The sequence below is a fragment of the Melanotaenia boesemani genome, chromosome 13 (genome assembly GCF_017639745.1).
Source record: "Melanotaenia boesemani isolate fMelBoe1 chromosome 13, fMelBoe1.pri, whole genome shotgun sequence".
Lineage (NCBI taxonomy): Eukaryota > Metazoa > Chordata > Actinopteri > Atheriniformes > Melanotaeniidae > Melanotaenia > Melanotaenia boesemani.
Genome location: NC_055694.1, coordinates 2,734,118 through 2,804,565, shown reverse-complemented (window position 1 = coordinate 2,804,565; position 70,448 = coordinate 2,734,118). Strand labels below are relative to the sequence as shown.

The 70,448-nt window shown below is 41.2% G+C and overlaps 5 protein-coding genes and 1 long non-coding RNA gene across 13 annotated transcripts in view; all 6 read left to right on the top strand.

Moving 5' to 3' along the window:
- The first annotated feature begins 11,562 nt into the window (after positions 1-11,562).
- On the top strand, positions 11,563-22,755 carry LOC121652377 (CMRF35-like molecule 5). 4 transcript variants are annotated; one of them, XM_042005147.1, is made up of 6 exons: positions 11,563-11,867; positions 12,158-12,335; positions 13,863-13,931; positions 22,181-22,273; positions 22,353-22,473; positions 22,556-22,755. In XM_042005147.1, the coding sequence occupies exons 1-6, from the start codon at positions 11,841-11,843 to the stop codon at positions 22,695-22,697; spliced, it is 630 nt and encodes a 209-aa protein (XP_041861081.1). In that variant the 5' UTR covers positions 11,563-11,840; the 3' UTR covers positions 22,698-22,755. The 4 variants fall into 4 exon arrangements, with proteins under 4 accessions (XP_041861081.1, XP_041861078.1, XP_041861082.1 ...); XM_042005144.1 differs by having other exon boundaries at positions 12,158-12,499; positions 22,353-22,411; XM_042005148.1 differs by lacking the exon at positions 22,353-22,473 and having other exon boundaries at positions 12,158-12,499.
- A 565-nt stretch (positions 22,756-23,320) lies between these two features.
- Positions 23,321-26,444, top strand: LOC121652378. Of its 3 annotated transcripts, none has more exons than XR_006012590.1 (5): positions 23,321-23,524; positions 24,105-24,132; positions 24,474-24,534; positions 24,649-24,657; positions 26,215-26,444. It is a non-coding gene; the product is annotated as an uncharacterized LOC121652378 (long non-coding RNA). The 3 variants fall into 3 exon arrangements; XR_006012591.1 differs by lacking the exon at positions 23,321-23,524 and adding an exon at positions 23,535-23,798; XR_006012589.1 differs by lacking the exon at positions 23,321-23,524 and adding an exon at positions 23,535-23,951.
- A 12,117-nt stretch (positions 26,445-38,561) lies between these two features.
- Positions 38,562-46,924, top strand: efhd2 (EF-hand domain family, member D2). The gene is made up of 5 exons (XM_042003047.1): positions 38,562-38,693; positions 38,794-39,094; positions 44,065-44,212; positions 44,289-44,423; positions 45,032-46,924. Exons 2-5 carry the CDS (start codon positions 38,811-38,813, stop codon positions 45,161-45,163), a joined length of 699 nt encoding a protein of 232 aa, XP_041858981.1. The 5' UTR covers positions 38,562-38,693; positions 38,794-38,810; the 3' UTR covers positions 45,164-46,924.
- Positions 46,925-46,982: 58 nt separating this feature from the next.
- si:ch211-218o21.4 (actin-associated protein FAM107A) lies at positions 46,983-54,289 on the top strand. Its single transcript, XM_042003049.1, has 5 exons — positions 46,983-47,107; positions 49,184-49,229; positions 49,349-49,451; positions 52,562-52,703; positions 53,106-54,289. Exons 2-5 carry the CDS (start codon positions 49,193-49,195, stop codon positions 53,232-53,234), a joined length of 411 nt encoding a protein of 136 aa, XP_041858983.1. The 5' UTR covers positions 46,983-47,107; positions 49,184-49,192; the 3' UTR covers positions 53,235-54,289.
- A 3,081-nt stretch (positions 54,290-57,370) lies between these two features.
- On the top strand, positions 57,371-61,000 carry LOC121651132 (troponin C, slow skeletal and cardiac muscles-like). The gene is made up of 6 exons (XM_042003048.1): positions 57,371-57,539; positions 58,656-58,686; positions 59,610-59,756; positions 59,862-59,976; positions 60,130-60,266; positions 60,793-61,000. The coding sequence occupies exons 1-6, from the start codon at positions 57,516-57,518 to the stop codon at positions 60,822-60,824; spliced, it is 486 nt and encodes a 161-aa protein (XP_041858982.1). The 5' UTR covers positions 57,371-57,515; the 3' UTR covers positions 60,825-61,000.
- A 1,693-nt stretch (positions 61,001-62,693) lies between these two features.
- The window catches only part of dedd (death effector domain containing), an 11,819-nt gene continuing 4,064 nt past the window's right edge, over positions 62,694-70,448 (top strand). The window contains exons 1-5 of one of the 3 annotated variants that reach the window (XM_042003046.1): positions 62,694-63,023; positions 63,795-63,910; positions 64,178-64,819; positions 67,257-67,361; positions 69,300-69,437. In XM_042003046.1, coding sequence (XP_041858980.1) covers positions 64,252-64,819; positions 67,257-67,361; positions 69,300-69,437 — 811 coding nt within the window. In that variant the 5' untranslated portion in view covers positions 62,694-63,023; positions 63,795-63,910; positions 64,178-64,251. Of the gene's footprint in view, positions 63,024-63,791; positions 63,911-64,177; positions 64,820-67,256; positions 67,362-69,299; positions 69,438-70,448 lie in introns of all 3 variants that reach the window. The other 2 variants (XM_042003044.1, XM_042003045.1) reach the window with 2 other exon arrangements.

Below are 70,448 nucleotides of genomic sequence, written 5' to 3'. Positions count from 1 at the left end.
AGCAGTTTAGTTGTTTGAGCACTAGCTTCTCCAAGACCTTGGCTAAACACGGAAGTATGGAGATGGGTCGGTAGCAGTTTGGATCCGTTCCGCAGCCACCTTTGAAGAGTGGAGAAACCATGGCTGATTTCCAGTCGGAGGGGAGGATGGAGTACTGTAAGGACCTATTAAACAGACTTGAGACAGGTGCTGCAATAATGTGAGCAGCTGCTTTCAAGAACCTGGGATGAAGACCATCAAGGCCAGCAGATTTGTTTGGATCCAGCTTAGTGAGCTCATCCTGCACTTCTAAGATGGAGAAAGGTGAGAAGGAAAAAGGTGTGTTGTTCAATGGAGAAGGCTGAGAATCTAATGAGGCTGAGTCGACCTCACTTGCTGAAGCCAAATCTGGACCTGAGACAGGGGAAACTTGGGTCGCATTGACGAAGTGATGGTTGAGAAGTGAGGCCATGCGAGCCTTATCAGGATCAAAGTTTTGGTTATATATCTCCAGGACTTTTAATTTTAAAATTCACCAATCTAAGAGGAAAGATGTGACCGATTCCACAGTCTATGAACATGTTCATGAATCTGATGGAAGATTTTAATTAAAAAAAATCTTCTCTAGTACAACTTAAAAACAAATTTAAGAAGATTTGTAAAAAGATATTGGTGAACGAGGCCCTGTTTTTGCAGTTCCTCAGCACAGCACTGGTTCGAGTCTCGGGTCTTAGCAGCTTGTGATCACTTCTCAGTAAAGATCACCCTACTCACAAGATTTAGATAAAGCCTAAATGTTCTTAAAACTGTAAAATATATGTATTATCAGACAAGAAAAAAAAAACAAAACAAACAAAAAAAAAAAACGTATGTCGGTTTAATAAGCTCAGACTAATCTGGAAAAGACTAAAATTTATGTGATGACATTTTGGTTCTGTCTCGGTTAATCAGCTAAATAAATAAAGCAGTTCAAGATGTAAATCTGGTTTCTTTCAGTCTACGGTCATAACGTGTCAAGATAGTTTCAATCTACTGATTACAGCGACATCTAGTGGACACTACATGAAAAAGCAGGAGTTTTTTTGTTACTGTAACCGAGAGTAAAAGAAATATGGTAAACAGAGCAGATCTGCATAAGTAAGGAATTTGTTGTTGTGGAGTCTATTATATATTCTCTCTCTCTCTCTCTCTCTCTCGCTCTCTCTCTCTCTCTCTCTCGATCGATCGATTGTTACTTATTACGATTTATTATTACTAATTATTAATATTATTACTTTTTTAGTTTCTGGTTATTTGAGTGATTATTGAGAGTTTTACTTTTTAATGGAAGGGTGTGAATGAATTTGAGGATGACTGTACTTGTATAAAACAGGCTCAAACTCATCTTAATGTAATGTCCCATAGAGGATTTATTTTTACAGTACTACAACCCCACAATATATTTATTAAATTATCATATCACACTCAACAGGATGAAACTGTGAACACTCTGCCCTGATTATATATAAACATAATTAGCCTCAGATCATCAATTATCTAGTTGAAGACAAATATACATTAAATATAGTGGCTGATGTGTTTGTTTACTATGTGTTTTATAAAGGTTGGATGCTACCCAGTACAGCTGCATCATTGGAACTGAAATTGCAGAGCTGGAAACTGGTCAAAAAATGTGTGCAGAAAGCAACAAAACAGGAGATGAAATCAGGGTAAGAAAGAAGAACAGAGCAGGAAAAGACAGTAGAGGTGCCATCCAGGATGTAAGAGAATAAGATGCATGTTTTTTATTTTCTATGTTACATAATCAAACGTATCCCTCCTGTTTTATATTTTCTGCTTTTAGTGGATGTGGTGCATTCCCTGGACCAGTGATCTGAGGCGCCTTCAATCAGCAGCTGACTGTGACTGTTGATAGTTGTTGAGATTGTTGATTTTATGTTATTTTGCTTCATTAAACCATATTTATTTACAAGTGTAATCCAGTGTTTTTTTTTTTGTCTGCTTTAAGGTGAAAAGAATTTAAAAGCTGAGATGCTGTATCATTGTTTTTAAAAAAGCACATGCTAAAAAAATCCATCAGTAATCTGGGTCAAGTCCTGGATCTTCTTCAAACCTGCTTTCCTCGTATCCGCCCCTGTATCAGACTCACCTGGAGGCTTCATCAGATGGACAACTTGCTCTGTAGGAGACCAGCATCTTAAAATGATGCCACAGCAGCTGGAAATTTGCTTTACAAACTGTAGAAGGTAAAGTAGGCTATGTGATGAAATTTTATTCCCCGGTGTTCTTCCCCCTTTAGCCACCGCACCATGAGGATGCACATGTTGACGCGCTCATGGGACCAGACTGCAGACCGCTGTCCAAGTTCAGGAGTAATAATGACCTGTTTCTGTATGAAGATGTTTTTATATGATCTGAAGCTCACCGTGTGATTATTTATGATCAACTCTTTAAAAATGAAGAAAATCATGCTTCACTGCACATCTTTATCATTATTTTTTTTTTACAATTATTCATGATTTTGTCATTCTGTTATTTATTTCCTTGTCTGTCTCATTGCTGTCTGTTTGCACACCAGTAAGTCACAACCTTATACGGGTACTATTGAGGTGTTTACCTATGAAAAGCAGAGCTGCTGGTCCATCCTTTTAGCTAAAGATAGATTTGTATTCACCAATCTAAGAGGAAAGATGTGACCGATTCCACAGTCTATGAACATGTTCTTACATCTGATGGAAGATTTTAATTAAAAAAAACTTCTCTAGTACAACTTAAAAACAAATTTAAGAAGATTTGTAAAAAGATATTGGTGAACGAGGCCCTGTATTTGCAGTTCCTCAGCACAGCACTGGTTCGAGTCTCGGGTCTTAGCAGCTTGTGATCACTTCTCAGTAAAGATCACCCTACTCACAAGATTTAGATAAAGCCTAAATGTTCTTAAAACTGTAAAATATATGTATTATCAACCAAGAAAAAAAAACAAAAAAACAAAAAAAAACGTATGTGGGTTTAATAAGCTCAGACTAATCTGGAAAAGACTAAAATTTATGTGATGACATTTTGGTTCTGTCTCGGTTAATCAGCTAAATAAATAAAGCAGTTCAAGATGTAAATCTGGTTTCTTTCAGTCTACGGTCATAACGAGTCAAGATAGTTTCAATCTACTGATTACAGCGACATCTAGTGGACACTACATGAAAAAGCAGGAGTTTTTTTGTTACTGTAACCGAGAGTAAAAGAAACATGGTAAACAGAGCAGATCTGCATAAGTGAGGAATTTGTTGTTGTGGAGTCTATTACATATTCTATCAGGTAGTGGCAGGTGATCATAATATTAACAACAGAAAAAAAGAAATAAACAAAAAAGATTTCAGAGACAATCATTGGACTTAGTAAATAAATATTTTATTTAGTCCAATTTTTAATTTAAATGAGCCAATTAGTAATTGGTTACCCAAGGAAACCAACGGATTGCATCAAATCTTATCTTCGATTCAATCCCCCATCCTGAGCATGCACGTGGGCGACAGTGGAGAGGAAACAAAACTTTCTTTCAAAAGAAAAATAAACCTCCAGCAGAACCAGGCTCAGGGAGGGCGGCCATCTGCCTCGGCCGGTTGGGGATGGAGAGGACAGGACAGAGAGACAAAACAAGCACCATGAGGCTGAAGCCGGATACCTGCTGAGGGAAAAAGAGAATTTAAAATGTCATAACACACAATATACATATATACTTATAAAGGTAAGCCAGGGATACCTGCTGAGAGAGAGAAAAAGAGAATTTAAAAACGCATGTTATAATGTCATAACACATGATATACATATATACATATATATACTTATAAAGGTAAGCCTGGGATACCTGCTGAGAGAGAAAAGGATAAACACAAGTTAATGACAATAATAATGTCATAATGACATTGTTATTGCCATTGCATGTTGTTATAGACACACAAACATAAAAACCTGCTGAGAAATAAAAAAAGCAGAAGTTATTAGCAATAACAATGTCATAACACACTAGATACATACACAGGGCTGTTAAATGAGTAAAAGTATTAATTAGGGGGCTTTTAGGACAGAAATTATCACCATGAAGACGGTTGGTGAGATGATGCTGTATGAAACCTGAATAATAAAGTAGAACATAGTAGCGAACAGTGATTAATCATGATTAATTTGACAGCCCTATATATATATATATATATATATATATATATATACATATAACTCGTGTAGTGGTGTAGTAGTCTGTCTTTTGGATTCTGGTCTTAACTCCTGTTTCGTGTCTGAGAGATTGTCCTCCTTGTGTTGGTGTCTCCTCTCAGTCCTGCATTTGGATCCGACCTCCATGTATCAGAAAACTCCTGTTTTATGTTGTTCAAGGCTTCTTGTGTTCTTGTTTGTTGTTTGTTGTTGCTTTTTGTTTTTTTTATATTCATTTATGATCTATTCTCTTTTTTCTGTTTGTTTTATTTTTTGTTTGTTTGTTATATTTTCTGTTTGTTTTGTTTTTCTGTTTGTTTGTTTTATTTTCTCTCTGTTTGTTTTATTTTTTGTTTGTTTGTTTTGCTTTTCTGTTTGTTTGTTTTATTTTCTGTCTGTTTGTTTGTTTTATTTTCTGTTTGTTTGTTTTGTTTTTCTGTTTGTTTGTTTTATTTTCTGTCTGTTTGTTTGTTTTATTTTCTGTTTGTTTGTTTTGTTTTATTTGTTTGTTTTTCTCATCTTTGTGTTGGGCTTGGTTTCTCTTAGATTTCTGTTCTGTCTTTTGGATTCTGGTCTTAACTCCTGTTTCGTGTCTGAGAGATTCTCCTCCTTGTGTTGGTGTCTCCTCTCAGTCCTGCATTTGGATCCGACCTCCATGTATCAGAAAACTCCTGTTTTATGTTGTTCAAGGCTTTTTGTGTTCTTGTTTGTTGTTGCTTTTTGTTTTTCATGTTGGTTTCATGGTCTATTCTCTGGTCTTTTAGGTGTTTTTTGCTCTTTTAGGTTTTGTTTTGTAAATTGATATTATTTTGTGTTTTATTCTACTCTAGCTTTTCTGGTTATAGACAAGGTTGGGGCTACTTATCTTTCCGTGTACTTTGACATTGTACAGACAGGTGTACTCTGGCTTGCCCCAGTTGCTGTTCACCTTTAACTTTACAAAACTAAACGTGTCCTCGCTATGGCCCTGTGGGACAAAAAGAGATATGAGTGTTAGTGTTAGTGTGATGTGTAAATAGAAGAGGAAAATAAAGCAATAGATTAGATACATTTTATTTTATGCACATGCTCACATGCATGATAGCATAGCATTATACTTACCTCTGTCTTAAAGGTCTGGAACTGTTCTCCATCATTATCATATGTAAAGTTTCCAAGAAGAGTTCCCTCATCTTCCACTGTTTTCTTTCCCTGGAAGATAAAAGATATATTTTTGGTTAACACTTTGTGTTCTCTGTATCTGTTAAGTTAAAAGGGGTTAGGTAGGATTTTGGTATTAAAGTAATGAGAAACTGTTGACTTACATAGACAGAAAACGCCTTAGGTGCACTTGGTGTCGTGCCAGATGGAGACACCGACTTCAATATGTGACCCAGTATCACATGGCTGACGGGGACTTTGTAAGGCAGGTTGATGGTAATGTGTCCTTGCTGACCAGCAAAGGACCAGCAGTTTCCAGGACGCAGATCTGATGATCCCTGAACAGAAAAAGAAATTATGGTTAGTTGGTAAGTCTAATGTATAAAAAAAACTGTTAGATTGAGTTGAATAATCACTCATCATTATGTCTTCTGATTGTAGTACACACCTGTATGACAACTCCTGGAGAAACTACTTTGCATTTTCGGAATAGTTTGCAGAAAAATGGTCTATTCCAATCGTATGACGCTGAGGTCCTGCCAGATACAATGTTTGCTCCTGCACACAAAACATACAAATAAAGTTAGTTAGGAAAATTAAAAAACAAATACTTGCTGTCTGATATATATAAAATTCCACGTTGTGTTTGATAATGATGACTTACCTAATGATGCCAGAGCAACATTTGGCAGAAATTCTGCTTGTGGTAGTTCTTTCCACTTTAACTTAAAATTCTCCTTGTACATGATTTTAAAACACGGTTCTTCAGAATACTGTTCTGAGCGATAAATGCTCATAGTATTAATGAGAAATGCAAATCCTTGTGGAGGAAATATAAGATGATAAGGTTAGTGACATAATTTGAAAAATAAACATTATACAAAACTATCAAATATTGTTTGCTTTAGAGAGAGGTGATTACTTACCAAGACTGAAGATTATTAAAACTACACATAAGATGGAAAGCAGCAGTTTTATCTGACTGCACTCTTCGTCTGCATCAAACGTGTTACTGTTGCAGACGGGAAACTCTTCTTCCACAGGAGATATCATCTCCTCCGGGACCTGAGGACAAACTTTTCTCTTTTTACGTGATCTGAATGGGACAAATACAACGTAGGTTAGTTACAGGTTTTAAAGTCGTTACATAAAAAAACAAAAGACAGTGCTGGAAAAAAAATTACTACTTTAACGTACCTCCAAGGCGTCTCTTTGTAATTAATAGTAGGTATACCATTACTATCATAGTATCCAATGGAGGCCAGGCGAACGCTTCTTCGTGACATGACTGTAATCCAAAAGAGAAAAATGGAGATGGTTAGTTACACAAAGTAAATTAATTTTTTAACCTAATATCAGAAGCAACTCAGCAGATAGATAGTTATACAAAATACTGTTTTTTTAAGGTTCTGTGTCTAAACTATCTTGATTTTTGTCATCACTATACAATAACAAAACATTACAACATGAATTTACATTTAGGCTTATGAACCGTTTAGTTTGTGTAAAACTTAAATCAAACAAGCAGCCTAACTTAAAATTACACTTGAAAACAAGCGCAATTTTAAGTTTATGTTTGTGCAAAGCTGGAGAGCTTTGTACGAACAAAACAAAAACTATATTGGCAAAAATAAAAAAAACAATGTTTTTAAGTAAATCTAAGAACAGATTCGCACCCAAGCACATTTATGTGTTTTTGCATTTTAATTTCCAGCATATTTAACATACCCCCTCACTGATTTTAAAGATAAGGAATGCAAAAGAATGCATTTTTTCATGATCTTAATTTTTTCAAGTGTAATTTTATTTTTAGGCTATTGTAAACAATGTGATCTTAATTACTCCCCATTTGCTCCCAAAACACATAAATGTGTACATTGAAACCCATTTAATTAACTATTTTTGATCCCGCTCAAATAAAAAGTATAGAACATACATTTTCCAATGTATCCACTTCATTTGAAAGTAGGCGGGTTCTGTCTGTGCTCGAAGGGATTCCCTCCCCCGTGACGTCATTTTCCAAAGCTATGCCAAGCATGGAAAATACCCACTTTATCTGCTAAGGAGAGCTTGCGCTGTATACTCTGTCCTCTGCACCCCACACATGCTCCTCCGCTTCAGATTTGTGTGTGTGTGAGAGTATATGAATAAGGAAACATATGCATTCAAATTTGTGTGTCTGTGCACGCGCATGTGTCAACAGCGTGCACGATGCGTTGCAGTGTAACTAAATACATATCGCGCAGGTAGCGTTCATGCGGCACCTTTTCCATATTCTCCGTTTCATGTGTAATTTTTATCCAAAAGTTCAAAGCACAACCACATTCTTATTTTAAAATAAGTAAAACACACATCTACATGCATTCACCTGCACTGCTTTGAAAAAAAAAAAAAACGCAGGACCCTTTGCAGCACATCAAAGTTATGGGTCTAAGTGAAAATCAAAATAAACCCCGTCTTTGTTTACACAGCTGCATCTGCAGCAGTTTATGAAAGCAAGTTGGAGCAAAGCTCTTTATTTCTTACCTGACACGATGAAGAAGCGTTACACGGTAGCAGAGGCCCGGGACATGATAATGCAGTCTGAAACAGAGGCCCGGATCACGGCTGTGGAATCTCAGACTTGACCACCGATAGCGACAATACAGGTCTTCTGTGGCTTCTTCAACTTCTTCCATGGAGTCGCTGGAGGATGATGAGTCAGCCCTCGGGAGGTAGACCTCGCGGAGGTCTAGAAGTGGGAAAATCCAGTGGTCACCCACAAATTCCATGGCGCTCCAGTGGAATCCTCCAGGCACAGGGATTTCCCCTGGACCCACCCGCTATGCCCTGGCCCGGATTGATGAGCTGGTGGACTGCTTCAGTTTATTTTTCACAGAGGAGCTGATTGTGAAATACACAAACCTGCATGGAAGGAGGACGGTCACCGACTGGACGGACATTGATGGCACTACCATGCAGGCCTATTTTGGTCTCCTGTTGTTGGCTGGCGTTTACCGCTCCCGCGGTGAGGCAGTCCGCAGTTTGTGGGATGATCAGACGGGCCGACAGATCTTCCGGGCTACCATGTAGGTCAAAAAGTTTACTGTTCTCTCTAGTGTCATTCGTTTCGACGACCGACTTTCCAGACTGCGGCACCGGAGAGAAGACAAGTTGGCTGCCATCCGTGAGATGTGGGATTACTGGACTGACCGGCTCCAGATGATCTTCAACCCTGGTGAGGACATCTGTGTGGATGAGCAGCTGGTTCCGTATAAAGGGCGCTGCAGTTTTAGGCCAGGTATGGCCTGAAAATGTGGGTTGCCTGCGACGTGAAAACGTCTTACGCCTGGAGAGTCAGTCTGTACACCTGCCGATCAGCTGGTGCACCGGCAGAAAAAAATCAAGGACGCAGTGTTGTGCTGGAGATGACTGAAGGCCTAAAAAGAGTGACACTGAGCTGTTCCTTGAGGAGCTGTGTAAGAAGCTTGTCATCCCATTGATGGTCCAGCGACAACGCCTACCTAAATCAACAGGTGCTTCTCGCCTAATACTTGAGGGTTTAAAACACTAAATATTTAATACAAAAATCATTCATTTAGAATTAATTTAGTGTAATGTATAACTTGATTTTTATGTAACTATGTTTGTGTGTTAGGGGGCAAAACTTGAGCATTTGACACTGGGCAAAAACTAATAATGCATATAAATTAATTTCTTTGCTAATCTTTAACAACGACGCAATAATGAAACCATAAATTATCCAGGTAGCATAAAATATGTTGAAAATTTATTCATTTTTGTGTTAGATCATAAAATTGAGGTGCACCATGACCAGAGCTCGGCAATGTAGAGGTTAAAAAGGTTAAAAATTCATTAATCATTGATATGTATGATTAGAACTGATGCTGGTTTGAAGAATAAAAATGTGAAAATGAAAAAATAAAGAAGAAAATATTTTTTATGACTTTATTTTACATACACATTTATGTGTGTTATGGTGCAAAACTCTAGTAATTAACACTTAGCAAAAACTAAAAATGCAAATAAACTAATTTCTTTGCTAATCTTTAACATATATCAGGGTGCAATAACTAACCCATAAATAATCCAGTTAGCATAAAATATATTTCAAATTTATTAATATTTGTGTTATGAGATCATAAAATTGAGGTGCATCATGACCAAAGCTCAGCAAATTAGAGGTTAAAAAGGTTAAAAATTCATTAATCTTTGATATGTATGATTAGAACTGATGTTGGTGTGAAGAATAAAACAGTAAAAAAAATAAAATAAATAAAAATAAAAAAAAATTTTATATGACTTTTTTTGACATACACATTTATGTGTGTTATGGTGCATAACTCTAGTAATTAACACTTAGCAAAAACTAAAAATGCAAATAAACTAATTTCTTTGCTAATCTTTAACATATATCAGAGTGCAATAACAACCCATAAATAATCCAGTTAGCATAAAATATTTTTCAAATTTATTAATATTTGTGTTATGAGATCATAAAATTGAGATGCATCATGACCAAAGCTCGGCAAATCAGAAGTTAAAAAGGTTAAAAATTCATTAATCTTTGATATGTATGATTAGAACTGATGTTGGTGTGAAGAATAAAACAGTAAAAAAAAAAAAAAAATAAAAATAAAAAAAATTTTTATTTGACTTTTTTTGACATACACATTTATGTGTGTTATGGTGCATAACTCTAGTAATTAACACTTAGCAAAAACTAAAAATGCAAATAAACTAATTTCTTTGCTAATCTTTAACATATATCAGGGTGCAATAACCAACCCATAAATGATCCAGTTAGCATAAAATATTTTTCAAATTTATTAATATTTGTGTTATTAGATCATAAAATTGAGGTGCATCATGACCAAAGCTCAGCAAATTAGAGGTTAAAAAGGTTAAAAATTCATTAATCTTTGATATGTATGATTAGAACTGATGCTGGTGTAAAGAATAAAAAAGTAAAAAAAAAAATAATAATAAAAAAAAAAAAAATTATATGACTTTTTTTGACATACACATTTATGTGTGTTAGGGAGCAAAAAGGAATTTTTTTAAAGGGGTGACAGAGGGTTAAGTTGTTTCTGATAGGAAATGTATAAAGAAAAATCTATTTAAACTCTTATTGCTACTGTAGAAATAACTGAAAAATACTTACTTTGCTATAACTTGAAATAATCCTGAACAGAAAATCGTTTTTCCAAAATTTCTGACTTTCAGCAGAATGTCAAAAACAGAATTTCAGGTTTGGAATCTTCCGCCTTGATACGTCATCAGAGGACAAACCGAACGTTACGCCCATCAGTACACGCATGCGCACAAACGACTCACGCATGTCCCCCACCCCGTAGAGATGCTCGCAGGGAAGGAGACGCTGCCTCTTCACCAACAGCTAAAGATGCAGATACAACTTCTGATGAAGACGTTTTTTTTACCTTGTAAACGCTATTAAAACGTTTGCAAACACATATCTGGTTGTGTTCATCATTATTTCTAATTAACATAACATATATATAAATATACATGATGAAGAATTTGCTGACAGCTCTGTTTGTTGGATATTTCGTATAATTAAATTTCCTCTCAGCCATCTTGACTTCAAGTAAACTGAAAGATGAAAACACCAAATATTTTCTTTGAGTTTGTTCTTCACTGTTAAACACAGGGGCCCTCATTTATCAAACCAATGTGGAAATGAGCAAACATCTGATCGCAGGATGGATCTTACGACTGGATCTACGTGGGATTTATGAATCGTTTGTATCTGACTGATCCAGCGTAGGAACGATCAGGGCTTAATTATTCATGGTCCAGAGACAGAATTGTGTGTCAGACTTCCTCTGGAGAGTACAGCAGCGCCCCCTGCTGGTCTCGGACCAGCGCGTTTAATAAAAGAGGGCCGATCAGACTTAACTGACATGAAGCTGCACACACACATGAACATTTCATGAACCTGGACGTGCACCTGGTGTCACAGCCGGTTTGGTGGTTTCAGAGGAGGATGAGGAAGATGAGGAAGATGCTGAGGTGGAGCTCAGACTCTCTGTGGTTGAAGCTGGTGGAGCTGTGATTGAAGCAGAAGTGTGAGCTCATCCAGAGGTGAACATATGAAGTGAAGTTGTAAACTGAGTTTATAAATATATATATATATATATATATATATATATATATATATATATATATATACACACACATACACGCGCACACACACACACATATGTAGCAGGTAGCATGTTTTAACAGAACACCGATCCATGCAGGGCTTTCACAACAAGTATTTTAATCTTAACATTAATTCTACAGAAATACCAAACCAACAGAGGAGAGAAGTGGTGAAGCAGCTTCCTGACTGAGTCCAACTGGGAAAGAAACGATGAGATGGGCGTGAATAAGTGCATGTCTATAAGCTCCTTCCTCCTGATGGCTCAGACATTCAGAGACTGGACGAAGTGGTAAAAGCAGCTCTTTTACTTTCAGGATGGTTTTTAATAGCAGAATGAAAATGCACCATGTTCTCCTCTTCTGCTTCCTCTCAGGTGAGAACTGACCTCATGTCACTGATTATTGTACGAAAACTTTCACTGTGTCTCATTTTAACACCTGATTGCTGTCTGGTCTCAGGAAAAGTAAGTTTGTGATGTTATAATTAAGCAGAATTTCAAGACACTTTTTATCTATGAAAAAATTGTAATTTCTCAAATTGTAGAGAATCAGATCTGAAGCTGTGGATATTTTATATTATCTGACTAAGAAAAACATAAAGATGCAGTAAATCAGAAGCTCTGCTAAGCAGCATGTCTACGTCGGTGTCTGTTGTTCTCTGTAGCAGCACCGCGTGATGGAAACTGTGTCGGTGCAGAAATGCTCCTCCACCCCGAAGGAGGAAGCATCACCGCTGAGTGCCGCTTTTCTTTCTCTGGAAGAAGGAAACTTCTCTGTAGGGATGCATGCACGGATGGAAACATTCTCATGGAAACAGAAGGCCAGGCAGCTCAGAGAGGCAGGTACAGCATTAGATACAGAGAGGGAACGTTTCCAGTATCTTCTACAGTTCTGCATGTGAGCATCACACAGCTGACCAAGTCGGACTCTGGACGCTACTGGTGCGTCTTAAAAAGGCCTTTCCTCCCAGACTCGTATCAGGAGTTTGAAATCAGAGTAACAGATGGTGAGTTTGTGGGACTATTTGCACTTTTTAAACTTCAGTTTATACACACACATATATCAGAGTATATATACGCTGGTGAAAGTTTGGACCCATTGAATTTGAACGGTTAAATGTGTGAATGTTTCTTTTGTTGTTGTCCATTTAAAACTAATCACTAGAATATTTCTGAAAACTTTTTCTCTGAATCACCGTTTATGTCTAATTCTGAGAGGTATGTGCGTGACTCCAATTTTACCCACACAACTGCTCCTGCTGGGTTCTGTTGCTATGACACGTCCTGGTTATTGGTGTTGCTATGACGACAGACATTATCTGCCTGCTGAGTCATTATAATAAGTCAGCGCTCTGAGATGATTTCTAGGTCGACGCATTCCTTCCAAACAGTCGCTCTGTGCAGATGAAAATCGTACCAACAACATTCTTGGACCGTGTTCAGCAGAAAGGTCTGCCGAACACACAGGCGTCGTTTTTATGATTCTACTGTCTAAAGTTTAGTTTTTAAGACAAGTTAAAAACACCCCTCATCGCCTGAGTTGAGGAGAAAACCTGAGGAAAAATATAATAAAAACCAAAGAAGCAAAGAGTGAAGGTGCCCTGTGCTCCGAGGCAGTTTGAGAGAAAACCATAAATCCTTTCAGAATTATAATTACAGTGAATGAAAGCAGGTAAAATGTCTTCATCTTGGTATATAATTTGTGTAGACACACAAAAAAACTATGGACATGAGAGAGGTTTGTATGAAAAAGTAGAAACAAAGTGAAAACATGGAGTGCATGATGTCACGCTGGAGTGTGGAGCATTTTAAGGTGATTTCTGATTTTTCATAAAACGTAAACTGTGATTGTGTGAAAACCATCTAAGATAACAGAAAGTCCTTCCAGACGGTAAAAGTTGTGTCTTTCATGACTCATTTAAAGTTTGATTGAAGTTTCTATGTGAAAACATGCCTGAGTTATAGTTCTCCAAAGTTACCTGGTTTTTACTCATTTATAATGAGACAAACGTCACAGTTTTGTAATTTACCTAAAAACTGAAAGACTGTTGTTCAGCAAAAGTCTAAACACACTTCTCCTGATCGAGACGTGCATTTTATAAAACTTTTTCAGTGGTTGATGATAACAAAAAACTCTGCTATAAATACTAGATTTTACCAAACGGTGTGTTTCACTTCTCTTTTGTTTTGGAAGTAAAAGGGAAGTTTTCCACCTGCTGATGTTTTAAATATCCAGACTTACGTCCTGACAGTAGAATCACTTCACATTTTAGTTTGTGTCAGTAATACAAGCTGCCTCCTTATGACTCAGCATTAACGTGAATAATCAGGCCTGATGAACATGTGCACACGTTGTTTTTGTTGTTGCAGCCCCGAAGACTTCACCTGACGGGCTGAAGCAGCCTGACCCGCAGCGGACTGAAGAAACCAGAGCTGAAGGTCAGATTTAAGCTCAGACCTGCAGAACTAAAACGCTGCCTTCCTGAGAACCAGTCTTTGTTTTCCTTATTCATCTTTAACTCTTTTCAAAATCTTAAGAAAAGACCAGTTTATTTATAAAGCACATTTCATGTACAGGACAACTCAAAGTGTTTTATATGAAACGTTAGAAGCTTTTCAGGAAGGTGCAAAATAAACAGACGTATGAGAATTAAAACAAACTAAACAGAATAAAAGAAATTAAACAGAAACAGACGTAGAGATGTGAGAACCGTAGGGATATGTTCCCTTTTTTTGGTCTTTCTGCGGACGCCTGTAAAATCTCCACTACAGTGTAAAGTTTTCCTAAATCGTCAAAAAACAAAGAAAAGAAAGAAAAGAAAAAAAGCCCTGCCTCTAGCGCTACACGACTCCCTGGACTCCAGGAACTGGACTCCCAGCAGTCTGACCACCACTTAATGATGACGTCCATCCTGTTTGAATTCTTGCTGTGTTGTTCTTCCTCTCAGATGTAAGTTGCTTTGGATAAAAGCGTCTGCTAAATGACTGTAGAATAGAATAGAATAGAATAGAATAGAATACAGTCCCCTTGCTCTAGATCTGCTCTCCAGGTGGTAAAAGGCTGGTCTGGTTTCTGCTGACACGGTCGGAGACCGTAGTACCAGGAACTGGACCCAAATGCAGAGACACTCGGAGAGACGAGGTAAGAGATGCAAATGTTATTTATTACAATGAATGTGCGAGGAAAGGTCCAGGTCCGGTAGATCCTTCTGTGAAGGGACAGAGGGTTAGTGTGGGTCTGACAAAGAGCCTGATGGTGTCCGTTGTGGCCGCGGCTTACTGAAGTCCAGCGAGGGGCGAGAGATGGAGGGAGCTGTCAGGAGTTGGTTTCCGGAGGTGGTGAGAGTGTTCGGTTGCAGGCAGGGCGAGCAGGCTGGCAGTTGGCTTGGCAAGCAACTTGCTAGGATCCTGGGTGCTGTGGTTATCCGAGGGATCGAGATCATGGGCTGAGGAACACAGATATCAAAGTGAGTCGTACTGACAACAAGACACAACACAAGAATTGGAGAATGGCCTGGTTACCACGCAGTAAAGTGTGACAATCTGGCGAAGACTGGAGCTCCTGCTTGCCCCTAAATAGCAGGGAGTAGAGTCAGGTAACGAGCCTGCTGATGAGCTGCAGGTGGTAGTAATTGTGGCTCCAGACTCCGCCCTCAGTCCCCATGGTAACCTGCTCACCCTGACCTGCAAACTCAGACACACACCAAAACATGACAGTACCCCCCCCTCAAGGGACGCCCCCAGGCGGCCCAACGGCAGCCTGCTGCCGGGAACGGCGGAAAGCCGAGACCATGGCAGGATCCAGGATGAAACGCCGGGGAACCCAAGACCGCTCCTCCGGACCGTAACCGGCCCAATCCACCAGATACTGAAAACCACGGCCGCGGCGGCGAACATCCAGGATGCGACGGACCGTAAAGGCCGGAGCGCCACCCACGACCCGGGCGGGCGGAGGGGGTCCGGCCGGAGGGCACAAAGGGCTGGACAAGACAGGCTTGATCTGGGACACATGAAAGGTGGGATGGATCCGGAGCGAGGAAGGAAGACGGAGCCGAACGGCGGAAGACCCCACCAAGGAGACGATCTCGTAGGGACCAATGAAGCGTGGAGCCAGCTTAGGAGGCATATCCCGCAGAGGAACATCCTTGGCGGACAGCCACACCTTCTGTCCAGGTGAGTACGTGGGAGCAGGACGGCGGCGACGATCAGCCTGGCGTTTGTTGTGCTCAACAGTGCGCAGCAGGATCGCCCTTGTCCGCGTCCACACCCGCTGCACCCGTTGTAGGTGATGCTGCACAGAAGGGACGTCCAGATCCCGCTCCTCCGTGGGGAATAACGGGGGCTGATAACCCAGGGAGGCCTCAAACGGGGAACAACCAGTGGCGGAGGAGACCAGGGAATTGTGGGCATACTCGATCCAGCTCATGTAACGGCTCCAGGAGGCGGGATTATCGGACGCCATACAGCGCAAGGCAGCCTCCAGCTCCTGATTTAGCCGTTCCGTCTGGCCGTTGGACTGGGGATGGTGACCGGAGCTTAGCGAGACCCTTGCCCCCAGGGCAGAGCAGAACGTCCTCCACACTCTGGAGACGAACTGAGGGCCCCTGTCCGAGACGATGTCCGTGGGGATACCGTGGAGGCGAAAAACGTGGTCCACCAGTAGATCCGCCGTCTCCGTGGAAGTGGGCAACTTGGCAAGAGGGATGAAATGTGCGGCTTTAGAAAAGCGATCTATAACTGTGAGAATGGCAGTTTTACCTTGTGAAGGAGGCAAGCCGGTGATGAAGTCCAGAGAGATATGCGACCAAGGCCGTCCCGGAACCTCCAACGGTTGTAGCAAGCCCGGCGGGGGTTGGTTGGAGGTCTTGTTCCGGGCGCACACTGCGCAGGCCGAGACGTACTCCTTGACGTCTGCCTGCAGTGACGACCACCAGAAATGCCTCCTGAGCAACCTGATGGTACGGTGGATCCCGGGATGGCAAGCGAACCTGGCGGAATGAAGCCAGTGCAGAACTGCGGAACGAGCCGTTGTCGGCACGTACTGGCGGTTGGGAGGGCCGTGCCCAGGGTCCGGGTCCGTAAGCAGCCCCTGGCGGATTTCATCCTCCACCTGCCACGACACCCCACCAACAACCACCGACGGAGGAAGGATGCGCACTGGTTCTGTGGTTTCCTTATCAGAGGCATAGATCCTGGACAGAGCATCGGGTTTGACGTTCTGGGACCCTGGACGGTAAGAAATAGAAAAATTGAAATGGTTAAAGAATAAGGACCAGCGGGCTTGACGGGCGTTCAACCTCTTAGCATTCTGTAGATAAGCTAAATTCCGGTGGTCAGTCCATACCAGGAAGGGATGTGTCGCCCCCTCAAGCCAGTGCCGCCATTCCTCCAGGGCCAGCTTAACCGCTAAGAGCTCCCTATTACCCACGTCATAGTTCTGTTCTGAGGTGGTTAAACGTCTGGAGAAAAAGGCACAGGGGTGCAACTTATCCCCCTTACCCGATCGCTGGGATAACACAGCTCCAACCCCGGAATCGGAGGCGTCTACCTCTAGGACGAACTGTCGGTCTGGGTCCGGCTGCACTAGGATGGGAGCGGTGATGAAGCGTGTCTTTAGGTCGCCGAAGGCCTGTTCAGCCTTCGGGGTCCAGATGAAGGGAACCTTCACAGATGTCAACCTGGTGAGAGGAGCCGCAACCATACTGTAATTTCTAATAAATCGTCGATAAAAATTAGCAAACCCAAGAAAACGTTGCAGTTCCTTCCTGTTGGTGGGCGTGGGCCATTCGGCGACAGCCGTGACTTTCTTCGGGTCCGTCTTCACCTGCCCGCCCTGGAAGATGTATCCCAAGAAGGAGACCGAGGGAACGTGGAATTCACATTTCTCAGCTTTGACAAACAGTCGATTCTCTAGCAGACGCTGCAAGACCAGGCGCACGTGTTGTTGATGTTCCGTCAGGGTTCGGGAGAAAATGAGAATGTCATCGAGATATACAAAAACAAAATGATGCAGGAGGTCACGTAGGACGTCATTTATCAAGGCTTGGAATACGGCAGGAGCGTTAGTGAGTCCAAAAGGCATGACCCGGTATTCGAAGTGCCCGAGGGGAGTGTTGAAGGCAGTCTTCCATTCGTCGCCTTCTCTTATCCTGACCAAGTGGTAAGCATTGCGCAGATCCAGTTTGGTGAAGATTCTGGCTCCCTGAATGGGTTCGAAGGCGGATGAGATCAGTGGTAGGGGATATTTGTTCTTTATGGTGATATGGTTTAACCCCTGGTAATCCACACAGGGCCTCAAGGTTTTATCTTTCTTCTGTACAAAGAAGAACCCCGCACCGAGAGGGGAAGAGGAGGGTCTGATGAGACCCGCCTCTGGTGACTCGTGGATGTAGGTTTCCATTACCTCACGCTCGGGTTTGGATATGTTATACAGTTTACTACCGGGGAGTGTCGCTCCCGAGACAAGGTCTATTGCACAGTCATAGGGCCGGTGTGGTGGTAGGGATTTAGCTCTGTCTTTACTGAAAACCTCGCCCAGATCGTGGTAGACTGCTGGAACGGATGATAAATCTACTGGACCCACGGGCAGATGACCTGGTGAATTAGTAGGAGGACGTGCTGATCTAAGGCAGTTGGACAGACAGAAAAGACTCCAGCTCTCCACGCGGTTTTGACTCCAATTTATGTGAGGATTGTGCAAGGCTAACCAGGGGTAGCCTAAGATGAGGGGGACATTAGCCACGGGGAACAGGAGGAAATTCGCAGTCTCCCTGTGGTTACCAGAAACCAGTAAAGGAAGGGGACCGGTAGAATGTGTAATGGTGGTGAGAAGCCTACCATCCAAAGCCGTGACCGAGATAGGTGTTGTCAATGCAACGGGGGAGAGGCCGAGTCCTTGAGCCGTTCCTGGATCCATCAAATTCTGTTCTGCTCCTGAGTCAACTAGAGCCTGTAACTGGTGGTCTGCTCCCGCTATCGTGAGTGTGACGGCAAATATGCAACGTGGAGGATGTGGCTGTTGAACCCCGCCCACCAGTACTCCTGCCTCTACTGGTGGGCGCTGTCTTTTGGCCGAAGCCGACATTCGGCAACTACGTGTGATGAAGAACCGCAATAAAAGCACAAATGATTGCGGGCTCGGTGTTGGCGTTCTTCGGCGGTTAGTCCAGCGCGTCCCAGCTGCATCGGCTCTCCTCGTTCGTCTGGTTTGGGCAGAGCCGGAAAAGCGCCGCTGATGACGGGAGACGGAGCTTCCAACCCAGCTGCCCTCCTCCTACTGGGCTGGGAATCGCGAAAACCTCGTTCGCGACGTCTCTCGGCTAACCTGTTGTCCACCTGGATCACCATGACAACCAGGTCCTCGAACGTGGCTGCTTCCTCCCGCAGAGCTAGCTGATCCTTTAATTGATCGCTGAGTGCATTGAGCAGTACTCCTTTCAGAACGTCCGGCGGCCAACCAGTCTCTGCTGCCAGAACCCGGAAGTCCACCACGAAATCCACTGCAGGTTGGCTGCCCTGTCTTAGGTTCAGCAGACGTTTGACTGCGTCTGCTCCGTTCAAGGGGTGATCGAAGGTTCGGCGGAGGTCTTCTAGAAAAGAGGAAAACAGAGTCGAATCCAGGGTGTGTGTTTGGAAATAGGCTAGCGCCCATGCAAGCGCTTTTTCACGGAGGAGGGCGATGACGTAGGATATCTTGGCTGTATCCGAGGGGAAAGATCGGGGAGAACGAGATATGGCTAATGAACACTGTAGTAGAAAACCGCCACATCTACTCACGTCCCCAGAGAACGGCTCAGGCGTGGGAAAAGCGGCGTCACGGAACACTGGATCGGGTGTAGCAGGAGGTCCAGTTGTGGTGGCAGTAGGAGAAGATCCAGTGGCTGCTGTAGAAGAAGCAGACAGTAATTGGTGAATACACTGTAACTGTTCGGATACTTGGTCGAGGCGATGGCTGCATAGACCCTGTTGTTCTCCGAGGAGGCGCAGGGCTTTTTCGTGCTCTCCCAGGAGTTTTCCCTGCCCCGCGAGGGCAGAATGAAGAGCGTCTGCTGGGTCCATGTTTTGGCCAGATTGTTCTGACACGGTCGGAGACCGTAGTACCAGGAACTGGACCCAAATGCAGAGACACTCGGAGAGACGAGGTAAGAGATGCAAATGTTATTTATTACAATGAATGTGCGAGGAAAGGTCCAGGTCCGGTAGATCCTTCTGTGAAGGGACAGAGGGTTAGTGTGGGTCTGACAAAGAGCCTGATGGTGTCCGTTGTGGCCGCGGCTTACTGAAGTCCAGCGAGGGGCGAGAGATGGAGGGAGCTGTCAGGAGTTGGTTTCCGGAGGTGGTGAGAGTGTTCGGTTGCAGGCAGGGCGAGCAGGCTGGCAGTTGGCTTGGCAAGCAACTTGCTAGGATCCTGGGTGCTGTGGTTATCCGAGGGATCGAGATCATGGGCTGAGGAACACAGATATCAAAGTGAGTCGTACTGACAACAAGACACAACACAAGAATTGGAGAATGGCCTGGTTACCACGCAGTAAAGTGTGACAATCTGGCGAAGACTGGAGCTCCTGCTTGCCCCTAAATAGCAGGGAGTAGAGTCAGGTAACGAGCCTGCTGATGAGCTGCAGGTGGTAGTAATTGTGGCTCCAGACTCCGCCCTCAGTCCCCATGGTAACCTGCTCACCCTGACCTGCAAACTCAGACACACACCAAAACATGACATCTGCTTTCATATGACTGAGCTCAGTCCAAAATGACACGGAGATTTCTGGAGCGATCCGCTGGTTGAACATCGCGGACTGAAGCTGGACGCTAATCTTTGCTCGTCTTTGGTTCCAAACACAAGCATTTCAGGTTTATCTTTGTTTAGATGAAGAATATTCTGACACAGCCGCATGCTGGTTTGAGCGAGACATGAAGCTTTGTCTGGGACCAGAGTCCTCTGGTGAAGCTCAGACACTTGATGAACAACTGGAACGTCAGCAGCATGAATTCATCTTTTTTTTAACCTTTCATTTCAGCCACCATTCAGTTTTTAACAATGAAAAGGGCAAGCACACATAAAGATTTAATGATATTTTCTAATGTTTCTCGACTGAAATAACACAATATCTTTTTGTTTTTTATATATATGACCCTCAGTTTCCATTTTACAGTTCGTATCACCCAGGAGAAAACCACATCCCCTGATCTCTTCTTCTTGTACTGTAGAACATACTGACAGAAATTACCTGAAAACATTTGTACACCAGCTAATTAACTGATAATACACATTTAAAAGTAAAACGAAGTGTAATGAACATTAAATATTTTTCTATTACTGATTTTTTAGGATAAGCCAGTGGAAATCTGTGGGCATGGATACTAAACTTTGAACTCTGTTGTGCAATCCATGTGTGCACAGATTGCTCAGAGGCCTCAGTTGCAGCCGAGATCCTAAAAACGACCTTGACCTGCCACGACGACCACGGCATATGTCGATCCTGCAGCGTCAGTTGCAGCTTCATCAGCGGTTTGTCGCAGCTGGAAAACGGCCACTTCCCACCGGCAGGCGCCGCCTCTCAGTGGTTTTTCACCGTTAGCGTGTCACAGAGCTGTCACATCAGTACCATCCCATTAATGCATACACACATTTAGTACCAACCATCCTTGTTTACAACAAAGTTCTGCAGGTTTGCATTTATCTGCACTGTCAACTGTGGAAATGGAAAATATTTAAAACAAAGTTTGCAAAATCATTGTGATCTACTGCATTGGTTTGTGATGTGCACTGGAAGCATGTGGTAGTAACTGATATTTTGTTTTTGTTTACTGTTTTGTTGTTGTTTTTTTGTGTGTGATATGGATCCCCCTGGGTCTGAAATAAGAATAAAGTATGTAATATAATAATAATAATAAAGGTTGGTGATTACAAAAGTTAAATTAGCGTTAGCATCGTAGCCTAGCTGCTTAGCCAGGCTGCCCAGGCGGTTTAGGACTGAATGATCAACAAGTTGAACCTGCAGCCAAGTTAAAAGATATTTATTTCACTAGATGGATTTGATGTTTTGCTCTGGGCATCGGCTTGTCATTCGTTTCCAGCTGTTTATGCAGCTGTTCAACAGCTGAGCAATCTGTGCACAAAGTTTGCAAACAGACCTCAGTTTAGTAACGCATGCGCACAGATTTCCACCTTTTTCTTTCTTTTCTTTTCTTTCTTTTTTTTTTACACCCACTGACAGTTGCTGGACTCTGTAGATTATATCTAGAGTGCAGGTTTCAAAACATAGTTATACGTGACAGCAATTATCCCTGTTTTTATACCCCTATCTGGATGATTTGGTACAGACATTCAACCCCCGTTTACCATGTTATGTTGTGTAAATGTCATTTTTATTTCAACAAAAATAAAAAAGAATCCTTAAAGAGGAATAGTTTCAAAGACAAATACCCCCAAAAACACAATTAACAAGACCAATAAGCAACATTTAGCTTTTGGTCGTTAGCTTTGTCCTCTCAGGCCATCGTATGGAGAGTTATAGAATTTTCTTCAAGGCATTTCAGACATAAGTGCAGATACTTAAGGCCCCTCTTCCATACAGCCTGGTTTTTAGATAGAAATAATTCCAGAAAAACAAACTTATAAAGCTACTTTACACCAGTCCATTAACCAGAAGAAGTTATATTTCTTTGGTTGCTGTCTTCCTCTCATCCAGGTTACGTCCTGCCTCTTTCTGTCTGTGTCGCTGTGCTGCTCGCTGCTGCTGTTTTGCTTCTCTACAAGTGGAAGTTAAGGAGGCGTTGTGATGGTGAGTTGCCTTCCAGCCACACATTTCTAGTTTTTTGTGCAGACGAAGAAACATGACTACTCCAGTTTGTGCTGCACAGGTTTGACCACCAGAGGGCAGTCACGCAGCAGAAACAGCTGCAGGGGCGGAAACGTGCAGGTGTTTTATTCTCACTGGTTCATTAGAAATCTTCCAGCTCGGCCCGTGAATGACGGGTTCAGGCAGCTTCTTTATACTTGACATGTAATTCCATCATTAGTCATGTTTGTGAAGTTAATCCACTCTCCTCTTGGTCTCTTTCAGTTCCCGACCTGCCAGAAATGTGCTCCCGTCTCCAGATGTGCAGACTTCACCACATCTGCTGATCCAGTCTACAGTAACCTCTGATGTCTTCTGCTTTGCTCTTTTATTACTTTTTTCTAAAATATATATTGTTAATATATAAAATATAAAATGTAATCTTGCTTGATTGATGTAAAATGAAGTTTATTAAAACTTTTTAATATTTGAAGATGGTTGTTGCTCTTATAATAAATTTATTTTTAAAACAGAAACATTACTTCTTCTGTAAACTTTATTAAAGCATCTTGTTGAGAGAATATTTCAAGCTAATCCCACATCCAATGATTCTCTAATCCACATAAAACCTGATTTAATTAGTTTGTTCCTCCATACAGTTTAACTAAGCCGGATGTGTGAATTACACTGGGGAGGGAGGCCAGTGCCATCCTCTACGCTGCTGCATGCTGGGCAGCAGGCTGAGGGTTGCAGACACAAACAAACTGAACACACTGATCCACAAAGCCAGTAACGTGGTGGGCTGGAGCTGGACTCTGACGGTGCTGTCGGAGAGGAGAATGTTGTCCAGAATAAAGACAATACTGAACATTTTACAAGTTGGCTCAGTTTCCTGAGGTCTTCCAGACGTGTGGGAAAAGCTTCGGTTGGAATATGATTAACTGCAAACTTTCATCATCTGATAATGTAAAATACTTCTTGGCCAGGCTGTAGGCAGCTGTATTTACCCACATCCCACCAGAGCTTCGAGTGGATCAGTGGGTAAAAATGTGTGACAGCGAAACCTTGCAGGATGTTTGACAGCCAGCAGGACAGACTACGGGAACCAAACCCCCACAGTGGCTCGGCCCGGACATGAACTCAGTTATGTTTATGCGTTACAGACGTGTTTCCCCTGCAGGGCTGTATTTACCACCTCCTTCCTGACTGCTGCAGCATACGGACACTTTCTCTTCTCCAGATAACTTCAGTCAAGTATGTTTTCAGTTGTTTGCAGAGTTTTCTCGTAGAAGAGTTTTTCTCAGTTGTACGATGTTTGTAACGCAGATCTGTGGGTTTGGTTTGGCTTTTTCTGAGTTTTGCTGCCTCTTAAGTTGCTATGGTTTTATTTAGTAGAGTTTTCTCCTTGTCAGCACACCTGCTTTCATTTGCTCCACCTGCTCCTTGTTGCTTCACCTCAGTGTATATTTCCCACATTTCACTCCTCTGCTGCCAGTTCTTCGTCTTTTCCACAGTGTCGTCCTCAAAAGTGTGTTTTAGTTTTCAGCCGTTAGCTTGTGTTATTATTAAACCTTGGTTCGTAGACCCGTCAGCCTCTTTTCCTCCGTTACACAGATCCTGTAATCAGGATCCGCAACTGATACTTCTGACTGATTTCTCACTAAAAGATCCACTGATAGAGGTTAAAGTAGGAGTGTATCACATCTTTATTAAGACAATCTTCATGGACTATAGAACAACATGCTGTGTAAAATTTGATGCATGCTTTGATTTAAAGGAGAAACTCATCAGCTTCATTCTTCTGTTGATCTTTTTTCTTTTTCCTTCCTTTCAGAGGGAGCTGCTCATCACAGAAACTGTAGGTAGGAAACTTAAGATATTTTTACAGGGAATGTGTTGCTGAAACTTTTTAATGTGATTACTTAAAGTAGTCTAACACAGTTCTTCTGGCTTGTATATGTGTGTATTTCTGCGTGTTAGTCAGCCTGCCTACATTCAGCTTGTAGACTCGTGCTGTATTTACACTAGCAGCCAAACATCTGGACACATTTCTCGTTGGATTTAGTGGGAAAGTGTGACTGGTGGTGTGTTTATAATCTAGTTTGAATCATTGGCATTGGATAGTTTAAACTTTATTGTTCCTGAGTTACCAGGACGTGAAGTATTACATTGACCCCTGTCCTGTTTTCATGCGTCCACCAAGGAACAGGCGTGGAAGCAAAGACGTGATCTAAGGAGAGTTTAGAAAACTACAAACATGTCAGGTAAGGTGGTGAAACTTCCATCTGTCATGTTTAAATTTGGTTCCGTGTTTTAAAAGAAATAAAAAGTTTAATTAAGCTAATGATGTTTTGTCTTCTTCCTTTTTCCACATCCAGACATTAGATGTAAGTAAATCTTTCTAAACGTCTCTACAGCTGTTTGACTATGAAATGAAAACTGGGCTAAGCTGTTATTTCTGCATGTTTTCTGACTGTAAACGTGTCCTGTTAAACCATCAGTCCAAGGTTTATTTTTGGGACAATAGTCATAAGAGTGTAAATATAAAATCACTAATCTTTGAATTTTCTGTTCATGCTGTGATATTTTAGATAAAAAATACAAAATGAGGAAAAGTCCAGTTTCATTTAGTCTTACTGTATGTTTTACTAACATCTGGAAACACACCTGGTCTTTAACAGTTATCAGGGTTTGTCCATCACAAACCGTCTTTTTTTATGTCCTCTAATAATCCAGAATGGTGGTAAATTTGTCTCTACTTTACTGTTAACCCTAACCCTTAAAATTCCACCGGATGCCTCAAAGCATCATCTCTTCTACGATCATCAGGATCAGTGTGTTACTCAGTGGGGTGAATTGTGATAGCTTAAGGTTCTATGTGTGTGTGAAAAGAAGAAAAATAATGCTCCTCTATGGCTGGAATAAAGCCAAGAAGACGTTTCTGATGCACGGTGGTGCCACAAAGCAGCTGAGCTGGAGTTGGTTTAGTGAGGATAGCAGGTAAATAGTAGCAGGAATAACTGGAAATGAGGAAAAAGTGGAAACATGGAAATAGTTTCTGTTGTGTGTTTGTTTCAATAACAATATTTTTTCTCCTGAAAGCCAAGACTTGAGAGAACGATGAGATGAGAAAAGGTTTGGTCACTGTTGATCTGTGTGTTATTTCTACAAAGTTCTGTTAGTAATAAATTCTGCTTTCTTCTTCTGGTCGGCCTTTATGCTGCTACATCTATTCATACATTCATTTTACATCATTTTAGCCTCATAATCTGACAGCTGGAAACATCATGTCTGATGCTGACTGGGATTAAAAGGCTTCACTCTCTCTTTGGCAGCAGCTGGACTCTTGTTATTAAAGCACCAGGCAGTTTAGACACTTAAATACTGTTACCATGAACCAAAAGTCAGAGTTGTAAAGTCAGGGGTAACGGTCCAAATTAAAAGTACAGGGAAGAGAGTCTGTGTGGGAGTCCGGCCCACCTCCACCCTGAACCAGCTTTTATAGTCTGTATTCTCCTGTTGTGGTGACCAAATATTTATCACCTGCTATTCTAGGAAACATCAACAGCGATTGGGAACTCAGTCGACTCATGACTGCCCTATAATGCTTGCCAAGTCCTTCATGTCCCTCTTGAGTTTACATTCAATAAACGGAACAAGTCAAACTCCAACTAATGGCTAAAAATGACCTTAAAAGTCCCTCCATGACCTCCCGGGTGAACTGGATGATGGCCAGTAATCATACTGACTTTAACTGAAGTGGTTATGTGATCTTCAGTTTAGTCAAACTAAAAGATTAATAAACAACTTTAATGCAGCAAGGTGTAATTACAACTAAACTATTACTAAAAACCTACTTAAATGCTGAACTGCTCTTTAAATATTGAAGGAGTTTGGTTTAAACACCAGCTTTTTGGTTTTGATCTCTTGTGCTTTATTTGCAGATCATGCAGAACTGAATCTACATGGCGAAACCTCCTTTGATTTACTTGGAATAATTGACGCCATTGAGAACCTGGATCGTCCCTACAAGTCCTCTACAACTGATCCCTATCTGGACGCTGGGACATATGCTGATGAGAAAAACTTGGAGGCAGGACTTTGCGTTACTGCGGTCTGGGCAAAGTGCGTATCGAGGAAAGTTGTTGTGATGTGGAGGTGAAGGCGTTGAACGGCAGTGCAGGAGCAGGAGTCTCTCTAAAAAATCTGAAGGCCAAAGCTTTTGCCAAAGCTGAACTGGCCAGTGTTGCTGCTAATACTGGTCCACTGAAAGCCAAACTGGGTCTAGCCGTAGATACAGGAGCTGAGGTCAGTCTGACGGGGGTTGAAGTTCAGGTCCTGGGAAATGGTGTCTTCATTGGTCGTAGGACGGGGTTCTCTGTCTTTGGCAGTGAGATTTCACTGAGGCTGTGGTAGCTCCGATTACTGCATCGAGCCAAACACACCGAGAAATTTCTCTGCATGATGAAAAGGTCGTAAACAGAAGAATCAAGGACAGAGTGTAACTTACCACACAGAAATGTGGAGAACAACCAAACCCTGTCATGTCTATAAAATAAAACTCAACTCAGAAATGATCGTGTTCAGCCTCTTTTTTAAAGAAAAGAACATGTAAACTTCATCATGAAGCGTTTTTAATCTTCCCCCAGCGTACAGAAGCCCATTTCTGCAACTTAACTAAAAATATTGACAATCTCAACTTTATTTATAAAAAATACTTTAACTTAAATGGACAAAGCAACATTATTTCATAGTTATAAGATTCAAAGTTATAATTTTGAGTCATAATTATGAGTAATTACTAAGGGAAAAGTTATGTCATGAGACAAAATGAGATATTTAGATAATTAGATGTCACACGATTAAAACTTATGAGAAATAAGAGAAAAAGTCAGAATAATGAGAAATATGAGGAAGATGAGATGAAAAGCTTTTACATTAAAACTGAATCATCTCAGTTTTTTCTTTTTTGGCTCCAAATTAGCAGATTCTTGTCACAACTTGAGAAGACTGACAGAGAAATAAAAGACGAGAAATGTTTAACCACAGAAATGTTAACAAGTGAAAGTAACCTCCACGGAGGTTCAGGGAAGTCCCTGATGCACCACCCATGAGCTTTCTTAGGGCGGAAACATCTCCCCTCAACCACAGCGGAGGTGTTGGGTGGTGCCTGGTTCTCCTTGGCATGGTGCGGGCCCTCTCCCTTTTTTGGGGGGGGGGGGGTCTCTGGGCTCCTGGGGGCCCACAAGGGCCACCCTAGATGACCTGTGCCCCAAGACCGTGGGGGGCTCTTGCTGGGGCGCTCCTCTGCTGCTCTTCGGGTGGGGCTGGAGTTGTCTTCGTGGGGGGGTGGCTTGGGTTGGTGCTCTGGGGCTGCTGCTGAGGGCCCGGGTCTCTGGGCTGCCCTGGTCTGCCTCTGACCTCCGTAGAGACGTGATTGCATATGCATTATATACATTATATTTCTATTTAAAAGTTTTATCTATATTTCACTTATTTAATTTACACGTTTAAATTATTTTTACAAAATTAAACATTTATTACAACTTAAAAATCACAATGAATCTAAAAACAAACAAATAAAACAAAATTCAACAAACATTTAATTCCAGATTTCTGGAGGTGAAAAATTCAGGATTTCACGTATGATCAGAGGAACTTTTCCAGATCTAGAAGTTGTTTTAAATGTGCATACGTGTCCATTTACACATGTGTGTAGTAATCCGACTCAGCTCGTCATACAAACTGAAGTCAGAAAGATAGAAAAGAAAGAACAAGTTCTCCTCTTTTTTAAAACGTTCTCATCATGGCGTACAAGTACCTGCATCTGAGGAGCACTGGTCTAGAACATGTAAATGAAAGTAAACTAAACATGAAACTGTTAAATATTAACAGCGTATGAGCTAGTTAGTTTCTCTTTTGCTCCCACAGATGAACTTCAGTGCGTTACAGACGTGTTTCGCCTGCAGTGGCGTATTTACGGCCTCCCTTCCTGCAGCAGCCTCCTGTTCTCCACGTAACTTCAATCAAGTATTCAGGTGTTTGCAGAGTTTTCTCTTTCTAAACTATTTTAACTAAATTAAGATATTTTTCAGTGATGCATCCATACGTGATATTTTTAACTGATTTCTTGCATATTTCTATTTTTGGAAATGTGACTCATAGAAATGAAGTGTGTTATAACTGAGATTATCTTCATGGACTAAAGAATAAATAACATTCATAATGCATGTTTCTATTTGTTCTCCCAGAGCAACTTTCATCTAATCAGCTCCAATTTTCCTGCTTGCACTGAAGATGGCAGGTAGAAAAATGTGTAATTACTGGAGCATTTACACATTTTTACTGTACTAACAGCTTTTATAAATAGTTAAGCTAACGATGTTTCTTCTTCTCTTTCCTTTTTGTCCCATCCAGAGGTTCGGGGTAAGTTATTCTTTTAATGAAACCTCTGCAGCGTCTTCTTGTCTGCAGCTTATTTATTCATCTGGATCACGTTTTCTTTCTGGAAATGTATCAAATTTATCAAAATCAAAAACAATCACCATCATTATCATTAAAACACAATCATGCGCTGGTGTGGAAATTGAAGCCTCTAATGAAGGTGCCAAAGTTTATGCTAAAGCTGAACTGGTCAGTGCTTCTGCTTCTGCTGGTCCAGTGGCAGCTAAACTGGGTCTGGCAGCAGATACAGGAGCTGAGAGCAGTAAGACACAGGTTGAAGCCAAGCTGCTGGGAACCGGCTTCTCTGTTGGTTGCAAGGTGGGCGTCTCTCTGCTCGGCAGTGAGTTCTCCTTCAGCTGTGGCAGCTCAGGTCTGTGACTCTGATGGATGAGGAACAGGGTCATAGAGGGGAAACCATGAAGAGAACAATGAATCCTTGGAAATGTTTCCTCACTTTGTAAAAATAAACCTGGCCTCATGAATGATTGTGTCCAGCTTCTTCTTTTAGAATAGAAAAAACATTTTAGTAAGATTTTATTCTGAAAATAAAAAGTAAACATAAGTTATTTCCTGAAAATCACATTTCTTCTGATTGAACTTCACCATAAAGTAGTTTTTCCATGACATCCTGCAGCTCTGATTCACCAGCAGAACGTGATCAGATCTGCAGCAGATCGAGCCGACTGATACCGGTACGCAGAAATTAACCACATTTTCACCATCACATCAGGTTTTTAGAACAAAGAAAATAAAAACAAATGCACGTTCTGTATGGACTAAAACTGAGGACGTTGTTGATCAGTGGGAGGAGAACTTTGAGTATCTCCGTAATCTGGCCTTCATGTTTCTAGTGAGGAGGTAGAGACTGAGGATGTTTCCCACGTTCCCTACTTCATAAAGCTACCAAAGTAAACGGCGTCTCCATGGCAACGTGTCTGGGAGGATGGTATTCGCCTCTGAACGTTGTGGGATTGTCTTGACTGACATGTTTCTTCAGCTTTTCATGGATGTTGAGGGTGATACCTGAGGAGTGGTTGGTTGAGGTCAGGGTGGTCCCATCTTTAAAAAGGGGGCAGAGTGTGTTCAGACTAAAAATTGCATTAATTCCACAGATTATTCTCCTGATATTAACGCTTTAATTTTGACAGCCCTGTTAAAAGTATTGGCATGGACGATACTAGCCCTTTATATCACACACCCTTCCTTCTGCATTTTTCTCCAAAAGCAGTTTTAAATCTCAAATTAAAATGTTTTTAAAAAACACTCAAATCTCTGCCTTAAATTAGAGATGCACGATGTTGGATTTTTGCCCAAAATGCTGATGTTTTGCAACACATTTGGCCGATACCAATACCAATATCCACCCCACCCACACAAAGACACACACACACACACACCTAATTACACCTATCCTACTTTGAACAGGCTTGGATTATGTTCTCCCAGGGCCAGTTTTTTTATCGATTAATTATATCTGATATTTAGTTTTGAAGCCGATATTGGCCAATAACATTATGCCTCTCTACTTTAAATTTAACTTTCAGTTAAAACACACATTTAGTGCTGACAAAATGTGTGTTTGTGTAGGTTGGTGCAGTGGACTGCAGATGTTAAGGCAAACTCTCCGGTGCATGAAATGGAAATATTTATGTTTGAAATTGTACATTTTCCCTAATAAATAAAATAAAATGATAATAACAGCAAAGAAAGATAAGCAGGATTTCATAGTCTGAAAATAAAAAGTAAACCAGTTATTTCCTGAAAATGTAGTTTTCTGAGGAGTTCAAGTCAACATCATCATGAAGTTTTAAACTTCCCTCACAGCAGAGATATTTTCTTCTGGATACAAGCAAAAAACTGTGATTAGCTGCAGGTAGAACTGACTAACACTGATGATAAAAAATCAACCAGATTTCCAGGAGAAAAAAAGGACATGGAGTACACCTGCCTTGCAGAAGAGCCTGACTTCTGTTATATTTGAGATAAAAACATGTGAGTGCTCTGAATCTGAAAGAAGTTGCGTAACTGTAGAAAGAGATTAGCTGTAAAGCTGTTTGTGGCTGGATTCCAGCCAGCATGTGTATGTGGGGCCCATAAGGGTAAAATCTGGGCTGCAGATATGGGTCCTAACTCGGTTTGTCTGCAGTTTCCACGGTGTTTGTCAGTATAGGTTTCAAGTTGGTTCTGACTGGGTTTCAGCTGAGGTCCAACTTGGCGACGGACCATGTGGGGCCCATGTTTGCCCGTTCAAGCCCATGCCCACTCAGTACCCACAAAGCCTATATCTAACCCTTGTGGGCCCCACATGGACATGCTGGCTGGGACTCAAATCAGACACTCAACACAATCACTTATGAGTTCAATTTAATTGTATTTAATTGCAAAAGTAACAACACGTTTACAGGAAATCATTGTTTACATTGTTTTTCTCTCCATGTTCTTCAGTCACACTGTTCCTGATTCCTTTATTTATTAACTTCTCAGCATGCAAAACTCATTTATTGTTGATCATTAAGGCACAGAAACGACTTGATCTGTTTGGTATGATGCAGTAACCTGAGCTACCACAGCTTGAATGACAGCTCGTTGCCAAACAGAGAGACGCCCATCTTACGACCAAAGGAGACGCCAGTTCCCAGCACCTTAGCTTCCACCCCAGTCAGACCAATCTCAGCTCCCGTGTCCACTGAGAGACCGACTTTCGCTTCCAGTGGACCAGCAGAAGCAGAAGCACTGGCCAGTTCAGCTTTGGCGAAAGCTTTAGCACTCAAAGATCCTGCAGAGGCCCCGGCTCCTGCACTGGCATTGGGCCCTTTGGCCTCAGCATCACAGCATCTCCACTCAGCACGAGCATGGCCCACGCCTGCAGCAGCATGAACTCCTGCTTTGGGAATGCGCTTCCCAGGTTTGTCCTCCAATCCATTGGCATATTTCCCTGCATTCGCGTAGGTACGAGAGGCATAAGCTTTACCGGGTCGGTCATAGGTGTCAATTATGTCCACCAGTCCAGATGAAGTAACAGAGATATCCCCGCCTGCACGACCTGCAAATAACAAATCACAGGAGCTCAGAAACAGATGCAGAACAAAGATGGTGTTTTAAAAATGTTATAATGTGAAAAAGAGAAGAAGACAAAACATTATTAGCTTAATTAAACAAATTATTTCTAGTGAAACATTAAATCAAACTTAAATTTAAATTAGCTTCATCCAAACAGCTGTTTTTACAGTAAAATCTTTGATAAATGACCCAATAATTTTCTACCTGACATCTTCAGTAGAAGCAGTTCCCTCTGAAAAACAAACAAAACAAAAATAATGAACAGCAGACTGGAGTTGATGCTTCTGTGTAAGAACTCTAATCATTTATTCATTTTCAAATGAATATTATTCTTTAGTTCATGAAGATAATCTCAGTTGTAACGCACTCTACTCTGCCCTTTCTTGTACAGGCGTTAGTGTTGTCTGTCCAGTCCAGTTGGTTGTTCTGGTAAACACCCAGGTCCTTGTAAGATGTCACGCTATCGATGTCCATTCCCTGGATGTTCACTGGTGCTGGAGGAGAGTGTTCACACCTGCGGAAATCCACCACCAGCTCTTTGGTTTTCCCTGCATTGATCTGGAGGTGGTTCTGCTGACACCAGCCCACTACAGGGATCTCTGTAGGAAGTAGATGATATCCACCCCAACACCAGGCTGATAGGCGAATTGTAGCGGGTCTATTGATGGGCTCACTAGAGGCCGGAGATGGGCAAGAACCAGCCTCTCCAAGGTCTTCATCAGATGGCCTGTAGCTGTTGGGGTTCTTTGGGTTCGGAGTCTTTGGAACCGGTACCACGCAGGATGTTTTCCACCGCTGTGGAACTCTCCCCAGTTTCAGGCTCTGGTTGAACATGTGACATACTATCCCACACAGCTGGTCTGCACAGGTCTTGAGAAGCCTTGAGCTGATTCAACCTGGACCTGCAGCCTTTCTTGCCTTGATCCTCCTGAGCTCTTTCCTCACCCGGTTTGTTGTGAGGGACAGGTTGGGACAGGGGGCTGGGTGCAGGAGGTTGTAGGAGGAGGGTGGATTGCTGGACAGGAAGTGTAGTAGATGCCCAGGTTGGCTGTGGGCTGAGGTTTGTGGTAAGGGAGGTGGGGGAGGGAGAGGAGCTGTAAGAAGTAGTTGTAAATGTCAAGGTAAAGTAAATCCGGCAGCAATTTCTCCATCAGCTGGATGTTTTGGAGTTTTTTTAATTAAGAATTTGGAAAATCTTATGGATTTTCAGCACCAACAAGTGCACGTTTTTTTCTAAATATGGCCGTCTGCGTGCTGAACTAGGTTGGAAAGTGTGAAGTCCACTAGAACCATCCCTGAAGAGACACAGTTAATAATCACTATAGCAGAGCGGCTCCCTGTTTTTTCGTTTAAAACCACAATCAAAAAAACAGAAGTACCATAGTTTTTCTGTTTTTTCATTTACAATCAAAATCAGTAAAAACAGAACCGATTTTCCTTTTCCCAGAATTCAAAGACGAAAAACAAGAAAAACCTAAAGAAAAACCTCCTGTTTTTGGATTTTGGCATTCCTTTTTTTTTATATTTCCCTCTGATTTTTACATTTTCTGGTCCAGAGTGTGAGCTCGGTGATGCTCTTGCATCCTACGGTTGCAGACACACTCTGACAGTGGAAGCCAAGTTTTTAATTTTTTTTTATTTTTTTGCTTCCACATTGAAGTGAGACCAAATCTTTTTTATTAGCTCCGTCAAGGTGAAGGTCATGTATTTGGGGGTGTTGGTGTCTCTGTTAACAACATAACTCAAAAAGTAATGGACAGATTTTAATTACATTTCCAGAAAATGTCAGAAATGGAATAAAGATTAGATTTAGGAGGTGATCCATAACACTGGTATGGCTCCAAGTATTTTTAAAGGATTCTTTACGATGGGGAGATAGGGATTATTTTGCCATTACAGCATCTAACTCAAATATAACCCACAATTATTGGCTAAAAAAAAAAAAATTAAATGTCTTGGTCTTCTACTTGATTTCTGCTGCAGTCTGTCAGTCAGACTGACTGACTCTATAACACGGGGAATAACGGAGTTCCAGAAGAAACAGTTGAGAATCTTTGTGCAGACAGTGGTTCTGGTTTCCCAGGTGGTGCAGCTCTGGTGTTCTGCACCACCTGCTGCTCATGACCTGTTATTGGACTGGTCACCTTCATCAACTTCGCTGAATCTGTGCTCAGGGCCGGCACAAGGCATGACTCACCTGGGGCCCCCACTCCACCACGGGGACTTGAAATGTCCAGATTTCCTGATTAAAAATAGATAAATATAAAAAGAGCTGCATGGTGGTGTGGTGGTTAGCACAGCGAAGGTCACTGGTTTGATCCTCAGCTGGGGGGAGGTTTGCACAGAGACTTTTCTGTGTGGAGTTTGTTCCCTCTGTGTATGTGTGGGTTCTCTCTGGGTTCTCCGGCTTCCTCCCACAGTCCAAAGACATGCATGTTAGGTCTCCCTGGGAGTAAGTGTGAGTGGTTGTTTGTCTCTCTGTGTTGGCCCTGCGATGGATTGGTGGCCCTGGCAACCTGCCCAGGTGTATCTAAACCACATCACTAAACACGTCACTGGTCCAAACTTTATGTCTACTCTGTAAAACATCTCTATTTCTCTTTGGGGTCAGCATGGTGTGTTTGACAGTTTGGAAGGTAAGAACCATTTAATTATCCTATCAGGGACATTTAACCTCCACAGAGGCAAAATAAAAGGGTTAAAAATAAACAGCAACAGTAAATATTCATATCTGCATTCATCGGTTCACTTGCCAAGAATGACTGCCTGACGCAACCGCTAGGGTTGCCAACTTCAAGAAGTGAAAATAAGGGACGCCAACCACAGCTCCCGAGGGCCATGACCATTATGGCCCGAACTCCCGTGGGGTCGGGACCCACAGCAGTGGTGTGTTTTATTTTGTGCTGGTGTTTTTAGGGGTGATTAAAAAACAATTAGTTGTACTTAAAGCTTATTTATTACCAACCAACACATTGATTATTGTGCAACATTATTGCATATAAAGTGCTAAATAGGCTCCATAAAGCTGTACTAACATGCATCCCTATGTAACATACAAGAGGAAAATACATAACAAAACACCATATGCACACAACTTAGTTACTGCACAATCACTTAACTTAGTTAAAGAGAAACTGGTTAATCTACCACGCGGCAGGAGCACCAGTAACTACAGCAGATCTGTTTGTGTGGAGCAACAATTAATTTTTAAAATATAAACTAAACACACTGAGAACTTAATGTAACCATTAAAGTTAAGTTATATTTAAAAAAAAAAAAAAACATTTTCTCTGAATAACATTTATTTATTAACTGTTGATCCATTAGACTGACTTTGTCTGACCGGTGTCTGAGCTCTAAGCTCTAAATAAACACTGAGTTTATTTAAATCCAGGTTTAAGGCCCACTTGTTCTCTGCTGCATTTGAATAGTTTTTATTGAAAAGTCCAAATCTAAACCATTAAATAATTTTAACATGTTTTTGAATTAAAATGATAATAATGTAAAAACAAACATTCCCTCTAGCATCATGAATTTTATTATAGAATGTGAAGGTGATCACATTAAGATTTTCTTTTTCTAAATGGTCCCGGCTGTTAGGATGTTCCTCGCAGCAGTGGTTGATCAGTAGCTCCGTTTACATGGACAAATATTTTATCCATCTGATTTAAATCAGTCTGATGGGATCAGCTGACATGTTTACATCACACACTTTTATTCTGATTGGACGTCCGATCAGATTTAAAGTGCTCCATGTAAACGGAGCTGCTGTGTTTGCAGCGACTTTGTTTAATACTTGTTTTCCTTCAAGGTTTCATGAAGTTGAGGAACATACGTGGATTCCTTGTTGTGTGTGATTGAAGAACATTTCTGTGATGATGGTGGTGGTTGCACCGCAGTGCAAACTACTTTCTTGTCTGGACAATACTGATGTGAAATAAATAAACTCACAGATGTTCTCAACATAATTACAATAATCATTAATTAAAATCATCACTGTTTCAGTTTAGAAAAAAACTAAAACAATAAAATCTTAATCCCTTAATAGAATATTTTTAATTATAAACTTCTGCCTGTTCAGATGTCCTCTCTACTCAATAACATGATATTACATATAAGTGCAACAAAACATGTCTTCCAGGGTCCTCCGTGGGACATTTCTACACCTCTACCAATATCAAAATCAAAGCTTCGCCCTCGTCTATCTACAGCTGAACCGAGGAGTCCACCCTCCACAGGAACCTGAAGCCATTCCCCACAGCGACTCGAGGGAAGCCACTCAAGCATCCCTCTGTTACATCAATGCTAGCCATGAACGGAGCGCAAGAATTTGCTTGATGATCTGCCTGTCTCACATGAACTAATTCACTCTTTTAAGAAAAGTTTTAAAAAAATCCTGAGGAAGAAGAGGAAAGCAACACGGTGAAGAAGGATTTAGGAAAGTCACATTTGAAACTTGTAAAGAGTTATTTAATGGTTATTTATATTTTTCTGTTTAAAAGTGAGATGTTTTACTCTGTAGTTGAGCAGTTTCTGTGTTGTGTGTGTCCCTGAGTCATAGATAGAGTTATAATTAACCGTGCAGAAACTCACCAGGCGTTATTTGCTGCCACCCTGAGGATGGAAAAGCACACAGCACACAGACAGTTGCATCTCTGCAAGTGTCCTGCAACACATTTAAAGGATCATTACAACCTGTATCAGTTTCCTGTTTCCATCCTTTCTTTAGCTCTTTAAACTGCTATAAATACAATAAGTACAGATTTTAACCTGCTAGAAAATGGTCACAGATAACAACAGAGACTCTCAGCTTTCTAGACAGACATGGTGATGCACCGGTGAGGGATAAACGGGATGAAGTGAAGCTCCACTCAGGTGTTGTAACCTGGCTACGACAGCAGAGGGAGACAGAGAGTCTTCAAATGTCCAGTAACAAAGTTCCCACATCAGAAAGATGTTATCATCAAGTGCTTCCTGAAATAAACCACAAAGTCTTTTTAAAGAGGAAGGAGGAGGGTGCAGTCACTGTAGAGCATCTAAGAGGCTCCATGATAACAATCAACACATGACAAATGTTTTCTTACTTCTGAGTTGCAATCAATCACTAACATGATCAAGCTTAATTCACTTACTTCCTGGTTGTCTTTGTGCAGTAGCATCATTCAGGGTTAGCAATCCAAACTATTTTCAGTTGCAGTTTGAAAACGATCTCAGATATTTTGCCCACTATTGCTTGGCCCTGCACCTTTAGGCCCCGCTGTACGGGGCGGCTGTAGCTCAGGAGGAAGAGCAGTCGTCTTTCAACCGGAAGGTAGGTGGGTCGATTCCAGGCTTCCACTGACTGTATGCCGAAGTGTCCTTGGGCCTATCGGGGTGTGTGTGTGTGTGTGTGTGTGTGTGTGTGTGTGTGTGTGTGTGTGTGTGTGTGTGTGAGAGAGAATGGGTGAATGTAACAAGTAGTGTAAAGCACCTTGAGTGGTCAATCTGACTGGAAAAGCGCTATATAAGTACGAGTCCATTTACCGTTTAGGCTGTTTAAAATGCATCTGGGTGTTGTGACCTTTTCAAAGCCATGAAGAGCTGGAGCTCAAAAACCTGCAACTGCTGCATTCATTTGATGTGGGACTAAAAGCTGCAGCAGCAGTTGGCCGTGTTTTTTTGTTTTTTTAATGTGTAAAATGGATTTAATTGCAACTGTAATGTAATAAAAAATACCATTAGAGCTGTGTAATGGAGTGGTGGACAGCACTGTGACCCCACAGCAAGAAGGTTCCTGGTTGAAACCTCGGCTGGGGAATCTGTGTGGAGTGTACATGTCCTCTCAGGATACTCTGGCGTCTTTTAACAGTCCAAAAACCAGCATGGCAGGTTAATTTGTGCTCCTATATTCTCCCTAGAAGTGAATGTGACCATGTGTTGACCCTGCAAAGGACTGATGACCTCTCCAGCAGCCCTGACCTGGTAATTTGTAATTTAATGTCTTTCTGGGAGTATTAAAGATTTTTCATTTTATATATATATATATATATATACCTCTGAAGGTGGTAGAGAATAACCGAGCTAAGATCCTGTGGGACTTACAGATCCAGACCGACAAAATGGTAATGGCAAACCAGCCGGACATTGTGGTGATGGACAAACAGCAGAGGAAAGCCGTTGTGGTTGACATCGCAATACCAAGCGATTGTAACATCAGGAAAAAGGAACATGAGAAACTGGAGAAATACCAAGGCCTGAAAGAAGAACTTGAGAAGTCCTGGAAAGTGAAGGCAGCAGTGGTGCCCGTGGTCATCGGAGCACTCGGGGCAGTAACCCCCAAACTGGAAGAGTGGCTACAGCAGATCCCAGGATGAACCTCAGGCATCTCGGTCCAGACTAGTGCAGTCCTAGAAACAGCGAAGATACTGCACAGAACCCTCAAGCTCCCAGGCCTCTGGTAAAGGACCCGAGCTTGGATGGATGAGAGACCGCCCACGGAGGGCGAGGGGACAATTTATATATATATCGTAATTAAATTATATATTATAAATATTATATCAACAAAGAATAAACCATTATAACATAGATATTTTTATCAGCTTTGGTGAGTTAACTTATAAATTTAGATCTTCATCTACCCTGTGGCTGTTTTTATAACAATATATTTCCATAAATGTCATTTAATGTGTCAGCATGGGCCGACACACCTGTACAGGTTCTGTTACTAAAGATTCAGACCTGGAAGCAGGTGAATAAGAACCTAAATGTTGTCTCTGATGGGGCAGATTTTCCTGCGCCCGGTCATGTCTGCCATTTTAAAAGGTGTGGTGCTGGAGCAGGAAGAGAAGAAGAAGAGGAGGCTGACCAGCCAGCGGCTCTGAGGCGGAAGGATTTATGAGAGGTGAACGTCCGGTCCCAGGACACTAACACAGAGCAACAGGTAGGTGAACCTGTGGGATCTATTTATTTATTTTTACCAAACCTGACTGAAGTGTGTTCGTACGTTGGACGGTTATCTGACGTTACGTTGTGATTATTAGCCGCCCTCCATTTGAAAATGGCCACAGACGAGCTGTCGTCCAAGCTAAGCCGTCGGCTACAGATCGAGGAAGGAGCCGAGGACCCGGTCGCTTTGGACCGGAAGCAGCCGGACGACTCTGAGGAGAAGCCGGCGGTGGCCAACGCTGACCCGGAGCTGGGAGCTCTGCTGGTGCGGCGAGGGGAGCTGAACGAAGGGCAGGGCGAGCACGTCCAGCCCAGCATGAAAGTCTTCAACCCCTACACGGAGTTTAAGGAGTTTTCCAGAAAACAGATCAAAGACATGGAAAAGATGTTCAAAGAGTGAGTATGAGGCTGTCTGTTACTGGTATTTTACAGGTTTACACCAACAACCGTCATGTGGTGGTTTTTCTTTAATAAAAAAAAAGAAGAAGGAGATTACGGAAGTAGTGAACAGTGGTTCCTTTCATTTCTTGGCTTTAAACCAAATAAGGAGAGAAAGAGGAAAAGAAAAACCAGCAGAGGGTCCGGGGTGGTCCCTGAACGCCTCTTAGCTTCTTATTATGTTTGAGGTGAGCAGAGACTCGTTTCTTAATTAATTTATGTTAAATCCAACTCAGCAAAGCCACAAAGGAGATGATGTGAGAAACATTTAGTTTTTCTCGTTTGTTGCTGTTCTCCAGCTTCCTGCTCCTTCAAACAGAAAAACTTCTGTTCATGCTTCTTTTTCCTAAATAAACATTTTGCATGGAAAGTCCAACTCTTCAAAGTTTTACATTTTAAACTCGTCTGGTCCGTGTATCTTCTGTTCATTTAATATTTAAATCAGAATCAGAAATAATCTTTCTTTTCAGAAATCTAAAACAAACTAAAATTAGAGGTGTTTTTCTCTCTGATACCGATACAGATACCTGAGGTCCAGATATCTGCCGATACCGAGCACCAATCTGATACCTGTTATTTTTTTAAGAGGTCTATGAAATTTATAATTTCATTATATTTATTACAGACTATAATGTTACTGTCATTGGATGGCCTAGCATAGCCAAAGTGAAAAACTTGGAACAAGTTGAGGGCCGGACTGGTTAATTTAAATAATAATATATAATATATAATAATTAAATAAAAAAACAAACAAAAACAAAGTGAAAATAAAATCTGTTGCATTTATTTCTTATGACTTGGAGTAATTTCAAGTGAAAACATTTTTCTACAAGCTTAACAACATTAATCTGATCTTGATTAGAAGCATCCAGCTGGATATTTTTTCATCATGGACGATGAGACGTTTATCCTGGAAGTGGAGAATCACAAGATTCTCCACTTCTGTGATTTCGTTATCTCGCGGACCCATCCAGGCGGACTGCACTCGCAAGCGCTACGCACACGCTTACGCACCTGACACGCTACGCACACGCTTACGCACCTGACATGCCACGCACCTGACAGGCTAGCACCTGACATGCTACTCATACGCTACGCACCTGACACGCTCCTCACCTGACACGCTACGCACACGCTCCTCACCTGACACGCTCCTCACCTGACACGCTACGCACCTGACACGCTACGCACCTGACACGCTACGCACACGCTCCTCACCTGACACGCTACGCACACGCTTATGCACCTGACATGCCACGCACCTGACACGCTAGCACCTGACACGCTACTCATATGCTACGCACCTGACATGCTCCTCACCTGACACGCTACGCACACGCTTACGCACCTGACACGCTACACACACGCTTACGCACCTGACATGCCACGCACCTGACACGCTCCTCACCTGACACGCTCCTCACCTGACACGCTCCTCACCTGACACGCTACGCACCTGACATGCTACGAACACGCTACGCACCTGACATGCTACGAACACGCTACGCACCTGACATGCTACGAACACGCTACGCACCTGACACGCTACGCACCTGACACGCTCTGCCTCTGACTCGTTCTGCCCCAGACATGCTTTTTTGGTAGTTGCATGAAGGGGTCCACGAGTAAAAAGGTGGAGAAGCACTGCTTCAGGGCGTAGATGTAACTGAGCCAGAACTGATCTTTGGTCCTTAAATGATCAATATGCTGTCGTTCAGCAGCGAAGTGGGTGGAGAGCTGACTTGGTGTAAAGCGAGTTGCAGCTGGGAGAATTGTTAGTCATGCTGCTTGATTCTGCTTGTTCACACTGTTACACAGAGATGTGCAGACTGAGACCAGCCAGATAGCGACCCAACACCAAAAACTGTTCCTACCAAGACTCACCAGTAGGTGGAGCTCTGTGTCTTTCTGTCCTCAGTGCAGGTCCAGGAGGTTGGACCTGTTAAATCTGTACTTTTTTGTCATATGACCGTTTTTTGTTTGTTTGTTTGTTTGCTACAAATCTGTTTTTGTTTGATAAACCATGAAAAATCAGATGATGGTTTGAATCTGATAATAGAAAAGTATTTATCCCATAAAACGGACGGGCCGGCGCTGAGGTTGTTGCAGTATATGTATGTCATAAATAAAAGAAAAAAATCATGTTTGGGGGGGTTTGGTTGTAATAAAATATTTTTTTAAATTCAGATTTGATTATTTTTTTCTATTTTTTGGACTCAAAATGTTAATAAAATAGGTTAAAGTGGAAAAAAAGATCAGATCATGTTAGTGTTTTATGTGAATCAAATCAAAGGAATTCATCCAACCAAAATAGTCTCAGACTCTTCAGGATTTTCAGGACTTTGCTAATTTAATAGATGGTTAATATCTAATAATTAAACCCCTATTTACAGCAATAACTGCCACCACTCCATAACAAATAATAGAAACCGCGTTCAGGTTCACGTTGTCTTGCTGAATTATGTTAAGTTTTACCTGGAAAAAGAAGCTGCCTGGAGGGAAGTAGAGACTGCAACGAAACCTGTTTTATTTTTTAACCCTGAAGACTCCGTCAGACCTCCGACGCCCGCGAGCGCCGTTGCATTCATCAGCAGTGTCTCAGGAGCGGTGGTGTGTAGCTCTGTGGGGTAAATGTGATGGATAGCTACCCTTTAGATGATCTATGGAAGTTTTCCAGCATTTCTATCCGTCCAGGAGGTTTACAATCCAGCCACTAAATGTAGTTTTATTCAGAGACTCTATCTGGTAAATCCACAATGATCCATGATAACAGCATTATTTATCACATTTCACCATAAAAACATCACCATCACTACTATGTTGCTAAGAGACCTCTATTTAGACCTGGACATGATGATGAAGCCACTTCCTGTCAGACTTTCCACCAATCAGAGAGCTTAGATTGACGGTAACGTCCAATCAGGAGCAGCCAAAGATCAACCAGTGAGCAGAAAGTTCTATGTGTGTGTGAAAAGAAGAAAAATAATGCTCCTCTATGGCTGGAATAAAGCCAAGAAGACGTTTCTGATGCACGGTGGCGCCACAAAGCAGCTGAGCTGGAGTTGGTTTAGTGAGGATAGCAGGTAGATAATAGCCTTTATTAGTACACGTCTCATACTGTACACTTTAATACTGTGTTGTTACTCTTCTAGCTTCTATCAGGCTTTAATAGTACTTTTTACTTGTACTATTCTAATCTTTTAACAACAATGATTATCACCAGTAAAATTTAGTTGTAATTTCCTCTTTATCTTAAAATAAAAATACCTTAAAACACTAAATACCTCCTCTGGTACAGAGATAAATTTTCGGATATTTTAAATAGTATTTGTGTGAAATGTATTTACACATTTTTATGATGGAGACCTTTTTCTTTGTTTCCTGTTTCCACCCCCAGTTTACCGGATGTAAAGGTACCTGTGCTTTGTGGGCTGAGCCTGTGTGTGCAGCTGCATGTAGGTTGTATTTGTGTTTTTTCTTTCAGTGTGAAGTGTGTTGCCTGTTTAGCTCAGTCAGATGCAGGTATTGATAGGTTTCTCTCTGTTGGCAGGTTCTCCACATTCCTCTGACTTACATGGTAAAAATCTTGAGCAGTAGCATGTTGTGTGCTTAGCTGAAAGCTGTCTCCTCTAAACCTGGAACATGTCGGAGCAGCTGCAAACATTTCTACAATGCATGAGATTTCTGAACTTGCTTGTCTGTGATGGTGGACGCGACCAGCTGTGAAGCTCAGCACCAATGCTGCCGTGCATCCACTCAGGCCCCTGATGAGCTTTAACAAAGCCTTGCTGTTGTTTCTTCAGCCCTCATCCTGTTGCAGCCGGACTGTTGTGTTTTTATCTTGGAACAGTTAGAATATGAAGTCTGAAGTGGTTTTTATGCATTAGCTTGTTGCTGAAAGACGTTTCCAGATTTTCACTGATGTCCACACCGTCAACGTCCGAGCTTCCATTTAACTGGAAGTTTATGTGGCGTTTTCTTCTCTGAATGTCCCAGCAGGGACATAATCTCCCTTTATTCTACATTTAATGCCCCAGAGTCAGAGATTAATCATCTTTCTAATAGAAAAATGCCTCGACCTAACAAACTATCCTGATCTATGATCAGTGACCGTCACTGGAGCTCCGTTTCCACCAGACGGGACGGAGCTTTTTCCGTTTCCACTGGGATCGGTGTCAGAATTCGGTTAGGTGGAGCCTGACACTGCCATCCGTTGATTGGTTGAAAGAATCGTCACTTCCTGTGTGACTCAGCAATAAGACCAAAGCAGGAACAGCTGCGTTATGGATTTATTGTGTAAACATCACATGACAGGAAGGAAGAAGACCATCTGCTGGATGTGCACCATTTTCCCCCGTTGGTTCTGGGTCACCTTCTTCTTTATGATTAAAGGAAAAAGTCGCAGTGCTATGACATCACACTGTGGTACGGTTGCCGTACAGACCTGCACACCCTGATGGAAACGCGGCTTTAGCCTCATTTCCTACACGGGGTTCAGCTCGGGACGGGACGGTTTGTTTCATCATCACGTCTGAGGATCGTCCTGCCAGAGAACCTCAGAGCGACACCTGAATTTCCTTATTTTATTTTTTATTTTGTGTGTGAGAAACTTTAACCAGGTGTGTGTTTTTAAATTGCATTTATGATGTAACACAGTGCTGCTTTGTGCATGAAAAGTGCTTTATAAATTAATTTGATTGGATGCTTCAAACATTGGTGGACTACAGGGAGTCATACAGGAAGTGCGCCTGGCTGCTTTAAGTGCTGAACACGTCTCATGTTGTAGCGTAAACTCCAGACGTGTCCTTCGCCTTCAGCCTACATGATGATGCATCCAGGAGCAAAGCAGCAGTTTGAGGCCTGGAATCTGGTTTTGTGTTGGGTGATTATCTTTTCATTCCAAACCGTTTCTCTGTGGTGTTTTTAAGGTACGACACTGGTAAAGACAACTACATCGACCTGATGGAGCTGAAACTGATGATGGAGAAGCTCGGAGCTCCTCAGACCCATGTCGGCTTGAAAAACATGATCAAGGAGGTGGACGAGGACTTGGACAACAAGCTGAGCTTCAGAGAGGTGAGAACTTGCTGGAATGGGTGACAGGACGTGTTCCTCTCTGAGTCCAGGTGTCAGGTTTTCCTGTCCTCCACAGTTCCTGCTGATCTTCAGGAAGGCGGCAGCTGGAGATCTGGCGGAGGACAGTGGACTCTGTGTCCTGGCTCGGCTCTCTGAAATAGATGTCTCCACAGAAGGAGTCAAAGGAGCAAAGACCTTCTTTGAAGCTAAAGTAAGTTGATCCCAAACTTTTCAGTTTATGTTGGATAAAAGTCAAGAAACCAACTTTACTGTCTTAAGAGATGGAGACTCACTCAATGTCCTCTTCAGCTCCACCTTCTTCTTAACACAAATATCCAGTCGGCCAACCACATCTCCAATAACAGCTGATGTGCTGCAGGTTTAGTGGTGCAGCAATGAAAAAGGTCCCCCCTCAACCGCTTTCCAGCTGCACCACGTTCCCACCGTTGTTTAACCTTTTTAAACCGGCGTTTGCCGTTATTACTACAATCAATATGATTATAGAAACGAGCCCAGTTCCAATTAAAGCAGCATTTAAAAGCTTCTCAAAGACAAGATTTCTGTTCTAAAAACCAAAGTAGTAAAGCCTGATTTTATCATAGTTACACAGGACCACAGATAAAATAAATGACAGTTGTCTTGATGTTTGATCCGTAATTTCACTCACTGAATCAGTGTAGAAATCCCTTTAGAGAGTAAAACTGTCCCTTAGTAAAGCAGGTAAATCCAGATTTTTCTTTCCAGCAGTGCAGACAGGCTGGCTGGAATCAGCTCCGACTGATGTGTCCTCACCTAACAGCTGTGCTTCCTGTTGGACAGGTCCAGGCCATCAGCGAGTCCAACCGGTTTGAGGCGGAGATCCGTCAGGAGCAGGAGGCCAAGAAGAAGCAGGCCGAGGAGCAGAAACAAAGACGAGCAGCTTTCAAAGAGCTGCAGTCGGCCTTCAAGTAGCCTCCTCTGTCTTCGCTCCCCGTGCTCTACGAATGCTGTCCGTGTTCTGACCCGGTTCGCTCCAGATTCGCTCCAAGTCTGACACATTTAGGTCCAAATCGTCAGTCATGCTGCGTTGGTAGAGCAGAAGACGTCTTCACTTAGTCCCTGTTCAGCCTTCAGACCGTGTAGCTAGCTGCTAGCGTTAGCCTCCAGGACGTCAACGCGGAGCCAGACGTGCCAACAATCCCTTACACACCTGATTCATACGTTAATCTTCCACTGCTTCACCTTTTCTCCTTCATACGAATGATTCATGCAAATTTCAAGCTTCAGGATCAAATCAGTATTATTTAGTTTGCTCCACGGTTCTTCCTTTAATGTTTATCACTGTGTTAATGCCAGAAGAAGAGGAGTAACTCTTCTTCTTTACAGACTGATCGAACCAGCCTTGAATAACTAACTGTAGTATTTATGGAGGTCCTGAGATCCAGCTCACGTTGGAGCTGGTGTTTTACTTCAGTCAGGTACAGCTTCATCTTTTAGCCAAGAGATTTGCACAATTTGCACCTACTTGGTTATTGGAGTGTTTTTTAATCCAGAAGTAATCAAGTCAATCGTTAGAAATTAGTTGTTAATCCTGGTGATAGATGGACAATCAGATGAATTAATATGCTCACTTTTTAAAAAAAATACTAATCTTTTACAAAAAAAAAGGCATAAACATTACAGATAGGATGAGGTTCAGTTTGTTGATGAAATGATGTGAGGACGATGGGTCAGCTTTGATCCTCTCCTAATCTGCATTTCAAAGTGTCCTTGGACGAGACCGAACCCTGACCAGCGAGGGTTGAGTGTGTCTCGGTAGTCCTACTGCAGGCCTTCAGACGGCGACCAGAACGGTCATAACATCCATCTGCAGCTCTGGAACGTAGAGCAGAGGCGGTAATGTTTTTAAAAGGGAGCAACCACTTATTTCCTACGTTTTTTTAATAAGGGAACAACAAATCTATTAAAACTGCTTGTTTGTATATGAGGAAAAATAAAAGCTAACATATTTTAATGGACGTGGCGTTGCACTGTGAGGAAACTACTACATTAGTTTTGTTTTTAACATTCTGCTGTCCAGATGTGCGATTGCGATCAGCTGAACTATAAATTCTGTGAAAGTGAAAGACTTTGCTGTAGAGTGTTTCCGTTATTGATCCTGTGCTATAAACATCCTGCAGTTGGTTTATTTTTATGTTCCATCATAAGACAAACACAGCGTCATGTTTTAAAAGCAGTTAGAGATGTACATAAAAGGGCTTTAAATACAAGTCTGATCATGATACGATGTCTGCGGTCGCTGGGTTACCATGCGATGTTTGTCAGATTCAGGATCCAGCGATCAATACGAGACAATCAAACATCAATCACAGTTATTCCTAAAGGGTTTCTGCTGTGCATCTTACAGATGTTTATTGCATTAATGTTTTAGGGATATTTTCCATTTACATCGACACCTTCAGGTCCATTGATCGCCCGTCGTACACAATAAACTCTTGGTTCTCTCTCTTCATGCTTTTCAGGGTCGTCATCTTCGCAAAAATCTGATAAAAGTTTTTTTTTATGAAACCAGATTCTACTCAGGACAGTTTTCTTGTTAAATGTTTGTTAGAAGCCACTTTAAAATGTGTCTGATATCATTTAAGCTCTTACTCTACTGAAATGCTCTGTCCATGTATGCAAACACGTTGAGTCAAATGTTTGATTAATAAAATTATGATTGAAAATCATGAATCATTACAAGTTTTTATTTAATTCTGAATCTAATTTCTAATCACAGATTTCATGTTTGGAAAGTTGCTGATAGTGATGATTCTGAGACCTTTTGCATCCCTTCATGACAATCTGAGCTCAGTCTTCTGCCCCCTGGTGGACATCTTTTGCACTACAATCATTTTGACATCACAGTAATAAACGGTAAATTTACAAAAAAATATATATTTTTTACATTTTGTTAAAGGGCTAAATAAAGACTTGAGATTAAAAATGTAATTTTCTCCCCATTTTTAGTTGGGTTGGGGTTTAAAGGGTTAAATCGTCCTCTTGTGTCCATCTGAACCGTGTACACTAAGGGCCACTTTCAGGGCTCTCAAATGACACGACTCAGTAGTATCACTGTCTTTCTGCTCCAAGCGATGGCTAATGTTTTCAGACTGCCTCTCATGAAGGACCAGCACAACACAGGTAGGAAAAGCCTGGTTCATGTATAAATTCAGTACAAAGAACTAAATGAGGGGAAGGATTTCAGCCGACTGGAGAATGATCAAAGATGCACAGATTCTATGTGATGTTTGTAGCTTTAGATTTTGCATTTAATGGGTTGTAATACAACATCAGTCCTTATAATATTGGATATTTCTCCATGTTATTGAGTTTGAAAGTAATTCTCCTTTTCAAATTAAATAAAACCAAATATAGCAAACGGTTCAAAGTCATGCAAACTATAGGTTTGAGCTTTAAATTAAGAGGTAGAACGTTTCTTAATTTTCCTTGGTTTATTACCGGTTTCTAAGTCTAATATTAGTAGAAATAATAATCATTTAAGATTTAGTTCATTGTTTTTATGGTGTGGACCACAATGGTTTAACCCTTTACTGCTGTATCTGAAACAGTTTTTGAGACCTTTTGCATCACTTTATGGTAAAGCTTTGCTCAGAACCCCGTTGAACACAATCTGATACCAGTCTTCTGCCCCCTGGTGGACACCTTTTGCACTACAATCATTTTGACATCACACGTGATAAACGATTTTCACTTGGTTTGGGCTTGAAAGGGTTAAATTGGAGGTTGTGGCTCAGGAGGAAGAACGGTCATTTACTAACCAGAAGGTTGGTGGATTGATCCCTGTCTTCCCCAGACTAGATGCTGAAGTGTCCTTGGTCAAGACACTGACCCCCCACGCTGCCTCAGATGTATCAGTGTGTAAATGTGTGTCATGGTTTGAGAGGGCTAGAAATGCGCTATATAAGTAAGTTCAAGTCCATTTAAACATTGAAGTGTTCATATTTTCTACTTTATTTATTTTAAAGGGATTTAAAAATATAAAACATAATTATGCGCAGAGTTAGCCTAGCAGCTACGATGCAGCTGTTGTCCTAGTTTGTTATTGCTGAAACAATTTCAAATTAGAAAAAAATGGTTTTCTTTCAGATTCTAAAGAAATTGACACAAACTTCCTGAATGCAACCTCAACCTTTTGTAACCTCAAGAGGAAACAAATTTCTTTCTCATGACAAGTCACAGCAGGCGGATATCTTGAGAAAACAAAAGGCCGATTTCTCCAGATAACGAGACAAACGAACTTGTTGCGTGAAAACGAGCTTTGTGATCTTGAGATGCATCATGTGGTTCATTTACTTCTCATCCAATCATCATGAAGTTAGATTTGTTGGGCATGCATATAAATTTATATTTACCACACACACAGCTACATCATGTAATTTTGCGCATTCACACATCGATAAACTCAATTATATGACCACGTATGCATCTACACAGCTTTTAAGAAAGTGGCCACCATAAATCCAGATTATTCTCGAAGAGTAGGACTTAGAAGTAGATGATGTTTGCTTTGAGGAGAAATTCTGCCTAAACCTGAGCCGTCCTGTAGCGTCTTAGATGGGCTTTATTTGGCTGTTATCAGTCTTAAGCTCAATTTCCTGAATTAGCTGCTTTCTCACAGATATTTAAAGGAGTTTGGACCCACAAATCACCACCATATATACATCTAAATGTACATAACCCTTCCTCATGCTTTATGCATGATGAAAGGAGGCATTTTAGACTTTTTTGGGCAGTTTTGACAGCTTCTGTTTATTGTTGCTCAACTGCACCTCAAGTCTTTTGTGTACACTCCCACACACTGATGGCATCAATTATGCAGATCTAGCTATCTGTTTCCACACTGCTGTATCTGTGTCTGCTCTGCTCTCTGAAATCACTATTCCCCTGAAATCAGTTTGACTCATCGTGCCCTTACTTCCCCTCTTCCAGCCACCCACCATGCAGCCGGAGCTGGGGCTTCACTCTAGGTCACCAGGTACCTCCGTTCATCCTTTGATGAGTCTTTTATTCCAGCCACGTCTCCTTCATTCAGGCTTTCCTTTCATAAGATTCAGTCTGTTTGACGTGTTTGTTTTTGGTCGTTTTTCCTGACAGATAATGGAGTCAAAGCTGAAACATCTGTAGGTGACTTAAACCCCATTCGGGCCTCCAGGACTCACAACGAGCTTCACAAAGAACTGCTACTGGCTCACAAAAAGTGCGTACTTTACAAACACAAAAGATCCTCCTGAAATATGAACGAGTGCATTCTAAGACTTTACTACAAATATTTCCTCTTTCTAAAAGTTAGAGCACGAAATAAGAGCAATCAAGCTGTTTTATACTGTTTATAATGGTGCACCTATCTTTTGGCTTGGTTTGCTTCCACACTGAACTTTACCGAAGTGGACCAAACTAACTGGACTACGTCATGCAATTACAGCACCTGCTCACTAGGGGGGATATTCCCCAAAACAATCACTGACCAAGAAGACAGATGAAGAAAATCCAGCTCATTGATCGGCCAGGACCAAAAAATCACTTTTTCACCACAGTGGAGCAACATTAAGTTTATTCAGTCTGGTTCCTGGTTTTACTTCAGTGTTCAGACCTGATTTTCACCAGAATGTGTCCAGTATGAGCAGCAGGAGAGGAGCCAGATATCTGTCATGTTCATCTACATCACTTTCTGTCTTCAGTTCACTGGACACTTTGTCTGCTTTCACACTGCAAGTGAACCGCACCAGGATGTACTTGCAAATTAAATGAGACATCTGGTTTTCAAGTGGATTAGAGTTTGCTTCTTTGGTCCACACCAGAGTACGAATGAGCATTCACACTGCACCAAATGAACCGGACTATCTGTGGAAGTGGATCAGGGTTCGTTTAAAGCAGACCAAAGAGCACCAGTGTAAAGCCAGGGAGCCCGGCCAGGGATGATGAAGTTTGGTGCAGTTTGGTACGATAAACCCTGATCTTGTTTGTGTCTCTATAGCCAACCCTACCCTAACCTGGTAGGCAGCATGTCACCAGGTGGCGATAGATGCATCAGCCACACAATAGTGACCCGTTCCTTAAATAATGACCAAGAGTGCAACCCAGAACCAAAGGAGGAGAATGGTGGACATCCAAGAGTTTGTCTTCTTTTTTCTTCTTATGTGGCTTTTAAAAACAATAAATGCTCCGTATATTTAAACTTGGATCTTTGCTCTGTTGAGCCACACAGGAAGTGATGATTCTTTCCACCAATCAACAGATTGCAGTATGTCAAGCTCCAGCCTTTAAGGTCGGATCAATAAGACTGAGGTCTCAAAGGACGGGTCCCAAAATAAGTTGGACGTTTGAGTTGGATATTCTCCGGACCAGGCTTAAGAGTCACATGATTCAAGTACATATACGCATGAAAGGCCCCAGAGTCTGAAACACCCTGAAGGCCAAGTAGCTCTCCTTTATCTGAACGAAGTTCTGGAGAAATACAGATCCGTGTTGGGATAACTGAAAATATATAAATATCAAAAACTGAAAATGCACCATTGAGGAGGAAGACATTTGTCAGAGAGCCAACAATGAGACCAAAGGTAACTCTCAAGGATCTGAAAGCTGTCCAGCAGACTGATGGTTCTGTCTACATGACCTTGATAAGCAGGGCAACCTACAGAGCTGGACTTTATGGAAGAATGTCCAGAAAACGGCAGTGTTTATAGAAAAGCTCACCACCAAACATGTGGAAGAAGATCCACTGCTTATATGAGACTAAAGTTTAACTTTTGGATCATAAAAACGCCATATTAGATGCAAACCCAACACTTCTCATCCCTCCAAGAACTGCATCCCCACAGTGAAGCATGGTGGTGGCAGCATCATGCTGTGGGGCGGTTTTTCATCAGCAGGGAAACTGGTCAGAACAGAGGGAATGATGGATGGAGCTATATGCAGGGAAATTGATGAGGGGACCTGTTTCTGAGGCTGGTGTGGACGTTCATCTACCAGCAGGACGATAACCCTCAGCATCCTGCAAAGATGACCCCAATTCAACGAAGATTCTGTTTAATTCTATTCAAATAAAATGTTCTGGTGGGGACAAAGGAGAGTGAATCCTTTCACAAGCCACTGTTTCCTGAGTCGCTCATCAAACTGCAGCTATTGCCTCCTCCTCCCTCATTCTTCTGTAATATAGTTCTCATCAACAATACATGAGTGAGTTCCCTGCAATGAAACACCCTCTCTCCATGCCCTCTGGTCCACTGGCAGCATGAACCAATGTAAAGTGATCTGTGTAAGCGGAGGGCTGACTCCAGGACTGAGCTCTACTATTGGCTGGTCGCCGCACTCAGTGAAAGCAACGTGTCTTTATTTTTCTTCGTTTGTTGCTTCCTAATCTGACCTGACGGTTACCATTCACTGCTTCAATCTACCCTGAGATTACAGTTTCTACTAGTTTCATCCATTATGTCAGAGAAGGCAGCTCATTTAGAAAAATGTAGTCATTATATAATATCTGTAGTACGAATGTTTATGAATGGGGTTTCAACAGCTCTTTCCTAATTAAATTATGGTCAATTCCCAAAGCATATCAAGTCCAAATTAGTACATGAGACGCTGTGACAGTTGATTTAACACAATCACTTTCTCACCCTCGAAATGAGCCACTAAATCATTACAATTATCATTTTATTCCTGAGCTTAATCAGTCAGTTAAATGAAACATAATCTGTTCTTTTAAATGTAAAGAATACTACATTCTTTCTAAAGTGTGTTTTATAAATTATGCCGGTACTGATGATTGACATATGTTTAAAGTTTGGACACATTTCACCATTTGATTCAGTGGGAAAGTACGTATATAATAAATGTTCCTGTCAGAAATACAGAGTTCAGTTCAGAAAGTCAATGTCATGCTACTGTAAGGGTTAAATGCTTAGGATACAAAGTTGTCTTCTTTTCTTATCCGACTGATGTTCAATGAGACAAACAACCCTTGACTGTGACAACCCTGAAATGATCTCTTTTCCCACATCTAATCTCCTGTCTGACCATCGAGCTAAGGGCCTGACAAGCTGTGATATCCAGTGTAGACAGGCTGTTCCAAACACACTGGACCAGGGGGTTGAGAGGACTAACATGTCGGGAGTTAAACCAGTGGGCTGCTGTTCCTGCATGATAGCGGTGATGGGGGTTCTTATCGGCCACTAAGTGGTGATTGTGATGCTAAGGTTGGATAGTGCTGTTCTGTCAACATGTGGTGGCTCAACACCTCGTTAAAGGATGGATGTGGGCTTGACTTGTTCATCTTTACTAATTCCAGCTCTTCCTCTTCTGTTGGTGAAGGGGCCTGGTGCTGAGTAGCAGGTCCGAACTTCAGCAGGTGCTGGAGAGGAGGAAAAGGGTGCAGAGCAGTCAGCACGAGGAGGGGCCGAGCAGGACTCCTTTGCAGGACATGCTGCTCAGACGACAGCAGAAACAACTTGAGGTAATAAAGAGTTTTTTCTATCATTTTGGCATGACTGGTCAGCATGAGCAGGACTCTGTTAAACTTGTGGTTTTAATGTTGTGGCTTATTTGTCCAGTGCAGGACAGTGTAATACTTCCCTTGTCTAGAGAAACAAAGTCTGAGATCTGACCACCTTCAAAACATCTTAGAGAGAAATCATCACTTTTTTAGTTATACTTAACAGCAAACACACTGCAAACTGGAGAAAAGTTGATCTGGTTGCCATTTGGGGCAATAAAGAACTGTTTGTAATAAAAAAAACAACATCCTTTTGGTGATGATTAGATGTTTACGGGCAGTAAACATCTAAATTGTGATAATATTAAAAAAAAAAATTCTCACCATCTCTACAAGCATTACTGAGCGTTTGTTTGGTTGTAGATGAAGAAGGAGCAAGATGAGGAGACACGAGGAGAAGCCCAGCTGCTGGAGTTCTTCAGAGTCCGACAGAACCTGAGAAAGATCCACTCAGTCGTCCCGGACAAGGCTGCAAACTCTGCTGTAGATTAGTACAGCCAATGTGTAAAATACTGGAAAATAAACACTTCATGCACACCTTTTTAAAGGAAAACAGTGAGTAACAGATGCTTATGTATGGAGAGAAATTAGACTCAATAATGTCTACAAATCTATAAACCATTTTGCAAGTAACTTTGGATTTTTGCAAATGTGTGTTCGAATCCACACACAAATATCAATACATAAAATAACTTCACACACGCACATATCGCAAACTACACGAACTTGGACATTTTACACACAGTTTTTTTTTTTTTTACCTTCAACCTCACAAATGTGATAATTTTCATGCTAAAAAAAAGTTCTGGTGCAAATAGTTGAATGCGTGTTCAGGCACCTCCTGAGGATCAGATTGCATTTGTGCACAGATCAACTGAGTTCGTGTGGAGTTTTGAGACTTTTAACCTCACACACACATGGGGCGGAGCTAGAGGGGTGTCCAGGATAGGGGTTGCCCACCTATGAAATCTGACTGGACACCCTAGGTGCCATCTAAGGTCACTGACAGGACATTGGAGGAGGAGACCTGCATGGATCACCGGTATCTCTACACCAGTTTGAAGTGAATTATAAAATAGTTTCCTAAATATTCATCCCTTAAAAAAATTGACATGGTTACGTGTTTCTAGAAGAGATTTTTTCCCCCTTACAGGTACAATTACTCATGTAATGTAAGGCTGATGTTAGCTTGAAGCTACGTAGCAGTCCTAATCTAGTTATATGCTAGTACTAGATTAGTTTTAAGCTAATGTGGGGAAACCAGGTCATATTTAGTTTTTTAGTGAGTGTATTTAGGGACTACACATCAACTCAATTCATCAAGATGCTCAAAGAGAGCCTCCGTATCTACGTTACTTAGTGCTGACTAAGCTAGCGCTACATGATCCAGTTTCATTTAAACAGGACGCTTGTATAAAGGTATATGTAAAAGATTATAAAACAATTAAACCAGAATGGAAACGATTAAACAAATATTTTGTTTAAAATAATCATAAGTACATAATTAAACAAGTAAAACAGATAAAAATAATAGAAATACTAAAATACTTGAGAATAAAATTAAACAAGAAGAGTAAATGACTAATTAATTTAATTAAAAACGCATTAAATTAAAAGGCCAGGTTAAAAATATGAGTCTGGGGCCTTTAAAACCTTCAACATGAATTCTTTAAATGTCCTCGCTCCGCAGAAAAACATGTTGGAAATGCATAACAGTGATGGGTACCTTCCTGCACCACATATGGCCACAATACATTAGCATTGTAATTATTGCTACTATTATTGATCCATAGATCTCCTGAGTGCATATTATATAAGCATATGATGAAAAACCTATGAGGAATAAGCGCTGGTTTCTTCCCACTCCCTTTGGACAAAGACTCTATTTTTGTATATTCCTTTAGTTTTCTTTTCCTGTTTTCAATTTGTCTTTATGTTAAAATAAATAATTTAATTAAAAAAAAACTGAAGTTCCTATCAAACCTGTTTATATAGCTCTGATGATTATTGAGTCTAACTTCTCTCCATACTTCTGGAAACGTTTCTGCTTCATCAGGAAGTTTCTTGTGGAGCTCAAACACTGGTTGTATTTTTGCTGAACATTGTTTTGTGATCATTAATGACTTCTCAGATTTAGTCATGTATTTATTACCTGATGTAAATTATTTCTTTGTTTATGGATTTTGTATGAAATTGTATGAAAAAGACGGGAAACCCTGAGCAAATAACAGGTTTAGTCTGAAGTTACACATTTCAAAGAAAATGTCAAATGCTCATGTTGTGTTAATAAAATGTGAATTCACTTCTTCTCGGGGAGCTGGGACTGATATTTTTAGAAAGGGGTGTTGGCAATCCATTGGTCAGTGTTGATGATTGACATCTTGATTCATCAACGAGTCAGAAGATATATATATATATATATATATATATATATATATATATATATATATATATATATATATATATATATATATATATATGATGAGTTTAGTATTCATCTTCCAAAATACCCAGTGGTCTCAACAAACTGTCTGATCCACCTGTAATGCTCTTCCTCATTTATTAAATCCATGTGGCCATCATCATCATCATTATCATCATCATGGCTATTTAAATTAGCAATCTGCTAAATCCAGCATATTTATGACAATATTGTACGTTCATTAATATGCATTGTCCCATTCAAATAAACGATTAAAGTAAAACTATCTGGAGCTCTGCTGCTCCCAATAATTTTCCACCCCGGCTGTCTCGACCACGTCCAGGCAGAAACTCTCCTAAATTAAATCAGACCAATAAATAAAATGTGACAGCCCAAAAAACCACAATGGCCCACCGGGAAAAGGCTTTTTGTCATCAGACAAACAGCAGCATTTTGGACCAGCTGGAGGCTCGTGTTAATAAGCACTAATAATTAGCTAATCTAAAATAAATAAATGGGATTTATTGGGAATTCTCCTGCATAAATAAGTAGTTACTACCAGCAGTAAAGTCATACAGCTGCTTCTCACTGGCAGGTGCGATCTGATCATCCTGCATAGTCCAACCCTTGCATCAGATTTATCGCTTTAGCTCCTCTCACACCCCCCCGCTGGAAGAGGACAACTATTTCCAGTCAAGGACAGAGACTGAAAATAGCCCTCTCTGTGTGTCTATTGTCATTTAGACGAATGAATGCTCTGTATAATCAGAGAATAGCCAATCAGAGAGCCACTCGGTATGTAGAGTACTGGTCTGATTAAAAACCTGGTCATGATGATCCAAAGGTCTTGAAAGCCATGCACGATCTCTTAGATGTTAAATAGTTCCAGTGGCAGTTTTCACCGTTGGCTCTCTGGTTACCATAGAAACCATGTGTATTAGCCACGATTATCAAAGCTATCAGTAATGAGCTGCCTTTTACCTGTCATAAAACAGTTTTAAGATTATTTTTAGAACATAAATCTGAAAACTTGATAATTGTGGATAATATAATGAAAGCAGATGAAATGTATCCCATAGAAAAGAAAGCAACCTCGGCAGGCTGTTTTACAATTTCCTGCTAGCTGCTAGTAGCTAAGTAGCTAGACATGGGACATGACTACAGATGTCACCATTACTTAGTTTCACAATTAATCACGGTAATAATAAAGATTCCTGAACCATGATCCCTGCAACATGCACATGGAGCAAAATCCAAGTTATTTCATAAATCAGATGGGTCATCCTGCAGCCATCCCCCAAAAGTAAGTCTGGAAAACTGTCAGGAACTTCATAAATACTAAGAAAAAGGGTTTTTTTTGTTTGTTTGTTTGTTTGTTTGTTTGTTTGTTTGTTTGTTTGTTTGTTTGTTTGTTTGTTTGTTTGTTTGTTTGTTTGTTTGTTTGTTTGTTTGTTTGTTTGTTTGTTTGTTTGTTTGTTTGTTTGTTTGGTTTTGTTTTGTTTTGTTTTGTTTTGTTTGTTTGTTTGTTTGTTTGTTTTTGTTTTTTGTTTGTTTGTTTTGTTTTGTTTTGTTTTGTTTTGTTTTGTTTTGTTTTGTTTTGTTTTTGTGGATTCGGTTCACAGATTAATCTCTTTGCATTAACGCCAGTGAGGTGTCAAATTCCGGTCCTCGAGGCCACAGCCCTGCAGGTTTTAGATGTTTCCCTGCTCCAACACACCTGACTGAAATGAATGAGTCATTGTGAAGAAGTTGGCCAAAAGCTGTTGGATCCATTAGAATTGAATAAGGTGTTTTGGAGCAGGGAAACAACTAAACTGGGAGCTGGTTCCACAGAGGGGTCCGAGGTTCTGCTTCCTGAGGCCAGACTGGGAGCCGGTTCCACAGAGAGAAACTAACGTTCCTGCTTTTCTATTTGTCTCCCACTACCATTCTAGTCAGCCACACACTGGAAAACGGATCAAAAGCACCCAGGTGGGGCTGGACATCAAACCACCAACGATCAGCCAGGAAGACAATCACTCTTCCACCTGAGCCACAGCTACAACCCCCCCCCCAAGCTGGACACAAAGACAGCTTATACCCCAAAGATAGCGCTGCACATAGGTGCTGCTGTCACTGTCCCACTATTTTTGGGCGTCTGCAGTTATTTCCCATTTATAGATAGCACTCTCTCTTTATTTTCCTCTCTCGCGCTGTCACTCCTCCCTCTGTCGTCCTTGGACGTTGGCGAGTCGTGTCAGGAGCTTTTTAGAGCCGCACGACTCAACTAAGAAGACTGAAGGAAGTGTTCCTGCCAGTCCTGTCCTGGATCTGTGTAGTGGTGTGGCAGAGGCCAGAACCGACCAGCAGCCATGGATGACGTATATAAAGCAGCGGTAAGTACCACTGAGCTCTTTTATTGTTCTCTCCTAGAAAAATAACGTCTCACCTCCCAGTTATTTTATCCACTTACTAAAATACATAAAGGTCACATGAAGGGGACAAAATAAAATCATACACCTACATTTCTGAGTAGATTTTCTCACATTCTCAGTATTGTAAGTATTATAATAAGCAGATTCAGGTCATATTTTTTATTTAAAACTGTTGCACTTCAGTACTTTTAAAATAATTTTATTTAAATAAATGTACTTTTAGGAAAAGAAAATGGGTAAATAAGGGTAAATAAAAAGGTTTTTGTACTTTTACATTCTGCTGGTAAAAAGAAGAACAATTTAAAAAAAAGATGCTTAAATGTCAACAAATCCAAATAATACAAGCTAAAGTGAGGTTTCCTGCCCTGACTGTGACATTATTAAAGCAGGAGTTCAGCTTGTAAAGAGCAGGGTGCAAAGACGGCTGCTGTGATTGGATCATATTTCTGTGCCTGACAATAGAACAACGAACAGCTGGACAGCAACAGCTGACCACCTCACCTCCCCACCTAAAACACAAGCGCATCGTGTCGCGTTACAGTCCGACCGACTGGAGCACCAACCAGGATTAAGATTCCAGGTCAACCATGAGATGTATGTGGGGGAAATGCATCCACATATTTATGGGAAATATTTTTAAATGGAAGCTGAAGACCCACATTTTTAGTTTGACTTTTAACTCCGATTAGTTCAGTTTTGTTTCTAGGGTCCCGTTTATGTGCTTCTGGAAGGTTCCTAACACCCTGCAGCCCTGCAGACCAGCAGACCTGCAGACCCACAGACCTGTGGACCTGCAGACCCATAGACTTGTTGACCTGTACACCTGCAGACCCGTAGACCTACAGACCCACAGACCCGCAGCACTGCAGACCTGTGGACCTGCAGCACTCTCCAGTTTCTACGTGTTGTTTTAATTACTTTATGTTTTACGTACGTTAATGACTCTGTTGTACAACATCTGCAGTACCTTGATGATTGATTGATTGATTGATTGATTGATTGATTGATTGATTGATTGATTGATTGATTGATTGATTGATTGATATAAAATCTTCTCACTTTTCTTTCCTTCTCCAGGTAGAAAACTTGACAGAAGAGCAGAAAAATGGTGAGTTCACTTTTTTAATGTTTACTGAATTAAAATCAGGTAATAATATTTACAGAATTTATTTTCTGATGTACCGAATGTAACATATTTATAAGGAAGACTGATCGACTAAATTGATTTTATTGATTTTTTTTCCACTTTTTTTCTAAGTATTTATTTATTTATTTCACAGAAGCCATAAAAAGGAAGAAGACAGAGAAAAAATATTAAGTAGCTTCTGTTTGCCTGGTGGATAGGAGGAGGATTGGCACTATGAATGTAAAATATAATAATAATAATAATAATAATAATAATGATAAACTTTTTATACAGCCCTTTTCTGAACAATGTTACACTTTTTAACATAGCAGCAGATAACTTACGAAGAACAACAAAAAAGATATTTAGCCTAATTCTGTATATTTTAAATTTACCATATAAATATATATAAATGTTTATATTATTTATATAATTGTATCATGTCATTTTTACTATTTTAATTATGTATAATTCTAATATGTTTGTTTTTATTTAGTTATAAAAATGTAATTAACAAATCATATAAAGTATATTTGGTCATCTTATTTCACATATACTTACACATCATTCATGAAAGTCTGTATAAACTCATTTAGACAGATATATATGATATATAGATCATGTGTATGGAAACACATCCAACATGTATATACATACATGTATATTTCATACATGTCTAAATAATACAAAATAAAAAGCATTAAAATAAACATTTTTTTTTCTTTTTTTACTATCCAGAAAGTAGACAGCGAGCTCTGACCTTGCTGGTTTATTAGTTTATCACTTTTAACTACCTCAAATGATTTTGTTCTCCTCTGTGGTGGTAAATGTTCCACACCAGGTCCTGCATGCATGCACAGCAGCTTCACCAGGAATCTCAGTAACAGCTGTTGTCTTCCTTCCAGAGTTCAAAGCCGCCTTTGACATCTTCATCCAGGATGCTGAGGACGGCTGCATCAGCACAAAAGAGCTGGGGAAGGTGATGAGGATGCTGGGACAGAATCCAACTCCAGAGGAGCTACAAGAGATGATAGATGAGGTGGATGAGGATGGTGCGTCACATCTTTCAGGGGAAAACTGAGCAGTTAGAGGCTGCAAAGCTGCATCCGTGATAGCGAGATGCGGAGCCTTCTTCATGTTCTGCTGTACATTCACAGGCAGCGGCACAGTCGATTTCGATGAATTCTTGGTCATGATGGTGCGCTGCATGAAGGAGGAGAGCAAAGGAAAATCAGAGGAGGAGTTGGCTGAACTTTTCCGCATGTTTGACAAGTAGGTTTTTACATGTGTTCACACGATGCAGCAAAACAACAAAAACTTGCCGTAGGCTGATATAAGTAGGTTATTACTGGAGCAGAGGTAGACACAGGAAGCCAGAGCAGAGCTGAAGGAGTTTGTGTGAGCAGGTATTTATCTTGTGTTCAGGAATGGAGATGGTTACATAGACTTAGATGAGCTGAAGTCCATGCTGGAGTCCACCGGAGAGGCCATCACTGAGGACGACATAGAGGAGCTGATGAAAGATGGAGACAAAAACAACGATGGCAAAATTGATTATGACGGTTGGTAACCAGCTCGCGATTCAGTACCCAGATAGCAGAAAATGTTTCGCCCAGATTTTGCCCAAATGTGTATTTTTGTTTGGCCCAAATCTGGCCTTGACTTAGGATGTTGACTAAATGTGAGTGTGGCTCCCAAAGCCAAGTCACATGACCACCACATGTGGCCTACAAGGAAATTACCATCATGAAGTGTAACAACACATTTATTTACATTAATACACAGATTTAATGATAAATTATGCAATAAATTGGTCCAAAATTACTTTTTGATCACATATGAACACAGTAATCCTTTCTAATATAATTACATGTGGAACTGTTTTCTTTGTTCCAACAAGTTAAATGTCTGATTTTCATTTGAGGAAAATGTTGGTGTTGTAGTGTGTAACTCTGACTCAATCTGACTGTACTACCTTCAAACTTCTTTTATTCTTCTTTTTAATCTTATTTATGCTCTTGTCAGTTTTTAAAAAAAAAATATATATTTTAATTATTATTATTATTATTTCCTTGTTGTCTCTGACAGAGTTCCTGGAGTTCATGAAAGGTGTGGAATAAAAGATTCTGGAGGGGCTTCACTTCACAGCATCTTCACTGGGCGTTGGTGGTGTCATCAGAGTCCTTTCCTAAAGACATGCCCCCAACCTGACTTTACACATATTCTGCTTTCTGATAACGGTGATGAAGTGTCATATAGAAGGTCTATTTTCAATAAAAGTATTTCTATAATTGTGTATTCTGCCCATCATATGTATAATGTAATTTGTTAATAAAAACCATCTTTTACATACTAACACAGTAACAAAACTCTTGTAATGAAGCTTAGATCCTGAAGTTTTGTTTATCTGTTATGCTGGAAGTTTGTGTGTTCTCATTCAGTGACCTGCAGTTACATTTTCTAAATGTTAAAATGAGAACCATATGAATATCTAAATGCAGGTTTTCCTTTTTACGCTATAAGATGAGCAGTTTTGCTCTCTTTACCTCTTTTCAACTGAAGGCAGTGCTTCTTGCTTTGAGAAAAGTGTTTCCCCTAAAAGAAAGCAAGTAGTCTACCAAATGAACTCTACAAAGTTTGTGCAAAAAATAGGATAAAACATTTAATTTACATGTTATCAGGACCACCTTCTAGAAACGGGTTGTATTCCTCAGAGGTTTTCTCCATACTGACATGACAGCATCACACAGTTGCTGCAGGTTTGTCGGCTGCATCCATGATGAGAATCTCCCGTTCCACCACATCCCAAAGCTGCTCTACTGGACTGAGATCTGGTGGCTGTGGAGGCCGTTGGAGTCCAGTGAACTCATCGTCATGTTCTAGAAAGCAGGTGGAGATGATCTGAGCTTTGTGACATGGTGCATTATCCTGCTGGAAGTAGCATCAGAAGATGCTCCACTGTGGTCATAAAGGTATGGACATGGTCAGCAACAATACTCAGGTAGGCTGTGCTGGTTAAACCAGGCCACGTTGGTACTAAGGGGCCCAAAGTGGGCCAAGAAAATCTCCCCCCACCATTACACCAGCAGCAGCCTGAAGCGTTGATCCAAGGCAGGATGGATCCATGTTTTCATGATGTTTCCAGCAGATTCTGAGCCGAGCATCTGAATGTGGAGCTGAAATGGAGACTCATCAGACCGGCAACGTTTCTCCATCTTCTATTGTCCAGTGTTGGTGAGTGTGTGTGAATTGTAGCCTCGGTTTCCTGTTCTTAGCTGGCAGGAAAAACCCGGTGTGTCTTCTGCTGCTGTAGCCCATCTGCTTCAAGGTTGGACGTGTTGTGTATTCAGAGATGCTGTTCTGCAGATCTTGGTTGGCACTAGTGCTGATTGGACTTCCTGTTACATTTCTATCATCTCCCATTCTGCCCATTTTCCTCTGGACTTTTAAATATTTTTTTTCTTTTTCAGAACATTCAAAGTTTCTGAAATACTCAGCCAACAACCGTGCCACATTCAAAGTCATTTAGATCTCTTAAAAATCTCAGACTGCTTATATAACAAATTACCAAGATACTCATTTACTGGGGATTATATAAACTTATATTTCCACCTACTGCTTTTGAACTTTTCTAATTTACACACAAAATAATCAAGTATTGTGAAAATTTTCTAAATCTGATAATATACAACTTTATTTTTTGTTTCAGTTAATGATTTATTATATAACTGATTAAATTTACAGGAACCAAATCAACCTTAACCATAAATAAACTGATAGCAACACAAGTGGGTATTGTTAGACTGCTATTACTTCAATAAAACATGGGGTAACTTATAACGTAACACGCTGTAAACATTGACAGTGTAAAATGTTAGTAGAAATATTCTTTATTATGATTTCTTATACTATTCTTTGTCCCATATTATTCTTGTGTCTGTGTCTGGCGGTAAAGGAATGCGGGGATGGACGGGACCCAGAGGCCGGAAGTGAAGCGTACCGTGACCCGGAAGTTCTTTCATTTTAGCTGAAGATCAGAAATTGTTATTTTCCCCTTGTTGTCGGTTTGCGTGCATTCACTGACCATTAAACCGTTTCTCATTTCTAACCCACGAGAAGCTGGGGTGCGCCCGAAGAAACTGAAAAGCTATTATTTTAAAAATTACGATGTTCTCGAATACAACCGTTAAACGTAGCTAAACGTGTTTTTTCTACGAAAGAGGCTTTTAGCTATTAGATCATGAGAAGCTAGCTTAACGGTATTTATCTACCGAACTTTTTTTGTATCAGACTCGTCAGGAATATCCATAACATTGAAGGTGAGTATAAGTTAACATTTCATAATGATGTTATGATTTGTCACGATGTTTTAATGGGTTGCTGTAAATTAGGCTATGCTAACCCTGTCAGCAAATGTCACTTAAACCTAGCATTAAGGAGCCACAACAGGTACGCACATCATGGTGGTGTTTTAGTGTCCTCAAATCTCCCAGAGCTGTACATTTCACCAGTTTAAGCACAAAAGAACGTAAAAGGAATCAAAGGCCAGTTTTTTTGCATTGCACTATAAGAGCCACACGTTAGCAAAGCGCGTGTTCTGTTTCTTGATAGTCGTGGATAGCTTTTTTAGCTAACTTCCGTTTGCAACATAGTCGTTCTATTATAGTATGTTTTGCTACACAGCTGGAGATGCTAGAAAGTAAGTACATACCAGAAACCCTCCGATTCAGACACGTTAATCTTCTCTATAAACGTCGTTATAGATCATTTTGCTTGTGCTTTAAGTTTTAGCCGAAGCTTTGTGGTCCTAATGCTGTCATAAGGGATTCATTAAAGCAGATGCCCTTTTCTGCTGCAGACAGAGATATCATAGGCATCAACTCCGCTGCTATTTTGACTAACTCAGTTTTAAGGTTATCATAGACCGGGTTGTCCAGCTCCAGTCCTCAAAGGCTATAATCCTGCAGGTTTTAAATGTCTTGCTGATCCAACACACCTGATCCAAATTAAATGGCTTTCCTCAACAGCTTGTTGTCAAGTTCTGCCCAAGCATGTTAACCCATTAATCAGATTCAGGTGTGCTGCAGCAGGAAACAGCCAAGCCTGCAGGACAGTGGCCCTCGATGACTGATTTTGGACACCCCTGACACAGACGATGTGAAGGAACGTCAAGCCGTGTTGCTTGCAGGGACAGGATCGCCATCTTGTAAGGAATAAAACATTGTTGCCTGGACAGATTTTGTTTGGTTTGACTGACAACGGACAAATCTAATGGAGAAAGAGAGATGTAGAAAGACAAAAGGAGATAAAAAGAGTAATTTAAGGCACTGAATGCAAGCTCTGCTAATAAATGAGCCATATTGTGCAGGAAACTACTCCACATGGTTTCTGGTTTCTTAATGATGAGTACAAGGTTTTCATCTTGATCAGAAATGTTTTTACATTTTCACATCAGTCCCCTCTTTTCACACAGCTCGTCTGTTGGAGCAGAAGAAGACGGGACAAGTTTGGGATTCCCCTCATCCCTCGTCACCTTTTACCTCTGAGATGACATCACAACAGCCACACCTCCCAAATGGTGGTGGTACTCCTCCTCAGCTTGCCCAGAGCTCCTCTCCTCAGCAGGCTCAGCCCCATTTTCAGCCTAATCAGATGGACTCGAATCAGAGCAGTGCAAACACCGGGCCGCTTGGATACAGAGCCCTGATAAGCAGGCCAGGCTGCCACAGCGTAGCAGCCGGCAGCGGGGAGGTGACCAACAAGAAAGTTTCTGCTTCCTCTTCCAACGCCAGTTTGTCCAGAAGAGATCGGGGACTTGAACCGTGGCCCGAGGAGGCGGTGGACAACTCCCATGGGCTGTATTCACTCCACCGCATGTTTGACATAGTCGGAGCCCAGCTAACACATCGGGATGTCAGAGTCCTGTCGTTCCTGTTTGTCGACGTGATTGACGAGTATGAACGTGGTGGCATCAGGAGTGGAAGAGATTTCCTGCTGGCCTTAGAACGCCAGGGTCGCTGCGATGAGACCAACTTCCGACACGTCCTTCAGCTTTTAAGGATTATCACCCGCCACGACCTTTTGCCTTACGTCACACTCAGGAAACGGCATGCTGGTGGGTAAAGCAGCAACACACTAACACCAGAATGTGAAGACCTACATAAACACGTGACATCTTTTCTGTGCGCGTTAGCATCTTTTTTCACCCCGGCTAGTCAGAAGTGGCTTCACTGTCTCTGTTGTCCAACTATGCTACAATATGTAAGCTTAGTAACCTTGATGGGCCAATTTTAATGCCAGTAAAATTGCATCAGTGCTAATAATAAATGATTATTATTCATTTATAATTATAAATTGAAATAAAAGTATTTTACTGTGGGATAAAGTATTTTTCAATGTACTATTATTTATTCTTATCTCCACCGCTATGTTGTTTATTTTACTCAGCATCTGAGGTAAATGAAAAAAATCCAGAATGCTGGAATTTATCAAGTATTCTTAATCTGATTTAATTTTACAAGCACAAAGTACGTCCAGTGGCTGTCTCAGCAGATTCAGTCCAAGTCCAGACTGTGCAATCCTTACAGAAACTGCAAATCGCAATGTAAATTCACTGTAAACATATCTGAGAATCACGGCCGGATGCAGGGTTTAGATGTTTACCTGCTGCAACACGCCTGACTCAAGTCAATGGGTATTTAGCTGACTTGTGCAGAGCTTGTCTCAATCAGGTGTGTTAAAGTAGGGAAACTTCTAAAACCTGCAGGACTCCAGCCCTCGAGGACCAGGATGGAGGATTCCTGGACTAGTGTTGCACAATGAGGAACATCATCTGCTGTTCTCAATGTGTTGTAAAGAAAGACAAAGATGGATTCCTGCTGCTTCCACCCCTCCCTCTCAGAGTTCATCTCCAGCAGAGAGCCTCCTGATGGGATGTGCTTTTATAAACAGCAACGGGGAAAAGTTCAGGCCAGAATATCTGGACTTGCTTTTTAATTCTTTGGTGTTCTGGCCACAGTTCACTCATTAACAGCATGTCGTGTTGACGTCATATACCGCCGTGTCAAGTTGTGTGAAACATACCTGTGGAGGGTGGAAGCAGCTGCATTCTAACATGTTTACGCTTATTGAACGGTGTTACAGTGGAATCCCAGTCAGCATCAGACATGTTTCCAGCCTCAGCTGTCAGAATCGGGAGGTAAAATGATGTAAAATGAATGTATGAATAGATGTAGCAGCATAAAGTCCGACCAGAAGAAGAAAGCAGAATTTATTACTAACAGAACTTTGTAGAAATAACACACAGACCAACAGTGACCAAACCTTTTCTCATCTCATCGTTCTCTCAAGTCTTGGCTCTTGGTGTATGTTTGTACATGTATGTTTATGTATACTAATGATCATATTGGTATGGTAGGGATGTTATTTTCATGCATGGTTATCGAGTAGGGACCTCACTGGGCTTGTTGGAAGATAAACTGTGTTGATGTGGAAGAGAGGTGGGAATAAATAAGCTTAGACTTCTTCCCATTCCTCTCTGCACATGAGATGAAAGGACATGTCCGGATTGCTGGTGGCCTGTCCACCTGCTTGCTTTAGTTTTGTTTGTTGTTTTTCTGACATGTTGGAAACAAATTAGGACTAATACTGAAGCTCCGCTGATGCCAGATGTGGATTCTTAGTAAGCAGATGTGGATTATTCTGAATCCATTCATAAACGTTTAAAATTATTTATGTATTTGTTCATTTATGAGAGGTCATGTTGATGTGAGCTGGTAGGGGGTAGTGTAGCAGCTGGACAGTGTAAAGAAGTGGTTCCCATCCTGGAGTCCTGGACCCCAAAGAGCACAGTGGGTCCTCAAGGCTTTGAACATTCAGAGCCTTTGTAATTATTGTCCAAACATGGTCCCTGTTTTTAAAAAAAAGTAAGGCTGTGTGTTGTTGATTTAACTTTGGCATGATTGAAGGACAGGAGTGATGGATGAAAACACAGAGGGCCAAGGAGCAATGGGAACCTAAAGCATTTATTACCAAGGATGTTTGTCCATATTAAGAGGTAGATCAGGTAGGTAAGTTCAGGCCTTGAGAGCAGCAGTCCAACAGGTTTAGACGTTTCGCTGTTTGAACACAACTGATTCAAATGAATGAGTCACTGAGCAGCACTTGATAAGCTGTTGAATCCATTTCATTTGAATCAGGTGCGTTGGAGCAGGGAAACATGTAAAACCTGCAGGACTCCTGAGCTTGGTAGAGGGTGCTGTGTGTTTGTGACCCACAGTCTTGCAGGGAGCCGATCACCTGGTAATTAGCATAGAAGATACTGGCATTAAAAATGTTTCTTCTTGATAAAATTTCATCTGATGACGAAACACAACAAAATTTTAGACTAATTTACAATCAAGAGTCGTTAAGTTAATGATGACGTACAGATTTAACTAATGAAACTACACAGATGGAACATAAAAATCTGCACTTTTACTTCATCTTCTATTATTTTAAGATTATTATTACAGCAGTTATTGGTCACATACTAACCTAGTTGTTGTTTTCAGTTTGCCCAGATCCTGTTGACAAATACCTGGAAGAGACATCTGTACGCTACATTTCACCAAGAGGAACGAAGCAGTGCAAGGACAATGCACCTCACAGAAGAACAGGTGGGTTTGTGTGTTTCCGTGTGTTTCATGTCGGATGCTTGGTTGACAGAAATGAAGCCTGATGCACCTGATCGTGGTTCAGATTGAACACTTGTTTATATTTTATATGTATGAAGCTGCAGAGCCTCCCTCCCTACAAGGTCTGCCTACTTTCAGCCACTCGTTTGTCACATTTTTGTTTCCTAAACCCAAATGAAAAATTGGGAAAAAAAACATTCATCCAGTTTGTGCCTAAAGTGAAAAAAGGACAAAGCAGATGACTCGCAACTCTGATGAGTTTTTTCCATCTGAGACGAGTCAGCTGTCGTCTTCTTATACGTCCAAAACGGTCTTAACCCTCTGGGGTCGAGGGTATAATTGGGTGTTGTTTTTAATAACTTTCGTTTTTACATTTTATATTTAATTAACAGGTTACCTGCATTGTTTGGTTAACATGTGTGATTTTACATTTATTTTTTCATTTTGAACCTAAAATAACACAAAAAGCTTCAAATCGGAGCAGAAAAAAACCCCATTGTGTGAAAACCACAATCATCTTCTACAAATCGGCTCTTTTTACAGTTTCTTCCTGCACCATCTGTGACGGTAATATTCATGGAAAAAGTCTGTTGTACGTGTTTTGTCGTAACCCTGGTTTTACTGGTTTATCAGCACAGTTTAAAAACTGGTGTGTAGTTTGAAGTGTGTCCTGCCGGCTGAAGTTCGAATGAAGACTGTGCAGCTGCGTCTTGGCGCGACCTCATCTTAAATCAGTTATGTGATTTGGACACGCCAGCGTATCCGTCGACCTGAGAGGGTTAAAATCAACTGATCATCATGATAAATACATACAGAGTTAAATATGTACGTAGGTGGTAGAAAATCAAGCTAACTGCAAACTATCTACAGATGCAGGTGGAAACAAGAAAACATTTTATAACAAATTTTTTTTCTAAATGCACTAACAAAGCCAGAAAATATTTTATTCTTTATGTAAGTATTACAAATGAGCTCAGCACAGTTTTAAGGCTCAGTTATGCTTCTTTTACGTACATAAATAAGACGCTGCTCTCATACTCGTACATCTTTTACATTAGCATGGTTGTTAGCCAGTACGTCCACTAGAGGGCAGTGCTGAGTTCACTTCCGATTAGAAATGTCACCGAGAGAAAAGTATAAAATTAACTTGAACTTCTTGGGAGGTCGGGTGCCCTCCTGATATAATGGCTGGGGAAACACTGATGTTCATTCACAGAAAGACATAAAGGGAGGCAGCACAGTAGGAGGTGGTGGTCTGTCCTGCCTCCCTTCATGTCTCCCTCCAAACGTTGTCATACGTCCTGTCCTCATACTTCCATGCGTCTTTTACATTGCCATGGTTGTTAAGTCAATTCCTCCACCAGTGCAGAGTTCAGAGTTCACTCCGGCGAGCCGATGTGAGTTTCAGACACCGGTGCGTCGCTATGAAGTTGTTTCCAACCGCCCAGCACGTCCTGAACATTCACATAGTCTTTCTTCAAAGGCTCGTGTATTTTCTACAGTTGTCCTCGTCTTCATTCTTCTGTTTTTTTCCCTTTCTGATCCTCTTCTTCTTCTCTGGTTTGTTTCTTTCGCTGGTCGCATGTCATCTATTCTGCTCAGCGCTGCCCCCGTGATTTCCGGTGGTATTGCTCCGTCTTCTGCATCAAGTAACAGATAGCAAAGCTCCCTGAAAACGGAGCAAATTACGCACGAAAAAATGGACAAAATGCTCTGTTTCCGTCTTTAGTGTAGAGTATAGATGGGCCTGTAAACGGAGTCACGTGATTTGTCTCAGATAAAATAAAAAATAGGAAAATTAGAGAGTTTTTCTTTGTTTCATAGAAAAAATTCTGCTGTTGTCTAGAACAGGTCCAACCAGCCAGAGCAGATCACAGTTTAGTATAAAAGACTAACGTCCACTCTGTTGTCATTGTTTAGGTTCGCAGCCGGTCATTTGTTGCTCCCCATCAGGACCACATGTTGGTGCTCCCCGATCCAAGCCGGCTGCCCCTGCACCACACCGTAAACGGAAGAGAAGTCAGTCCTCGGCCGACTGCAGGGAGAAGCAAACCTGTGGTAAAAACTAAACATCATGTTTATTTGGTGGTGCTTTTCCCAAATTCCATCAGATTTCAGTAAACAGTAAAACACCCAGACCCTGCAGTGGAAAACAAAGCTGTGCCGAGTCAGACCGTACCGTTCTGTCCGTTTAATCTGAATGCTGTTTGAGAAGAACTCTTTTTACCAGACACATCGTAGACCAATACACGGAGGGTCAAACTAGGGCCGGGCCTTGAGTAGATTCTATCAGATAAGTCAAATTTGCAGTTTCAGATGATTTTAGATGAAAATCTGGAATTTTTTTTTTTTTTACCTTTAAAATGGACCACAAGGCGTTTCCTGGGCTTCTGTAGTTGACGGTGGGGTCAGCAGCTTGTAAGGACAAGCTGGTGCAGTTTTACAACTTAAGACTCGGAACTAGAAATGACTCGTTGATGACGTAGTTTAAAGGCTGTTTCTACCAACGATGGCAGGAAAAGTCATTTATTTCAACACCTCAAACAGACGTGATGCTAAGAAGGAGAAATTATAGATTTTAAATATGTACTGAATGTTGTCAAATAAATAATCTGTATTATTTTGTATTAATTAACTTCCCAAAACTATAAATGTGTAAAATCACATTTCAGCTTCTTTCTAGAAAATACATAAAAAAAATGCTTCTGATCATTTCTTCAGAAAGCAGGAAAACATCTGGCTAGCTTTGACTTCCAGCTGCTGTTTGACACAGAAATAATCCTGGAACAGTGGAAATCAAGAAACTAGACCAGTGATCCCTAACCCTGGTCCTCAAGGCCCACTATCCTGCAGGTCTTAGATGTCTCCCTGCTACAACACACCTGATTCAAATTAATGGATCATCGGCAGACTTGTGCAGAGCTTGTCAGAGAACCATTAATTTGAATCAGGTGCGTTGCAGCAGGGAGACATCTAAGACCTGCAGGATAGTGGGACTTGAGGACCAGGGTTGGGAATCACTGACCTAGACCACATGTCTGGAATATAACACGCTTTCTTCTACAGACC

Coding starts and splice junctions, on each gene's coding strand:
- efhd2 (XM_042003047.1), top strand. CDS start 38,811: ATGGCCACAGACGAGCTGTCGTCCAAGCTAAGCCGTCGGCTACAGATC. Junction 39,095..44,064: donor ATGGAAAAGATGTTCAAAGA/GTGAGTATGAGG, acceptor GGTGTTTTTAAG/GTACGACACTGGTAAAGACA. Junction 44,424..45,031: donor AGACCTTCTTTGAAGCTAAA/GTAAGTTGATCC, acceptor CCTGTTGGACAG/GTCCAGGCCATCAGCGAGTC.
- si:ch211-218o21.4 (XM_042003049.1), top strand. CDS start 49,193: ATGCAGCCGGAGCTGGGGCTTCACTCTAGGTCACCAG. Junction 49,452..52,561: donor CTGCTACTGGCTCACAAAAA/GTGCGTACTTTA, acceptor CTGTTGGTGAAG/GGGCCTGGTGCTGAGTAGCA. Junction 52,704..53,105: donor GACAGCAGAAACAACTTGAG/GTAATAAAGAGT, acceptor GTTTGGTTGTAG/ATGAAGAAGGAGCAAGATGA.
- LOC121652377 (XM_042005144.1), top strand. CDS start 11,810: ATGGTTTTTAATAGCAGAATGAAAATGCACCATGTTCTCCTCTTCTGC. Junction 22,274..22,352: donor GTTAAGGAGGCGTTGTGATG/GTGAGTTGCCTT, acceptor TGTGCTGCACAG/GTTTGACCACCAGAGGGCAG. Junction 22,412..22,555: donor GCAGGGGCGGAAACGTGCAG/GTGTTTTATTCT, acceptor GGTCTCTTTCAG/TTCCCGACCTGCCAGAAATG.
- LOC121651132 (XM_042003048.1), top strand. CDS start 57,516: ATGGATGACGTATATAAAGCAGCG. Junction 59,977..60,129: donor CTTTTCCGCATGTTTGACAA/GTAGGTTTTTAC, acceptor TCTTGTGTTCAG/GAATGGAGATGGTTACATAG. Junction 60,267..60,792: donor TGGCAAAATTGATTATGACG/GTTGGTAACCAG, acceptor TGTCTCTGACAG/AGTTCCTGGAGTTCATGAAA.